General features: G+C 35.7%; 5 protein-coding genes across 10 annotated transcripts; 2 read left to right on the top strand and 3 right to left on the bottom strand.

Moving 5' to 3' along the window:
* Nucleotides 1-13,944: 13,944 nt before the first annotated feature.
* LOC122313901 (probable LRR receptor-like serine/threonine-protein kinase At1g14390) lies at nt 13,945-17,497 on the top strand. The gene is made up of 7 exons (XM_043129200.1): nt 13,945-15,648; nt 15,784-15,917; nt 16,048-16,291; nt 16,387-16,580; nt 16,777-16,823; nt 16,896-17,007; nt 17,147-17,497. Exons 1-7 carry the CDS (start codon nt 14,397-14,399, stop codon nt 17,378-17,380), a joined length of 2,217 nt encoding a protein of 738 aa, XP_042985134.1. The 5' UTR covers nt 13,945-14,396; the 3' UTR covers nt 17,381-17,497.
* A 372-nt stretch (nt 17,498-17,869) lies between these two features.
* Nucleotides 17,870-22,208, bottom strand: LOC122313902 (ubiquitin-conjugating enzyme E2 2-like). 4 transcript variants are annotated; one of them, XM_043129202.1, is made up of 7 exons: nt 22,104-22,208; nt 21,960-21,990; nt 21,204-21,337; nt 21,025-21,050; nt 20,266-20,355; nt 19,479-19,567; nt 17,870-18,184 (listed from the first exon to the last, which is right to left on the bottom strand). In XM_043129202.1, the coding sequence occupies exons 3-7, from the start codon at nt 21,326-21,328 to the stop codon at nt 18,056-18,058; spliced, it is 459 nt and encodes a 152-aa protein (XP_042985136.1). In that variant the 5' UTR covers nt 21,329-21,337; nt 21,960-21,990; nt 22,104-22,208; the 3' UTR covers nt 17,870-18,055. The 4 variants fall into 4 exon arrangements, with proteins under 4 accessions (XP_042985136.1, XP_042985138.1, XP_042985135.1 ...); XM_043129204.1 differs by lacking the exon at nt 21,960-21,990 and having other exon boundaries at nt 22,104-22,128; XM_043129201.1 differs by lacking the exon at nt 22,104-22,208 and having other exon boundaries at nt 21,960-22,097.
* Nucleotides 22,209-27,927: 5,719 nt separating this feature from the next.
* LOC122313899 (pentatricopeptide repeat-containing protein At2g02750) lies at nt 27,928-31,689 on the top strand. Of its 2 annotated transcripts, none has more exons than XM_043129198.1 (2): nt 27,928-30,537; nt 31,084-31,689. In XM_043129198.1, the coding sequence occupies exon 1, from the start codon at nt 28,116-28,118 to the stop codon at nt 29,967-29,969; it is 1,854 nt and encodes a 617-aa protein (XP_042985132.1). In that variant the 5' UTR covers nt 27,928-28,115; the 3' UTR covers nt 29,970-30,537; nt 31,084-31,689. The 2 variants fall into 2 exon arrangements, with proteins under 2 accessions (XP_042985132.1, XP_042985131.1); XM_043129197.1 differs by having other exon boundaries at nt 31,079-31,689.
* A 683-nt stretch (nt 31,690-32,372) lies between these two features.
* Nucleotides 32,373-41,549, bottom strand: LOC122313900 (WRKY transcription factor 72A-like). Its single transcript, XM_043129199.1, has 5 exons — nt 41,339-41,549; nt 35,045-35,104; nt 34,149-34,700; nt 33,615-33,728; nt 32,373-33,491 (listed from the first exon to the last, which is right to left on the bottom strand). Exons 1-5 carry the CDS (start codon nt 41,489-41,491, stop codon nt 32,904-32,906), a joined length of 1,467 nt encoding a protein of 488 aa, XP_042985133.1. The 5' UTR covers nt 41,492-41,549; the 3' UTR covers nt 32,373-32,903.
* A 9,292-nt stretch (nt 41,550-50,841) lies between these two features.
* Nucleotides 50,842-56,060, bottom strand: LOC122313896 (single-stranded DNA-binding protein WHY1, chloroplastic-like). 2 transcript variants are annotated; one of them, XM_043129193.1, is made up of 7 exons: nt 55,673-56,060; nt 55,163-55,281; nt 54,951-55,043; nt 52,746-52,840; nt 52,254-52,327; nt 51,631-51,719; nt 50,842-51,245 (listed from the first exon to the last, which is right to left on the bottom strand). In XM_043129193.1, the coding sequence occupies exons 1-7, from the start codon at nt 55,890-55,892 to the stop codon at nt 51,126-51,128; spliced, it is 810 nt and encodes a 269-aa protein (XP_042985127.1). In that variant the 5' UTR covers nt 55,893-56,060; the 3' UTR covers nt 50,842-51,125. The 2 variants fall into 2 exon arrangements, with proteins under 2 accessions (XP_042985127.1, XP_042985128.1); XM_043129194.1 differs by having other exon boundaries at nt 55,163-55,263; nt 55,673-56,058.
* Nucleotides 56,061-72,089: the final 16,029 nt, after the last annotated feature.

The following is a 72,089-nucleotide window of genomic DNA, read 5'->3' as shown; positions in this document are numbered from 1 at the left end:
ACATCAGTTAAGGCCACCCCACCTTTGATCTCGGCGTTGCAATCTAGGAAGTGTATCGATGATGGAGCCTCAGGGTTTCTATTGATAATTGTAGAGGAGACAACCAAAACTATAGGAATCCAAGGGATACCTGTGGTTGAAGATTTTCCTGAAATTTTCGTTGATGAGTTACCTGGTTTACCACCGGATAGAGAAGTAGAATTCCAAATACAGTTGGAGCCGGCAATAACTCTGACTCACAAGGCGCCATATCGTATGACCCCTACCGAATTGAAGGAACTCAAGCTACAATTGGAGGAACTTTTGGAGAAGGTTTTATCCGTCCCAATTCTTCGCCGTGGAGAGCACATGTATTATTTGTGAAGAAAAAAGATGGATCTATGAGAATGTGTATAGACTATAGAGAGTTGAATAAGGTGACGATTAAGAATAGATACCCATTACCCAGAATCGATGATTTGTTGGATCAATTACAAGAAGCAGCAGTATTTTCAAAGATTGACCTGAGATCCGGATATCATCAGTTAAAAGTCAAGGATCAGGATGTGCTGAAAACTGCCTTTAGGACAAGGTATGGCCACTTTGAGTTTTTGGTGATGCCTTTTGGGTTAACCAATGCTCCAGCTGCATTTATGGATATGATGAACAAAATATTCAGACCTTATTTGGATAATTTTGTTGTCGTATTTATCGATGATATCTTAATCTACTCTAAGAGCAAGGAAGAACACAGAAATCATCTAAGTATGGCTTTATCTATACTTAAGGATCAGAAACTTTATGCCAAACTTAGTAAGTGCGAATTCTGGCTGGAAGAAGTAAAATTTCTAGGTCATGTGATCTCTAGTAGAGAAGTAGCAGTAGACCCGAGCAAGATTGAAGCCGTAACGAACTGGCAGAGACCGACCAGTGTGCATGAGATCCGAAGTTTTTTAGGACTGGCTGGTTACTATAGAAGATTTGTAGAAGGATTCTCCCGGTTGTCTGGACCACTCACCGCCCTGACTAAGAAAAATGTGAAATTTACTTGAAATGACAAGTGCGAAACAAGTTTTTTTGAGTTGAAGAAAAGACTCACAACTGCACCGGTACTTACACTGCCGGAATCTCTTAAACCTTTTGTGGTATTTAGCGATGCATCTAAAGCAGGACTCGGATGTGTGCTAATGCAAGAAGGGAAAGTGGTTGCTTATGCTTCACGACAACTGAAGGATCACGAGCAGAATTATCCTACTCATGATTTGGAATTAGCTGCAGTAGTTTTTGCTCTTAAGATTTGGAGACAATATTTGTACGGCGAGAAGTGTGAAGTCTTCATGGATCACAAAAGCTTAAACTACCTGTTTGAGCAGAAGAATCTTAATATGAGGCAAAGAAGATGGCTGGAATTAATCAGCGACTATCAGTGCGACATCAAGTATCATCCTGGAAAGGCCAACATGATAGCTGATGCTTTAAGCCGCAAGAGCAGACAAAAAGCTTCATCAATTCCTTCATTAGAAGTAAATTCCCTCTTATGTAGTATGAGAAAACTGTTGATTAGAAACCGTAGTCAGGAAACCATGTTGACTACAATCCAAGAATTCATTCCATTGGACTGGGAAAGACTGAAAGACCGTCAAAAGAAAGACAATAAACTTGCGGAAGTTGTAAAAAAGATCGAAAAGTCAAAAGGACCAGTAGACTTTAGCCTCAGAGAGGATGAGACTCTGTATTACAAAGACCGAAGAGTCATTCCAGCAGACGAAGAGTTAAAGGAAAAAGTACTAAAGGAAGCTCATAACACACCTTACACTGCTCATCCTGGTAGTACAAAAATGTATCAGGATTTGAAACAGTCTTTTTGGTGGGAAGGAATGAAGAAGGACGTAGCAGAGTTTGTGAACAAGTGTTCTGTCTGTAGATTAGTAAAAGCAAAGCACCAAAAGCCAGCCGGTAAATTGCAGTCATTGCCAATCCCAGAATGGAAATGGGAGGATATTTCAATGGATTTTATAGTAGGCTTTCCAAGGACCTCAGCCGAAAATAATACTATCTGGGTAATAGTTGATCGTCTGACAAAAAGTGCTCACTTCATACCCATCAAGAATACAGATTCTCTAGAAAGATTGATGAGAATGTATATAGCAGAGATTGTCAGATTGTATGGAGTGCCTAAGACGATCGTGTCAGATAGCGACCCTCGTTTTACGTCACGCTTCTGGAAAAGTTTACAGGAATCGATGGGCTCTAGTCTGAGGTTTACTAGTGCATACCACCCACAAACAGATGGACAGACAGAAACGACGATTCAAACTTTGGAAGATATGCTAAGAGCCTGTGTTTTGGATTACGAAGGGAGTTGGGAGAAACAATTACTTTTGGTAGAATTTGCTTATAACAATAGTTTCCAGGCCACTATTCAAATGGCACCATATGAAGCCTTGTATGGTAGAAAGTGTAAATCACCTCTGTATTGGAATGAAGTAGGGGAAAGTAAAGTAGTTGGACCAGAAGTCTTACAAGAGATAAAGGACCAAGTACACTTGATTAAAGAAAGGATGAAAACAACACAGAGTCGACAGAAGAGTTACGCTGATAATCGTAGAAGGAGCATAGATTTTAAAGTTGGAGATTGGGTCTATGTGAAAGTATCTCCTATGAGAGGAGTAAGTCGTTTCGGAGTGAAAAACAAGTTAAGTCCGAGATATATGGGACCCTATGAGATAGTGGAGAAAGTGGAAGTAATTGCATATCGTTTGGAATTACCAACTGAGTTCCATGGAATTCATAATGTTTTCCACGTGTCTTCTTAGAAGAAGAGTTTTGGGAATCAGACACCAATGATAGTGGATCCCGATAGCATACCTTTACAATCCAACTTGACCTATGAAGAGAAGCCGATGCAAATTCTTGACTGGAAAAATAAAGAATTGCGGAACCATAAGATCCTATTGGTCAAAGTACTTTGGCAAAATCATAATATTCAAGAGGTAACTTGGGAGAAGGAAGTTGATATGCGAGCCAAGTACCCCCAATTATTTGACATCTAAATTCAATCTTGTAGAGTTATTTTGGGCTTTTGCTTAATTGATACTTTGTGGTTCACTTGTACGGGACTGACAATATCAGATTTTGTACTTCTTTGTTCGGATATCAATAAAGTATATGTGTTTCCTTAACTCTTGAATTGTTACTTATGTCGATTTCGAGGACGAAATTTTTTTTTTGGGGGGAGGTTGTAACAGCCCGCTAGAAATTTAATTGTGAAATTTCTATTGGCTTTAGGAATCTCATAAAGACCCGATAAGTTTTCACTAATCTATTAATCGTATAGTTGATGTTATTACTCACTGTGATATCAGAAGTATGTTTTTGATTATTGGAGATAGTTAGAAAGTTTTAATAGGACACATGCAAAGATTTTAGCTACCTTACTCTTACAAGTATACTCTCCACTTTTGGAAAATAGCCTAAGCTGATTTTGTGGATATTATTGGATAAAATATATATATATATATATATATCTTGAGCTAATTTTCGTGAATATTATTGGATAAAAATATCTTGAGTTGATTTTTATAGATATTATTAGATAAAAATATCTTAAGTTGATTTTTGTAGATATTATTGGATAGAAATATCTTGAGATGATCTTTTATAGATATTTTAGGTAGGAAAAACCTACACTCAACTCTCAACTCGAGCCTTATCATCTTCCATATCTCGTCCATAAGTATCTCCAGCCATCACCCAAGAACTTATCTTCATTTACACGTTCCTTTAAAAGAATATCAAACACTTTCTCTCGGACAGCTTTTAGGAGTTCTTTTGCACGCCCATTTCGAAGCTTTTGTAAGAGTTTTATCATAAAGTCTCCTTCATATAAGTTGTTCCTTTTTTAGTCTAGTTTACGTGGATATCTTATTTGTCCCATTTGAAAGTCATTTGTTCAGTCAAATATTATGTAAACTATAAAAAGGTCATTCTGAGAGATAAACTGGAGAATATGTTATAGTTTGGAGTTTTTGACCAAGCTAATAGATAGATATTGGTCTGAAATTTCTATGGAGTATTGTTAACATATATGACTATTGGTTGAGGATTTTTGCATGATTAAAGGTTTTGATGAAAGATTTTTTTAGATTTAGAAACTTAGAAACTGGAAGAGGAAAAACAATTTCTGTTTTGAGAAAGTTTCACTCTTTGGTGGTCTAAACATATTACAATGACTTTGATAATTTTATTGGAAGATCCTAAGCATCTTATATACATGTTATATTATTATTTTAAAGATATTTGATGTTAGTTTCAAAGATATGAAATTTTATACGAAGAGATATTCAGATAAGCCAAAGTGTGGATGTTCTTGGCTAAATTTATGTTTTGGTTAATTTCTAACCATGTGATCTTGAATTAGAAGCGTATATATGTTTTAAGACATCTTTTTAAACCATGTGATGGTTTGGTTTGAAGATCACATATTTATAAGTCATAGATCAAAAGGTTGATCAAAACAAGTTGGAAACAAAAATCAATAGAAATAGCATATGGGAATTTCGGCCCTATGGAGATTTAATAGTTGTGATTAGTTTTAAATTTTTCTAAATTGATATTTGAATTGAGGATAAAATTTACATGAGGCATGTAAATTTTGAGGACTTTTGGAGTTAGTATGCAAAATCCTTAAGTTATGGGTAAAACGGTCATTTTCCTACATTCAGAGAGTAAAATGAAAATTTACTCTTTAAGTTAGTATTTTTCATATTTTAATTTATTAGTGATTTAATGCTAACTTTTAGAATCACTAATTACAGTTCTTCGTGATCGCGCTTAAGGTTTTATAAGAAATACGGAGATCGAGGTAAGTAAGCTTTTAACTTACTAACAGTCTACTATGTATGTGTGCTAAGTAAAGGAATTACAGTGTATATATATGTGTGTTATCATATATGTCATGTCATGCCAAGTTATCACATAATTGTCTCTTGGATAGAATTTATTCTATCATCAGTTTTTATCTGTTACATAATATATTCTGTCATATATATGAAAACTGTTACATAATATATTCTATCATGTATTGCTATACATTACAAGTACGCCATGTTAAATATGTCATCTATTACATGTATGCCAAGTCATGTAATATTCACTGTTGCAAGTGTGTCATATTAAATATGTTGTCTATTATATGTCATGTTATGAAATGTTTCTATCTCAAGTTGGTCATATCTTTCAAGTTATGTTCAAGTCACGTTATGTTACGTCAAGGCTTCAGTCCTTTTGTATTCCAGTCATGTTTCATCTTGAGTTACATTCAGTTAGGGTCCACAATAACTGTGACACACGAAGTATAGGGTCACAACAATTGTGACACATAGAATACATGTGGCCACTACAACTGTGAAATATGTATTTAACTGTATTGTGATACGTAGAATACATGGAGCCACAATAACTGTGGAGTATGTATTTAACTGCATTATGACGTGTAGAATACATGGGGCCATAACAACTGTGGAGTATGTATTTTTTATGTTAAGTTAAGTTTCAGATCAAGTTCATGTCAAGTCAAGTTCAGTTCACGTTTCAATTTAAGTTATGTCAATTATGCTATATTGTACGTCAAGTTATGCTTCAATTAATTATGAATTTGATTATGCATTCATGCTTTTACTGTCATCCATGCACCATTAGCCTGTGTGGAAATTTGTTTTGTTAACTTACTGAGATTTGTAATCAAATCTCACTGTGGTAGTCCCAACTACCATTCTCCCGAATGGTAGATCTTGTTACAGGACCTGAATGAAGATCAGGAGCTGACCAACTAGACACAATCGACTGAACGACGGTGCATCATTAATATTAATATAGTAGTTAAATTACTACTTGTACAATGGAGTTGCATATCCAGTACTTTTTGGATCATAACTATTTTGGACTAGTGCTGTAATCTTAGTTATTCAATAGATCTTTATATATGAAGTATGTTTTAAGTATTCGGGATATTTTCAGTTTGGTGCATAGTATTGCTAAAGAAAAATTTTATCTGCTACGAATATTGCATAATGTTAGATACATGTTAGGAATATTGCATCTTATATGTCATGAACAGAAACAGGTAACCTTGTGTTGCATTTCTCGACGCTTCAAATGTCCATCCGATCCCAAGTGGAATTTGGGGGCGTCACAAAAAGAATCTCTCAAAAGTCTCTACTTCAGACCTATATCCCTTTGCAATGTGATATACAAGCTTATCTCCAAAGTAGTGGCCAACAGACTCCAGAAAATTTTACCCACCATCATATCCCTATATCAGTCAGCTTTTGTTCCCAACAGACTAAGCACAGATAATGTGATTGTAGCCTTTGAAGCCCTGCATACAATGAAGGATAAGATGTCAGGTAAGGAGGGTTACATGGCCTTGAAACTTGATATAAGTAAGGCATATGATCAAATTAAGTGGTAGTTTCAAAGAAAATTTTTGCACAAAATGGGCTTCTATCATCAGTGGGTGAACCTTGTAATGAGATGTATTGAAACTGTTTCCTATGCCATTTTGATTAATGGAGTTCCACGAGAGGTTTCTCATCCAACCTGAGATATTAGACAAGGTGACTCCCTCTCACCTTATCTTTTCATATTATGTGCAGAAGCCCTTAGTAAACTCATTGTAAAAGCTGAGGAAACCGATGCTATTCATTGTGTTCAGTAGCAAGAGGTTCACTTCAAATATCTCACATCTTTTTTGCTGATGATTGCCTCTTGTTTTGCAAGACTAATGCTTTTGAGTTGGGGAGGCTGTTCAATCTACTTAAAGTCTATGAAAATGCCTCAGGGCAAAGACTAAATGTTGACAAGACTTCCATTATTTTTAGCAAGAACACTTCCAAGTTGACTAAAAAATACATCCTTTCAATTGCTAGAATGAGGTCTTCCATGACTTATGAAAAATATCTTGGGTTGACATATGTTGTAGGAAGGGATAGAAACAAATCTTTTAAATCCTGTGGTTGGGTGGCCACATCCGAAACAAAGTCTTAAAGTAAGTTTTCACTTCCCTCCATGATTCTTTTCGCACATCGCACATATTGGGTATGTGGTCGGCATTAAGCTTCCAGTCTCGATGCATTTTTCCTTATTTGGTCTAGTAGACATCTTCTTCCTTTCTAGACTTTCTTCAGTAGCATACAATGAAGTCCTCTTTCTTGCCAAAATGATCTGGGGGGTCAAACCCTTTTGCTCTGCCTTTGCTATGGCAGCAACATTTATCAACTCCTAGTAGGTTTCTATTATGTGACAAGCTACTTGGCTACAGATCCTAGGCTATAGTCCTTCATTGCCAGAAAAATCTGGGTAATGGTGGATTAGGAACTTCTCATTCGAACAACCCCAAACTCCAAGTCTGTGTACGTGTTGCTGTTGCTGATATCTAAGCATGAGATGAAATTAGAGGTAAAATAAGTGGGTACAAGGTAGAAAGCTTGTCTTAACCAAGGAAAGAAATTTTTATAAAAGCAATAGTCCAAGCTCTCCCTACCTACACCATGAGTGTATTCAAACTTCCCAAAACCTTGCTGCACTCTATTAACAATATAATCAATAATTTCTGGTGGGGCCAAAAGAAGAGGAAATATAAAATCCATTGGGTTTCATGGAAAGAAATGGGAATGGCAAAATCTATAGGGGGTATGGGCTTTAGGGGCCTCGAGTGCTTTAAGATTGTAATGCTTTCTAAGTAATGTTGGAGACTAATACAAGAACCTAACTCAGTTGTAGCAAAAGTTTTAAAAGAAAAATACTTCCAAAACAACTCCTTCATGTTAGCAAAACTAGGATCAAAACCATCTTTTTCGTAGAGAAGTTTCATGGCTGCTGGACAGGTGGTGGAAGCTGGAGCCTGCTGGGGAATTGGGAAAGGGAAAGAGGTTCAAATTTGGCAGGAAAAATAGCTTGGTCACCCAGTGCCTAGCAAGGTTCTAAGTCCAATAGCACAACTGGACAATAGAGCCACATTTCTGAGTTAATTGATCACAACTTAAACCAACGGAAGCCTACACTTGTGAAGGATATTTTTTAGGAAAGGGAAGCCAACTTGATACTACAAACCCCCATCAGTTCAATGAATACTAAGGATAGAATGATTTGGCAAGGGACTAAAGATTGGAGGTTTTCAATAAAAAGTACCTCCCATATGGAGAAGATATAAGAACAAGCAGAGAAAGGCCAAGCTTCTTGCCACAACAAATTTAAGGAGGTATGGAAGAAGTTATAGAAACTGCAGATACAACCAGGTGACAAGGTCTTTCTATGGAGGGCATGCCTCGAGGCTCTTCCAACACAGTCCAACTTGCATAAGAAAAAGATAATGGATCACCCACTATGCCTTATCTATTGTAGGGAAAAAGAGAGTGTGGTTTATGCTCTCAGCCAAGGATGTCTAGTGTCAAGCCTCTAAATAGTTACAAAAGAGCTCCCTGCCCCATTCATCCTTATTGGAACTATTTGATACTCTTCTTCACTCAATGAACAATCAGGAACTCCAAGAATTTGTAATAGTGGCTTGGAGAATCTAGTGGAGGAGGAATTGTTTTGTCTTCAATAATGAGTTTTGTAATCCAAACTCTATTATTAGATAAGCTTGAGCCACACTTGCATTGATAAAAGAAGAGGTTAGTAACTTAGCCAACAAGCCACAACAGGTTTGCTCATCTCCTGCTGTTTGGACCCACCCTCCCTTACATTGGTATAAGATCAATTGGGATGATTAAGTGGACAAGAAGAAAGGCCTGATAGGAGTTAGAGTGGTGGTGAGAGATTGTGAGGGGCAGTCATAGCTACCATGAGACAAAACAACTCCCTATTCCTAGATCCATTGATTGCCGAGTCATATGGTGCACTTCATACCATCAGATTTGGCTTGAACTTAGGCCTCAGAAAAGTCATACTAGAAGATGACACTTTGCAAGTTATTAATACTCTCCAGGATAAGAAGGAAGGTGGAAGCAGTGCATCGATGTTCATGGCTGAAGGAAGAATCTTGATGAAACAATTTGCTAGATAGGAGGTTTCTCATGTCAGAAGAAATGGCAATATATTAGCCCATGTTTTAGCAAAAAATTCTCTTTCCATTTTAGATTTGATTATAACAATGGAGAATGTTCTTTAATGTATTTCCTATTTACTTAAAGAAATGGTTCAAGCGTTTTCCTTTTAAAAAATAAAATAAATAAATAAAGACACCGGGGTCCCCCAGGCCCCCAACCACTTCGGTAGGAAGCTGATCAGGGCAGATGGCTACTAGCCTTTGAAACAGATCTTGATTCCCCATTAATTAAGTGTTAGGAGGAACTCTAGGTGATACCCAATCCTTTTTTTTTTTTAATTTACTTATTTGCTTTGATTAATACTGCATGCATATATATATATATATATATGTATATATAATGTGTCCAAAAAACTTCTCTACTTATAGCGATCTAATGATCTCTTTGCATTTAGCGGCTTATCATGTTGCTCCTTTTCAAGAAGATCAGATAAGCTTGATGTTGTAGCAAGTGAACCTAACTAGACGCAACTCCAGGCTGTATGGATCGATATATATATGTATATGTATATGTATATATTATAATGGTACTAGAAAATATCTGTCTCTACATCACATGCATGCCACTGGTCTATCATGTACATGTTCAATTTGATTTCATCTGTCTAGCAATTACACCCATCCAAAATCTCTAAAATTAAATTAAATTTGCTCTTGCATGTGTACATGTGTTGATTTTGTTCAAGTTGAAGATTGAACCAATGCAATTGAGGAAGTGATTCTTGACTCACGGTCACAGCACATTCTGGAAGTATCTGCATACATTTTTCGTATGGAAAGATCGCTCATCATGTGCACTAGGCCTGCAACCCACCCAGCTGTAGTCGGATTTGGGCCTAACCCGACCCGATATAACAATAAAAGAGCGCTAACCCAACCCGAACCGACCCATACCATTTTGGGTCGGGTAAGATCCGAGTTTAGTCTTAGGGTCGATTCTCCAGGAAGAAGAATGCAATGCGATTACTCCACCATATTCAATTCCAATGAGAAATCAAAAGAAAAGGAAAAAAAAAAAAGGTTACTGATCCTCCCTTGACTTCCTCTTCCCCTATCTTTTTTGGGATCGCTAATGCTTGAGCTCTTTGGAGAGATGGACCAAGGGTTTCATCCTCAATGGTTCGATGGGCAAGGCCTCACTCTGCTCACACCCACGTCCAAGCCCACTCAATCGTGCAAGAGATGGATTCTAGTCCCCCTTCCACTACTGCTGGTTCTCCATGGATGTCCTGTTCAAATCAAACAACCACCTCTCAGTAATCATCTCCTTATATTTTTGTTTATCACCTAAACCAAAACTTCACCAGTTCTTCACTCTATTGCTAATCACCATTTTAATTTATATAAAAAAGTTCTCGTGGCAAATATTATTCAATTCTTGAAACTTGTTTGGCTATGAGGAAAACAAAAGGGAAGCTTTAGCGGCAACCAAACAGAGCATAAGATGAAACAAGCAAATGAGAGGCATTTACTCAAAACTCGCTCTACCAAGAAGCTTCTAGACATGTCCTTGCAAAGCATCCTCTGAGCAAATCTTTTGCCATCGAGGACAGTAACTAGAAAAATCTAGCCTGAAATCTAAGATTGGCCCTCAGCAACTGCCTTGAAGATTAGCCCTCACCAAGTGGGTCACTGGGTCGTAGACGATGACGCCGTCACAGGAGAAAAAAATAGAGATCTTGATGACAGTGAGATGGGTCTCTTCAAGGTATGCAAGTGTCTTTTTCTAAGCTAGGGGAGCAGCAACAGAAGGTCTTCTACAAAAGGTGATGGAGAATGCTGACAGAGAACGCCGATGGAGATGGCGACAGAGAATGCCACTGGCTAGGGTTTCTACGAGTAGTGGGGAGAAGAGAAACGAGTTTGACTAAAAACAACCTGCGATTATATGTTGACCCAATGAATCCATTTTTGTTCATATTGGATTGATCGGTTAGTTGGACGGATCGGGTCCAAGGCTCTTTATGCACAGCCCTAATGTACACAATATCTAAATACGATTTAGATATGAGATCTTGGCCTGATGATCTCATATATATATATATATATATATAGACACTTCTGTCTTTTGTTTAAGAGAAAATTAGGATTGATGTAGCTAGCGCTAAGCCGCGGGAGAAGATCAAAAGTAGAAAAATTCCTACGGCCACTCACCTCAAACATTATTCTTTGCCATATATTCATGCACGATCTACTCAAAACTCGGCCGTTCATTGATCAACGTATGCATTTTCCTCTTTCTTTAGTAACATGTTAATTTGCAAGGATTTGGCAATGTATTCGATAAACAGAAGGGCCGGATGATCAGGACCTAAATATTATTTGGTCGCGTGCTATAGTTTTACACCCTCGATCCAATCATGTGAACCACCCTAGATCTTTAAGATAGGAATGCATGGAAATTGACAGTAGTACTACTTATTTATTACCACACACACGACACACATGACACACACACACACATGCATACATATTTATATCTTCATGTTCCGTGGTTCCCATACACTGGAAAATGACAAAATTTTATTATATAGAAATTGTTTGGAATGAATTCGACATTTCAATATTATATACATATCATGAATTGTTCCATTGTCATTTTCTGAATGGTCTTTATTGCATTCACTATACGACAAGCAGCATTAACCAGAGGCGTTTGGTGCAACGTCACCACCTGCATGCATTTTTTTATAAATAAACATATAATATTATAATATAAGGTACTGGCATCGAAAATACCAATATTCCGATCGATGGTACGTTAATAATTAAGATCATGCATGTATGTATATTTATCTTTCTAATTATGACCTGCATGGTCCACCAAAAAAAAAAAAAAAAGTCAAAATTCAGCTACTTAGATCACTAAGGAATACATGAAATTAGGCCCCCCTGACCACACGACTTGATTTAATATGAATCTTCAAGCTGTAAAATGAATTTTAAATCAATACCCTTTAACAACCTCTACCTCTATTATTTATATATATATATATATATATATTGGGCATGATCCTATGCCACTAGTTAGATATGGACCAGCTATGAAGACGACTAATTTGTACTTACTCTACAATATTAATTGCAAGACAAAGGCATTGTTTTCGAGGCATCTCATGTGTGTACGTGCCTATCAATTTTTAGAATCTCTTTTATATTATAAACAATTTTAATGTGTTTGATCTTGTCTTATGCCTTTAATATAATATAATATAAAAATCTTAAAATTATTTTTATTATAAAATAAATTTAATATTTAAATTATGTCACGTAGGAAAAAGAAAAACAGAAGGTGGAGAGGAAAGAGGAGTGCGAATTGCAAAGTAAAGCGGGGTAGGTATAACCAAGTTACCAACACGTGTTAAAGAGCATGTATGAGACAGCTTTGCAATGCCTTTTAAAGGGCACCTCCCACCGACACAGCACCGTCACAAAAACCACACCTCGCCCTTTGGTTTCACATCCACGCGGGCATCTAGTTGGCCATATGCAAAAAGAAATAATTTGTAAAAGTTTCAGATATATAAATTTTTATAATTAAATATATTTCATTTAAAAAAATATAAAAATAATTTTATTATTAGTATGATCCATTTTTTATTTTAAAAAAAAAACTTATATGAAATTGATTTATATTTAGGAGTGTAAAAATTAATCGAAAAATCGAATCAGTCTGAATTGGTAGAACTGGTTTTGGACCGTTCCCTCAGTTTCAAAATCGGTCAGTACTAGTCCAGTTCCAGTTTTATGTTTTTTAAAATTAGACTGAACCAGTTCGTTATATATTTTAAATTAACTTTTTTAATATTATATTGAATATTTTTTATAGTATATATAATTTTTATATATAATAATATAAATTATAATTATATGTAAGATAATGTTATTATAATTTATAACATAAAATTTTAATTTTAAACATGAAAATTTATTTAATCATATGCTTTAATCATAAAATATATATATATATTAATAACATTTTATGACCTAATAAATTTTCAATATATTCTTTTAATAAGTATATTAGTAAATTAACAACATTAATATACATTAGTATATAATCTATATTAATTACAATCTACATTTTATGGTTTAATACTAATAATCTAGTACTATTTTACTATTAGTAATATATTTTAAGTCTATATATAAATTACTATTTGAATTACTATATTAAATAATTATATATGAAATAATGATAAAGTAATACTAATACTTTTAATATTAATGAAATAGTTATAATAAATTAAAATCACTATAATAAATATTAATATATAGTTATTCTAATCATTATAACTTATATTAATAATATAAGTTACAAATTTTAATTAAAACCGAACCACGAATTACACGATTTATATTTAACATTATTCTGTACTGCAACTTGCTTTGCACACCCTCTTGGACATCACGTGACTTTGGGATACCGCGGCTCTACCCGAATTAGCGTGGTCAACACCGAGGCTGCTCTCGGCCTCTTCCCGTTTCCGGGCATGAAAGTCAGATGTAGGCTGACTTTGGCACTTTCAATACTTTGTTTTTCGTATTATATTTTAAAATTTCCCTATTCATCATCTTTATATATTAAATATTATTTTTATTTTAATTTTAATTTTTTTAATTTTAAAAAAATCTTAATTTTATACTTTTTATTTTAATTGAATTTTTTAGTAAAAGAAAAAAAATTAAAAAATTATATATGATATATGATACGAAAAAGATGTGTAAAATTTTTCTACAATTTATATCTAAATCAATTATCTTGTCGGTGCAGAGCAACTTCGGTTTAGCAGTCTTAATGTGTTCGTCTCCGCAGCGAATGCGAGCTGCCTTGCCTAGCTTAGCCCAGAGCCTTTTGTGCTCTCTTTTCTGTGCACAGTGTCAGTCCACTGGTGCATTTTCATGGCTGTTTCTCTTAATTACTTTGAAATCCGTTTGTGTCTTTTCTCTTACTCTTTTTTTTCTGTCTTTTCTCTGATTCTGTCAACAAATATCATCCTTCTTTTTTGACAATTTTATTTTTGGTTTAACTTTACACTCTTTCTCGCTTCATTAAATAATAAATATTGGCCTCCAACTTTCCCAAGAAAGTATTTTCCTCGTAGTGTTTGTACAACTAAGCAATGATGCTATTGCTCCCTACTTTTTCTCCAATCATTTCTGCTTTAAAGAACTTTGAGATAAAGCCGATTCAACTTTCCAGTAAATGTTATGTTTCTTTATGATAAGAGTTAGATCATTTGGATGATGACCCCAATCAGTTTCTCTTGCTCTAGAATTGGAATTTGAAGCCTAGCTTTGCCTTAGGATGGAGATTTTCTGGGTTTCTTTCCGTTTCTTCTTTCCTGCTCTCATTCTTGCCATGCTTGTTCCCATTTCAACTGCACAGCTGACTCGAAGCGAAACCCGAATTCTTTTCCAAGTTCAGAAGCTCCTTGAGTACCCTGAAGCTCTTCAGGGGTGGACAAATTGGACCAATTTCTGTTTCCTCCCTCCCTCACCTTCTCTCAGGATTGTCTGCTCAAACAATCGCCTAACTGAATTGTCTATTGTCGGAAACAAGAGCTCCCCTTCTCACAGCCCAAAACCTGATTCTGGGGAATTTGCTGTTTCTCAGCAAACTCTGTCTGAAAGGTTCTCCATTGATCCTTTCTTCACTGTTCTAACAAAGCTTTCAAGCTTGAAAGTGTTGTCACTTGTTTCCTTGGGCTTATGGGGTCCTTTGCCAGCCAAGATCAAACGGTTCTGGTCTCTTGAAGTGCTAAATATTAGCTCGAATTTTCTCTATGGAGAGATTCCTTCATCAGTTGCTTCGTTGAAAAGTCTGAGAAGTGTTGTTTTGGCAGATAATTTGTTCAATGGGAGTGTTCCAGATCTTAAAAGTCTGGTGGCTCTTCAGGAGCTGAATTTGGGTGACAACCATCTTGGACCGGAGTTTCCCTCGCTGGGCAACAACCTTGTAAAAATCATATTGAGCAACAATTCTTTCAGATCTCAGATTCCCTCAGAAGTCATGAACTTCGCTCAGCTCCGGCACTTTGACATCTCTTCCAATCACTTTCAGGGACCAATCCCATCTTCTCTGTTCTCTCTGCCCTCGATTCAGAATCTCAGTTTGTCAGAAAATCAACTAACCGGGGCTCTTCCTGTGAACACACCATGCAATCATGAGCTTGAGCTTGTAGACATTTCAAACAACCTTTTGATAGGAAAACTGCCACCTTGCCTGGTATCAAAGTCTTCAAATCGTACTGTACTCTACTCATGGAACTGTTTGTCTGGAGGGAACTCAAATTACCAGCATCCATTTACATTTTGCCACAGAGAAGCATTGGCCGTTAAGCCTCCAATCAAAAGTGAGGAGCAGAAATCTCGCATCAAGCTAGGCCTAGTACTTGGTATCATTGGAGGTGTCGTGGCCGTTGCCGGAATTCTCGGATTTCTGGTTTTGGTCATTGTTCGAAGGGCAGCTGGGAGGAGAGATGAAGATAACAAATTTGACAGATCTGTAGCAGATAAAATGTCTGTCCGTGGCTCGCCAATATCAAACATTGATGCAAGTAAGGCAGTATTTTTCCATTTTTATGTTAAATTTAAGTGCTTTGAACCATTTTAATTCCTTAAGAGGGTAATTTAAGATCTCTCTAATTCTATACGGGTCATGAAAGTGATGAATGAATTGGGTTTTTTTCAAGGACGTGTACCCCAGACAATGAGGTTAGCAGCACTGGGGCTCCCACCATTTCGTGTTTTCACAATGGAGGAGATTGAAGATTTGACAAATAACTTCGACCCATCAAATTTGATGGGGGAAGAATCTCAAGGACAGGTAAAGGCATTATTCTTATTTGATTCTAACTGTTTGTCGGATTAGTATATCAGGAATATCATAATGTGATGGAACCCACAAAGGTCATGAGTTATCTTCCATCTGAAAGCATTTACTTTGTTGGTTACAGCTTTATAAAGGCTGGCTAAGAGATGGTTCAGTGGTCCTGGTGAAATGCCTGAAATTAAAGCAAAAGATTTTGCCGCAGAGCTTGATGCAGCACATTGAAGTGCTATCCCAGCTGAGGCATAGGCATTTGGTCAGCATCCTTGGACACTGCATTGTCACTTATCAAGACCGCCCCAATACAGTTAGCACTGCTTTTATTGTTTTTGAACACGTCCCAAACGGATCACTGAGGAATTATCTCAATGGTAAAGGCGTAAAGTTAGCAGCAAACCCACTCAGTTCTGTTTTCTTAACAAACTTTTAATTCTCATTGAACTTCTTTATAAATTGGATTTGGCAGATTGGCGAAAGAAGGAGATGCTGAAATGGCCACAGAGAATGGCAATCACCATTGGCGTAGCGAGGGGTGTGCAGTTCCTGCACACGGGGATTGCACCCGGTATATTTGGAAATAAGTTAAAGATCGAGAACGTTTTGTTGGATAAAAGCCTCGCCGCAAAAATTAGCAGCTATAACATTCCCCTGCTATCTAAGGTTGAAATGGATGAAACCCCTTTCAATCATATCAATCTTACATGAATTATGCTACATATTACACTCATTTCACCATATTGACATAACATTACTCATCAGTCATTAAATCAACTTGTGTTTTCTTTAATAGCATCGATACATTAGGATAAGGGTATAGCATATAACATTTTTCTTTTTTCATAATTAAATTTTCCAGGTAGATACAGAGAACATTCTCAGTGGACAGGCCAACCATCTCAGCAGGTATTATTCCTCCTTTGAACTGTTCTAACAAAGCACCAATGTAAAATCTTACAAGAGCTCTGCACAATGCAGCACTGAAACTGCAGAAAAAGAAGATATTTATCAATTGGGCGTCATCCTGCTTGAGGTTATAACCGGAAAACTGATCACATCAGCCAGTGAGGTGAATGACCTAAAACATCAGGTACTCTTACAGCTAAAACTAGGTCATCTATTTTGTCAAGTCCCAATTGCTTTCAGATGAATAGGAACATATCATACTTAAAGAAGGTAACCTGGAAATCATTGGCTTAAGCTTTTTTCATGTTACTTTCTCTTCACAGCTAGAGGATGGCTTGGCAGAATCAGCATCCGAATTACGGGTCGCAGTCGATCCATCCATTCAAGGATCTTTTGCATATCAATCACTCAAAACGGCAGTTGAAATTACCCTCAATTGCCTCTCCAAAGATTCAAGCAAGCGCCCTTCAATAGAAGACGTTCTTTGGAATTTGCAATACTCAATCCAAGTTCAAGAAGGATGGACTAGCAGTGGAAGCCTAAGTACACAGATGTAAAATGCCAGATTTTCCAGGCTTAAATGAAAAAACGAAGAACTACCACCATGTCATTTGGTCTTTTGCGCTACCATTCAGTCATGCAAATAAATGTAAATAGAACTGCCCTTGCCCCTACATTCGTAGCCATACCCGTTTGCTCCTATTTTGTCACCTCTCAGTCACCCTAGCTTAGCTTATGTATCCTATTTTACTCATTCAAATAATTAACTTGCAAAGTAATAAAAAAATGTGACTAAATATGATAAAATTAATTAAGAATAGAGAATAGAGTTGCTGTTTGATCAAATCATTATCGTAAACATCCTTGTATGTTCATCTCACCGACCTCTCCAGTCACAGCGCTATCATCGTTCAGTAGCATTGCAGGGCACCATTTGTTAGCAAGAATGTTTTACGGAATCGCTATTTTGCTGCCAAACTCCTATATTTCTTCAAGTTCCAATTCAACTACCATTAGTAATAGTTTTGTTTCCCTTAGTTCAAGAATGAGACAATGACAAGGAATTTTATATGTCAAGGAAAATGTAATGTATCATATCCGAGAAACATTCTGGGAAAAGCCAAAAACACATAAGCCAAGCAAACATATTGGGTAATCAAGTCAAGTCCCACAGTTATTTAAACAGGCCATTGGACTATTGTTTGAAGTTCCGAAGCACCTAACAAGCATAGCTAATCAGCAGTCCAACTCTGCTCAACGATCTCACGCACTCTTCTATTATATTCACGTTTGTTCTCGCTGAACATCCGTGCAGCTTCTGAATTTGCAGGAGAATTTGGGTTTGGGTCACAGAGCAATGACTACAACCAGAAAATGTAGATCGTTTTAAAATAAGATGAGACACGTCACTGGAAAATCAACAAAACCAAAGCATCCACAATCACAATTATCAATTTTTCTTATAACTAGGAGAAAAGTAGAGATGCGGGTCCCAACCAGGCCCCCAAATCAAAGCCAAGAGAGGATCAGGCATAGCAAACAAGTTGATCCATGAATTCAATATCGTGCAGTTCTATAGCATACAGATAGGTCATTGCATATTCTATCAATGTGCACGCATGCAAGTATGCCATAAAAAAAGAGGGGGGGGGGGGGGGGGGTTAAAGAGCACAACTTTCTTCTACGTATATGCATATGATCATGTACTTATCAAAAGGATCAACGACTCCAGACTACACAAGAACTAGTGAAATCAGAAACGGTTGAGTACCGGAAAAAGTTAGATTTTATAAGTTCCTTTTCCTTCACAAATTGTAGATGATCAAACAAAGATATCTTTTAACTCATTTGATGACTTAAGAAAGAAGGAGCCATCCTCAGTCTTCAATGCAGATACATCACATTTCAGACTACTGAAACCGATCATGACTCAAACCATGATATGGAGGAGTATGAAGTAATATCCCTGTAACAGTATTTTGCTTGTATACATGTATATTGGCTCCACAAACACATATGGAACATTAGGGTAGGCACATGAATAAAAGAAGGGCCAACATTGTAGACACTAGACTCCATTTGGATGCTGAGGTGATGTCAGATGATCTAAGTTGATATGTGAATAATAGTGTTTTGTAGGTCCCATTGAGATGTGTTTGAATGTATATAGGTTGAGATATGTGTTTGAATGTATAAATAGGTTGAGATGGGTTTAACTTTTTTATGGAAAGTTCAAAAAGTAGTGGATCCTATCCATGATAGGTTTGAGATGGGTTGAGTTGATTTCAACAACCCAACATAGCCTGAGGCCAGTGAGGGAAATCGGTGGGGATGTACATGTAATATAAGAGAAACTTTGGGTCTGAAAAGACAGTTAAATACATCAGTGAGAAAATGAAGATGAATGGGGAGGGGAAAGCGACTCGGAAACAAGCATCCATAGATCAATAGTAAATTTTTTTTTTTTTTTTTTTTGGTGATAAGTAGATCAATAGTAAAATGATCACGATATTTTGCATACATGAAAATGTTAAGCTGTCATTCATGCCTGACATCTAAAATCTGTACAATCACAACTAATGACCCGCTGATAGTGAAAATTCTACACGCACAATGAAAGATGAGGTTCACAGATTACTGAAAATTATTCAATACCTGAATCGAGGTAAGTATGGCTGCAACATCGTATATAGGGCTCCATTGATTTTGTAGAATGTCCAAACATATGCTTCCATCCGCATAGACTGAAGAGAAAGCAAGATGAAAGAGGAACATAGATCAATAAATGGATGAAATCAATGCCCAAAAACAAAACCTGCACCATGCATTTTAAACTTTTTCATGAACAAGACTTCCCTAACCATTTTAAAGTTACTTAAACAATTGAAAAGCAAAAACGACAAGTGATAGTGACGGGTGGTTGACAACTTCACATAAATTTAGAAGTTTGATCCGTCCAACAACTTATCATATAAAGAAAGATAAGAAAAGATACTTCATAACCACAATGACCTGGTTTTGCACTCAGTCTAGATGACTAATATTATTACATAGCAGTCTGACAGACATTAGAAATGAAAAGCCAGGGATATACAAGAAACATGAATCCTAGAAGTATCCAATTCTTTATTTTACCTATAAAAAAATTCGCTAATGAAGATAAATCACCAGAGAAGCAGGAAAGAATTAATTTATCTCATTCATATCAATAATATCTATCTCTTATTTATCAAAAGAAAAGAATTAGTGACACAAAGCCAGAAACTCATCCGTATCTATCTATGGGGAAAAAGCAAAAACGACAGACAAAATAAAAAGAATAAAGAGGTACAACGACGAAATTGTAATCATTGCACACATTTTATAGAAATTCATACATTCAAAGCATACAGAAAGCATATCAAGAATATGAAACATGTTAAAACTAAGTTTGACAACTTACTATTAGGATGGAACATTCGAGAGACAAAGCGAACTGTTGGTGGCTTATTAGGGTAATCCTCTGTAAACTGAAGCGTCAATTTAAACGTACCTGAAGGACTCAACGATGGCATTATGAACATAGAATACTGAATAAAAACAGTATAAGCAATATAGCAACCTTGAATGTTGGTAACTACAAATGAAGAATTCTCAAAGTACACACCTAAAAACAATTAGTATAACCGAAACACAAATTTGAAGTTTTTTCCTACACCCACCTACGGGTACATACATCATGTAGCATAATGAACAGAAACACAACCAATGAATTCACCATTAGCATAAAGCAGTGTAGTGAGCCAAACATAACCAATGAATGAGATTGCACCATGCCAAGAAGAGCAATCACGCATGGTCTTCTATTTCATATAAGTTAAAGTAAATTTATTAGTGGGAATGAAATAGGCATTGCCCAAGTACACAGAGAGTGTGCAATCACGCACACTCTTTACTCATTACAAGAAAAATCTTCTCAATAATAGCATAACTTGGAAGCTAGTAAGCTACCAATACCATCCATCCTAAACGCAGCAGGAAATCAATTAGATGGATAAGAAAGATCAAATAATTGTTTGATTCATCAGTATCAAACAATAGGACCATTGAACATGCCCCATATAGCTGAATAGTTCCATAAGAAAAGAAGAAAAGCCTCTCCAAACATGACATGAAGTCCAATTTAGAACTTAATTAGGCATAATAATTAACTTTACTTTACCTCCATCCCATGGAGTGTCATCAGGCCTGCAATTCACCCCAAAGAGGGGTTATAAGAACATATTTAGATCTATAATCATACAGAACGTTCAGGAAAAAAAAAAAAAAAAACACGACACAGAAAGAAAAAAGAAAATAAATTGGAACAAAGGCAAAAGGACAATTTAAAGAGGAAGATACCCAAAGATAACGGCATTCCAAAGCATTATGTTGTTGTCTTGAGGAGCACCACTGATGCCCGCAGGAGGATCTTGCTGCAACCTCTTAAAATCCCTCATCAGTCTCTTCCGTGATGGAGTAGACATCCTCAGCGCCTATAAATTTAACCCAAACGACACAACTTAGTAATTACCGTGCCTATATGGGTGTGCAAAGAGGCGCAAGAGCAACCATCTAACAAGATTGCAACAATAACAGTGCACTGGGGGTTTATAAGGCACACTGTAAAAAATAATCCTTAAAAAATACATGGAAAAAAAAAAAAAAAAAAAAAACATGATGAGAAAATCCAACTAACTAGTTCCAATATGGAAAACTATTTTTCCAACCCCCACAAACATAGGCAACAGAGACTTGGCTAAGTACATGTTCATTAAATCGAACGGCAAATGAACCCGAAATCACAAAACTTTTCCGATGGGGGAAAAAGGAACGACTTAATGGAAATGAAGAAACAATTTCTTGTCATAAAATCCCAAGATTAGATAACGCAAGCACATTTTAAAAAATTAATAAATAAAGTCGCAAGCCCGATTCGCATCGAATAACCCACAAAAAAACCCTAGATCGATAATCGAAAATATCCCCTAAATTTACAAGGATGGACGCGCCAAGCACCTTCAAGTTGAAAAGCAATTGAGCAAGCAATCGGAGCTAGGGCTATGTATAACCAAAGGAAATCAAACAAGTAAATAAATACGGTGCGAGATCCCTGACCTGGGAGGTCCTAACCGAGCTTCAGAAGGATCTTGTATAGCCAAACCACCAACAAAAATAAAAACAAAAAACTTTAAGGAGAAGAAAACTGACGGCGACCGCCCACGATCAGCTAGAAAATGAACCTGATTACTATTATATTACCCCTCTCAGTCTCTGTGTCTGTCTCAATCAGTTTCAACCGTTGCTTCTTCTGATCTGTGCCCTATTGCCAACTCGCTACTCCTACGCGCCATGAACTGTATGTAGGTGTATTTATCTAATTCTTTCCTTTATTTAATTTTTTTTTCTTTTTCTTTTTTCTTTTTCTCTCTCCTTCTTCTTTTCTCCACCGTTGAGATAGTGATTGCGTTGCATCTCACTTTTTCTTCTTTTGGTATAAATTCTACGTCCGTATGAATATATCTCGTTTTATCTTATTATGATAATTTTTTAAATTTTTATATAAAATATAATAAATAATTTAATTTATTTAAATTTACTTTATTATTTATATAAAAATAATAAAAAATAAGATTTATAGTCTTGAAATGTATAATTTTTATATACCTTTTTTAAAAAAAATAAATAAATCTAAAACTTACATTAAAAAAATTATTTTTTAATAATAATCACTTTTTTTTCCAAAAAATATATACATTTTAAGACTATAGATAACATTTTCTTTAGTAAAAACTTCAAATAAAACATATCCCACCACAATTTTCTTCCAAACCATCGTTATTTCCCCAACTTAAGCATATTTTTACGCATCCCGCCTTTTACAACAAACCCAAAAGAGAAAAAGAATTCATCCTATATGGATTAAAATATAATCAACCATTCCAAGTATACAAACCTAAGACATGATGCCTTGAATTCACGTATGCTCTTATAAAGTACAATTAAATTAGTTGCACCTTTTGTTTGGAAAGATTAGTGAATGATTATATGATATGATGGGCTCATAATTAATTGGTCAGGACGAGTGCACGCAGCCACATGCAAAAGAGGTGATTGGCAGCCTTAACCATATGATTTTTACCCTTTTTTCTTGTTTTATTCTTTCTTTTAATGAGGAAACCATAGCTTTTAAGTTGCTATGAATATAAATATTTCATGATAATGTGAGCATCGAAAGTTGGTGACAGCAAGAATGTGGGGTTTCTCCATTCAACTTGCTTGCTTTTTTGTACATCCTCATGATAACATGCCTGAGTAAAGTGGATCCTATATTGACGATGAGAATCTAAGGTCTCTTTCTTTACCTGCCTTTTTTTTCATTCGAGGATAAAGTCTTTGGTTTGCCAATGAGTTCTTAAAAATAATTATGTATTTATAATCTGATGTGTTACGCAATATTGTAAGTTATTTTGAAGTCTAAATCATATTTGTTAATCTATTAACTTCATTTTTTATATGTTAATTATAAATCGAGCATTTGAAATATTAGGCATCATAAGTTGCGCGTGGAGTAATATTACTAGGTCAAGCTTCGTTTAGATATCAAAATTATTTGAACTCATTACATTTAATTATTATAATTTTTTTAAATTTCTACACAAAATATAATATATAATTTAATTTTTTTAAATCTCAAAATAATAATATTATTTAAAAATAATATTTAAACAATATTTTATTTAATTTTCATCTTAACTTATTATCTAAATCATACGTTACTCAACCTTTTAAGAGTTGCAAATTCCAGAAGTAATTTTATGCTTTTGATGGGCCAAAATTGACGTTGTTATTGCTAAATTAGCATGCAACTTATCTTTTGTAAAATGTTTATACGGACTAAGGGCATACTTTGACACTACTACAAGAATTATTAAAATTCTCAAAATTTTTTATAATTTCATTCACATACATCGCTTAAATGCAAAACAATTTTTAATTTCAAATTAATTTTTTTATTTAATCATCACTTAATCATTATTCAAATATAAAAGTTAATACAACTTTTATAAACTTAAAAATAAAATACAAAAATTAATACAACTTTTATGAATGTCCAGACAAAATTCATATTAAAAACTATATTCAAAAATAATTTTTTAACTTAATAATATTTTTATTTGATTTTTTCTCCCTCATTTTTCAAAACCCAATAAAAATATATTCACTCAAAACATTTTATTACTATTCATAAAATTTTGAAATATTTCAAGTGTCCAAACATGTTCTAAGAGCATTGGTATTAGTTTTTCTATATGCATATGCAAAATCAACTCTTTTGGATATTGACTTTGTCATTCAAGCATAACTTCCATATTGGATTATACATCTTTAAACCAAAATAATAATAAAAAGTTATTATTATTAATCTTTTGCCTAATTTTTTTTTTTTAATAAATTTTGCAATTAGCATCAATTACAAATTCCATTATTTAATCTGTGTTAAAAAACACCAATTTCATGTATCCAAATTTACTAATTTCATATATTAAAATGACCAAATTTATATATACACAAAAAATGAATCTTGTGTGCTCAAAAACAGTTTGTATTAACATGTGCTCAATATCACCAACAAATATTAACATGTGCTTAAAAACTGTTTGTACCATCAACTTTAATACAAAGTCTATATATCAAAATCAACTTAATACAAGTTTCAAAAAGTTTATTTTGATACAAATTCATACACTTAATACAAATCCCTCCAAGTTGTCTAAACTACAAACTTCTAACAACAAAACTAATACAAAGTAAAATGGAATACAAGCAGTCTAAAATACAAACAGCAGTAACCAATACCAAGTAGTCAAAACAAGCAGCAGCTCCACCCTTCTTTCCAACACCAATACCAAGCAGTAGCTCTACCCTTCTTTCCAGCATCAAGTTGTAACTGCACCAAAATTTCCACCACCAATACCAAGCAGTAGCTCCACCAACAACCAACAATAACAAAATTGACCCAATCAAAACCACCCACTAGCAACCAACCACCAACAAAGTATTTCCACCAACAAGATATGGTCTTGTTCTTTTGTCCCTCAATGATTTCCATCTAAAGATTTATGGAAATACTGTTATTGTTTAGAATTCATAGAATCAATATCCAATTTCATAATTTCCATATAAGTTTTTCTTTTCTTAAGAGCTACTAATTCAGATCTTTCTTCTTGAACCTTAATTTCCATTTCAAGTTTTCTCTTCTTAACAAGTAGTAACTCAAATCTATCATTGTCAAATTTCATTATTGATTCTCTTCTCTCTAACATACAAATCTTTCTATCATCTTTCATTTGCCTTAAGGCCTCATAAATTCATTATCTTATCTTTATTTACCTTTTCTTTATTTCTCTTTTTCTTTTTCAACCTTTTTGTCCGGAGGTCTCTCACAATCCACAGGCATATTTTTCATGTCTTCCCCTAATAATATTGGGTTTGAAGTAATACATGAATGTGATACATTATCTTTTTTTCTTATGAGTTCCATGTGTGGCTGTCATTTCGATTGGTACATCAAAAGATTCCAACAATAATCTATGTTGAAGTTGGCTTTTTGGGTCTCTCGGTACAAAATCTTTAACTTATTAATCTATAAAATAGTGGAACAATTAGTATGCTCTGTCATTACAAATACTTAATAATTAGAACAATAAAACATTAAAAAAACCATTATACATTGTCCAGCTTGGTCACACTTCTTGGATGCATTCTTTCAACTTGGGCCATGGAACCACAAAATTTATTGACGCATTTTTAAATGGTTGATTACCGATTGGTAAAAGAGGGTACAAACCGTTCTTGACCATTAAGTTTTTTATAGGTAAAGTAGTAATCATAAATTTTACTCCACAATGTATGAAGGTTTGGTCAGTCCCCCGTATAGAGTCTATACTAATATTAAGCCAGACTGAAATAAGGAGAGCATCTTACACTATATTAAATGACAGACCTTGTTGAAATTTTTGTTTAGGTGCCCTTTTTTTCTTGTTAGGGTTCTGTCGCTTGAACATCAACATTTGTAGTATCCATAAGGTTGTTAATACCACTCTCACCACTTTTTAACAATGTGGTGAAGAATGGATCATCATCAATTAAAGTGTTCATCCTTCAATAAAATATTGGAGGACAAAATATTACTAAAACAACACTTTTGTATTGAAAAACAAAGTGTTCATCATTCAAAAGTATCAATTAATGTACTCATAATCATATTTGCAATTAAAACAATACATTATAACAGAGGATTAGCAAAACCAACAACAAATTACAATCAAACATCTTCAAAACAGAAATTGAGAAAACTTCGAGATTAAAACAGTTTCCTAACAGCAACTCCAAGCCAATTAAAATAAGTTAAACATTGTGATGCTAAGCATTGCGATGATACACCAAACATTATGATGATACACGTAAATTCTGAAGGAACCACATGCTAATTAGATAATTTATAGCAGCATAGTGATTATACCAAGCATTTCTGATGACACAACACATGCTAATTACACCAAACATTGTGATTATAGGTGCACAAACACACCAAGCATGGTCAAAATAGCGAAACAACATATTACAAATACATAATACAAGAACAATATAGTACAAATACATAATTAATTATACTTGTTAATCCAAAAAGCATAGTACAAGTACATAATAGTAGCATAATCGAAACCCTAATCTAAAATCATGAACAGAAAATCCAAATGAAATCTAGATTAAGAAAACAGAGGATAAAGCAATAAAATACTCTGTTATGTTCCTATATGTTTACAAAAATCAAAAGACTTACTTACAAAAATTAAAAAATAGAAACCCTAAATTCATCCTTAAAATCAATTCAAAAATAAAAACCCTAATCTAAATTAAACAAACATCTAAACAACAATTAAAAAATCGAAATCTATGTAATAAAAACCTCTAGTCAAAACAAAGAGATCAATGTTTAATTTATCCTAGGTAGTCGATATGGAAAACACAAGGTGGTGCAGCGATAGTGGTGATTTCTAAGTCAGTGGCGATGGAGGAAGTGCACCGTCCTTGTGGGAGATCGAATCCTTAGAAAAAACTCTATGATCAAGAATTTTGGGGGGAAGAAATAGAGATTGTTTACTTGGCTAGAGAGAGAATGAAGAAATAGAGGGAGAAAATCATACCTGACAGTGATGAGAAGAGTCTAGAGTCGCCACTAGGTCCATCAAGAGCCGTCGTGAGAGAGAGCTACATAGGTTTTTGCTTCCATTGGGGCTCTATTCAAGTCAAGGGAGGGATGGAGAAGAAGGAACTGTACGAGAGAGAAGACAGAGGTCTTGCGATGAAAATTAATCTCATTGGTGTCGAGAGAGAGAGAAATAATTAGTCAAATAAAATTTGTAGAGTGAATAATAAATCTCTAAACTTGTAGAGATACTATTCATAGGTATGTAAAATTATAGAGATGCATAATCTAATGCAGTTAAATTAAGGATCATCTTAAGCAAATATATCTTTGCATTTGCATATGCAGCTACCAATGTCAATGCTCTAAGGTCCCATAAAATTCTTACCTAAACTTGAAAGTTTCAAGTGAGAAAGATATAAGACACATTAAGGTTATATTTGATTGTTGAACTAAACTCAACTCATCTTAACTCATTTAAAACCATTATTGATAGGACCCACTACTTAACTTCCCATAAAAAAGTTATACTCATCTAAACTTACTTTATATATTTCAACATAAAAATTTAAATCCACCTCAACCTATAAAAATTAAACTCATTTCAATGGACCCATAAAATATTATTGTTTATAACTCAAATTCATCTCAATATCCAAATATTACTCATTTAGATACTATTGTTTATTACTCATTTAATATTGTCCTCAACAAATATTATATGACATTTTTCATATATCTGTCTCTTTTACAGACTATGTTTGAATGTTGAAGTAATTTTAGATAATTTATAAATAATAATAAAATAATATGATATGATATCACTAACCAAACATAATTCATAAATAGCCTCGAATTTGAACAGAAATTTAAATTTAAAAATAGCCGTAGGGCTTACGAAGAAGTAGCACTGTAGCAGCACGATTTGTTTAAAAATATGTCCGGTTTGAGTTTGGAAACAGCTTAACCGGAGTTAAGCCCAACAAAACCTCCGGAGTCCGACCTCGGAGGACTGGTAAATTGATGCTGCCCTGGCCGTTTTAGATTTTAGAACCTGTCCCATGAAACGCGAAGTTGCCAAGCTTATCACGGATGGCTCCTACAGAGCAGCACTTTCCTTGTATTCCCAATGCCACTCGGCCTCGCTCCCTCCTAACAAATTCACCTTTCCTCCTCTCCTCAAAGCCTGTGCCAAACTCGGGTCAGCTCTACAAGGGCAGATGATCCATACCCATCTCATCAAAATGGGTTTTCTTTCCGACGTCTATGCAGCCACTTCTCTCACCGACATGTACATGAAACTGTATCTATTACAAGATGCACTCCAGGTTTTCGATGAAATGCCTGAAAGAAACTTGGTTTCATTGAATTCCTTAATTTCGGGGTTTTCACAAAATGGGTATCGCAGAGAAGCATTCTCGGTGTTTAAACAGGTGGGGTTTGGAACGTGCAGGCCGAATTCAGGAACTATAGCTAGTTTAATGTCGGCGTGTGAAAGCGTTGGACGTGGCATGGAAATACATTGCTGGGCGATAAAATTGGGAGTCGAGACGGATGTTTTTGTTGCAACCTCGATTGTGACAATGTATTCAAATTATGAAGATTTGGTTTCAGCTTCAAAGGTGTTTGAGGGGTTACCTAATAAGAGTGTAGTTAGCTATAATGCTTTCATTTCGGGACTTTTGCAGAATGGGGTTCCACATACGGCTTTGGACATGTTTAAGGATATGAGGGGATGTTCAGTCGAACAGCCAAACTTGGTTACTTTTATTTTGGTTCTTTCTGCATGTGCTAGTCTTCTGTATCTTCGATTCGGTAGGCAAGTGCATGGACTCATAATGAAAACTGAAACAGAATTTGATGCTAAGCCGGCAACGGCGCTGGTGGACTTTTACTCCAAATGTGGCTGTTGGCAAATGGCATTTGATGCTTTCAAAGAGCTTGATGGAAGCAGAAACTTAATAACATGGAATTCCATGATTGCCGGCATGATGTTGAATGCTCAGAGTGAGAACGCTGTTGAGTTATTTGAACAGTTAGAATCTGAAGGGCTGGTACCTGATTCAGCAACTTGGAATTCATTGATAAGCGGGTTTTCACAACTGGGGAAGGGGATTGAAGCCATTAATTGCTTCAAGAGAATGATATCTGCTGGCGTAGTCCCAAGTTTAAAATCTATCACAAGTCTTTTACCGTCTTGTTCAGATCTGTCTGCTCTGCAGTGTGGAAAAGAGATTCATGGGCACTCGATTAGAACCAATATCAGTACTGACGAGTTCATTGCCACTGCACTTATTGATATTTACATGAAATGTGGTCATTATTTGTTGGCACAAAGGATTTTCGATCAGTTTGATAGAAAACCTGATGACCCTGCGTTTTGGAATGCTATGATATCTGGCTACGGAATAAATGGGCAGGATGAATCTGCGTTTAGGATATTTGACCAGATGGTTGAAGAAAAAGTACAACCAAGTACGGCAACGTTTACTAGCGTATTATCTGTCTGTGGCCACACTGGCCAGGTTGAAAAGGCTTGGGAACTTTTAAGGAAGATGAATATAGATTATGGTTTGGAACCAAAACCAGAACACATTGGTTGCATGGTGGACCTTTTGGGTCGATCTGGTCGATTGGATGAAGCTCAAGAATTAATACAAGAACTACCACAGCCTTCTGCATCTGTTTTTGCTTCTTTACTTGGTGCTTGTAAATGTCATTTAGATTCAAAAGTGGGGGAAGAAATGGCAATAAATCTGTCAGAATTGGAGCCAGAAAATCCGTCTCCTTTCGTGATCTTGTCTAATATATATGCCACATGTGGAAGGTGGAGGGATGTGGAAAGGATTAGGGGGATAATGAGCGACAAAGGTTTGAGAAAGCACCCTGGCTTTAGCTTAATAGGAAAAACATGAAAAGTACATACACAGTATTGATTGACGATTGTAAGCAGTTCCCTGGTTCCAAAAGATCTGTTTACATTTCTCCACATCCATACATTTTAAGGATGTGGAAAGGATTAGGGGGATAATGAGCGACAAAGGTTTGAGAAAGTACCCTGGCTTTAGCTTAATAGGAAAAACATGAAAAGTACATACACAGTATTGATTGACGATCGTAAGCCATTCCCTGGTCCCAAAAGATCTGTTTACATTTCTCCACATCCATACATTTTAAGGATTCCCACACCAGAAGCATTACCGTTTCAACATTTCATTCACTGCAAACCAAAGTGGTTATCAAAATGGCTGAGGGGTTCATAACTGGAGCAAGAAATCACGTCTCTGAATGTCATGATGACGCCAACAACTATATTATCCTCTCCCGCTTCCACATAAATCAGGTGAACTGATTTGGAGGCAAGACTGCATCACAATACGAAGTGTTGAATGAGTTTGCATGTAATTGTTGGGACGACTTCTCTGGTTTCTTGGGAGGCAATAATATGCATAGAGTCCATCAGAGTCAGCTTTGCAAATTGAAGTGAGTGCACAACAAATACTAGCATGGAGTAACGGGTTAAGATGAACAGAAATTCCTCTTTCAGAGACATACTTTTTCCCTTTCATTGTAGCTCCTTCCTTCTACGTGTCTTGTATTGTATTTTGCTCACATCATACATAAGCTAAGTCCACTTATAACCTTAAGGCAAATTTGCCCATATTGCAATTATCCTCTTTCCAAAATCAACTCTCACAGATTTTTTTTACCCCCTTAACAATGTACTCATTACTATTTGATATAAGTTGGAAAATAGCCTTTTTAACCCAGCTGTTATTCACATAATTGCCCTTAAATGATTTATATAAAGCGACAACTTATAATCTATGTCTCAGCATCAATTTTACTGAAGATGTACAGGACGTGGCCTCTGGTTAGTGATCAATTTTAAGCATTGTTTGTTGGTGACCATTAAGGTGTATAAGTATACTTCAAACTTAATTTGCACAATGTTTTGAGTAGTTTGACTATGTTCTCAAAGTGAAACAATTGAGTTATTTATTTATTTTTTATTATTTCAAAGTGCAGTGGAGAGCTCGCCGGTGCACACGAAGATTTAAAGCTGTCTATATAACCTACCTAAAATATTGGAGAAAAGCTCAGATTTCAGCTGCAAGTATCTGACATACTCCATCGTTATGCTCCCGACTATCTTCTTCTTTGGTCCTTCAACTACCGGAAGACCCACCAATTTGGTTCTCTTTCATTCTCTTTGATTTGGGCTAGAAGAATACTCAAGTAACAGCAAAAATCATATCTCAGCAGAAGGCATGTAAGGAAGCCAAAATCAGAAATAGGCTGGCTCATGCAGCAGTCCTGCCAAACCATACAATCCTCGAGACCTTGAAGGACTGCTGATTGAGTAATGAAGTTCTTGATGTTCGTCTTGCCAGGTTGAATTAGTGCTTGTTTGAATGTTGAGAAGAGGAAAAAATTTTGAGAATTTTTAGAAAAAAGTTTGAAGTTTTATGAGTTTTTTAGGGGAAGTTGTGGATCCCACTGAACAAGATGTGTTTGGATAGCGCAATACTTTGCGAGAAATATAATGAAAAAAAAATCTTGTTATTTAATTTAATTTTTTTTAAGAGAGAAATTTGTCGATATAAAGGGATCCGGATCGACACTTATGCATCATGGTCGAGAGAAAATAATTTATCAATCCCTTGTTCCCATTCGTATTCATCCCGGGGACTGGAGGCGCCAAATGGCCACCTCCATGGGATTAGAATTAGCAGGAGAGCCCCGAGGATGAACCTCTGTTTTTTCTTAGAACTGTTACATACATGTACAAAGAGATTATATAAAATGAACCTCAGTTTATGAGTGATTAAAGTATTTTCATTTTCACATGAGATGATATTTTGACACTTAAGCATCATGGTCGAGACTGGCCATTGCTGAGCAACTATGGTTGGAATCGTAATTTGAATACAATTTTTATTTTTATTTTTTCGATATATCGCTAACCATTGACTTCAAATCACAATCAATGACATAAATGAAAAATATCCGAAGGTATATATGTGAATAACATTTTTCGTTGCAGAGTAAATTTGGCCAAGAATTATTTGAATCCTCTACAAAAAGGCAGGAAGGGAAATTTTTACCGAGGGTTTCTGAGAATTTTAAACTCTTAAGATCATCTGCATTTAGAATTTCTTTTCGTTTTTTAGGCGAGTAACAAGTATCATTAATTAGTCAGAGTTGTTCACTTCTTGGTCTATGTACCCGGCCAGGAGTCGAATGCTATATATGTTTAAACGTGTTGTATTAAACCTCCTGTATGGTGATATTCATTCATTCCCGGCTCGTACATATAAGATCAAACTGCATAATTAATGTTACAACCAAAAAAAGGAGTCAAAATATATATGAAATATTTCTACCAACCGTGTATAGACTTCATTACGCACAAGATCTAGAAAACCCAAACAGCAAGCCTAGCTCGTTTCACAAATAGCTAAAATATTGATCATTAAAGATAGCACTAATCTTACACTCAGAACTTGAAATTGTCCCTATTGTACGTCAGCAGAAGTCGCGGAAGAACTTTTAGATACAGAATAGTGTTGAAATGAAGATGGGAACAGAGCAGAACCACCTTGCTGTACGTGTAGAATTTAAAGAGGAAGATTTGTTCAAGTAGCTTGGCCCACACCCTATGCCATTGGCCAGAGTAGATAGGATTCATGGGATTCATCACACTTCAACTCCGGCCACCAGCATATGATGCGAGTGCTGCGGCTATAACTTACTACAATTTCGGGTATGATGTGATTGCCTTGGTTGCCGATACTATACTTTCTTTGAAAGGCTGCTGAGAAGCATTTTGACTGCTCATCATGTAATTAAGGTTGGTACAAATCTTCTTGGAAGGGTTGCTTTCGGCCAGTAGTGTTCAAATACGGATGCCCGATATGATTTATATTGTAAGCCAATGTTCCGTTGTAGCCAGTATGACCATTCCAATGTGTTTGTAGGGTGTTAGGCTCTAAAGAAGAGGAAGATGATGAGGAAAAATTGAGACCCGTTGATGAATATCGTGGTACAGATGAGAAGCTAGAAGAAAACCAGCCAAAAGGCCGAGAGGTGGATGGTGCAGTGGTGAGGTCAACAGTTGCTGAACTTGGGTGTAAATTTGATGTTGAGATCGAAGAGTTTGGAATATAGAATTGTTGTGGTCTTGAAGTACTTTGCGAGAGATTGAAGTTAAATCCACGGAGAGTAGTACTAGGAGTACTGGAGGTGGATATGGGGGCAATAGCTGAGGTAACGATCAGAGCTTCATCGTGTGAGCTCGATGAGCGGGATTGAAGCGTAGAAGCAGCATCAGAAGTGGTGGAAGCCATGGCAGTTGCTGAAATTGGAAGCGGGTGGTCGTGCTTTCCTTCATATGTAGTGATCAAGATAGACATGTCATCAACACATCTTTGCACCTGAAAAGATTGAGAAAGAATCTAATACAGCTGATACGAGTTAACGCAGCTTCCACCTCAATATTGTGTTAGGTTTCTGATCAATAAGCAGGCTTACAAATGATTTTTTTGCCCAAAATATACCTGCTTTCTCACTGGACAAGATGATGAGACATTGCAGCGGTAGTATCCCCGCGGGAATGGATTCCCTTTTGATATCTTCTGTCCATACTTCCTCCATTGACATCCATCGTTCATCTGTCCATGAAAAAAATTTGTATCACTTAGGCCTAGCTTGTTTTTATAATATATCCATCTCATCTAGTCATTACAATTTTTCTAAATTCTCAAACTAAATAAAATAAACAATTTGACTTTTTAAAACTTCTAAACGAAAATAATATTAAAAAAATATATTCTAATAATATTTTATTTAATTTATAATTTTTATCTTAATTCATCGAAAACATGCCTTACTACTCTTAGTGCAAAGGTATATATAAACATTATAACTGAAAACTTGTAACAAAGGTTTGATGCATTCATGAGATATTGCATGTTGACACCGAAGACTTCCAAGGCATTTTTCTTTAACTTTCTTCTTCAGACTCGCATTCGAGTCTGAAGCATTTTCAATATAATGGTTCTGAAATGTATATAGATTAGTTTGATACTAACAGTTGGGGTGTCGCATCTAGCTCTGACAGAAAACCTAGCTTTCTTCAATGGACTCTGACGTTGTAAGACTTGATCATCTGCATTTTTCAGAGTCTTTAAAAGTTTACTCGGTGGCCCAATTTCAGTGGGCTCCTCTTCCTTCAGTTCTTCAAAGCTGTTAATGGAGCTGGAATTCCTTCTGTTCACGGTTGAAATTGAACTTGGTTCAAATCTGCAGTCCAACCCCAGTGAAAGTTTTCCATCAAATTTCTGATCCTCCTGGCGGCCATTACTCAAATTGCGGTTCTTTGTTTCATCCTTTCTGACTGCATCAGTTGACGTCATCCCAAGGCTGAGGGAGACAAGTTCAAGTTCATCCTTTTCCTGGTGGCTACAAACTGTACTATCTGTGCACCTGATTTTTTCTTGATGAAGAATGTCAAAGAAATGCATTTGGAGGGATTTGTAATCCTTTGACGCTCGTGCTAGTAACATCTTTAACCTTTCATTTTCTTCTTTAACCTCGCCCATTTCAGCTTCAGAAAAATTTAGCTGCTGATCCTCCCGGTCAACCTAAAATGTTTTGCTAAATTAGGTCAAGATAAATGAGAACGTTTGACATCAGAAGCTTTAACATTAATCATGTTATTCTCAAATTTGGCCTACGTACAAGTTCTTGTTATATATAAATAAATATATATATATATATATATATATAAGAATGTTACTGATCATCATCTACTTTTTATTATCCTTTAATCATTCTATGATGTGACATTAGATGATTGGAGACTATTTATTATATTTTACTTCTGAACCTATCATTTAATGCCATGTCATGAGATAATAAAAATATATATGATGAAAAAATTAATGATAAATAGATTTTTTCTATATATATAGATCGAAGATCTTACTTGATTCTTTCTTGTGGAAAGCAAGTCTTGTTTATTATTCTCCAGTGCTGAAAAAGGCACCTGCATGCAAATGTTGGAGATCAAACTTATTATATATTGATAAAAATCAGTGTTTTTTGGTTCTAAATGTAGATGTTAATTAGGGCGTGTGAAGATAGATAGATATACATATAAATATGTAGGAAGAAAAGAGAAGAAAGAAATTGATCAAGGGAGTAAAAGAAAGATGAAAATTGGATTCAATCACTAACAGAAAATGAAAAAGATAACAAAATAAAAGAGATTCATGACATGCAATTCATAACTATTAATCTACCCTAGCTTGTCTTTGTGGACTATTAAGATATAAACCTTTGTTTCCAACTTAGCTACACATGAGGAGAATTTATCACAAAGTGCAGACTAGAAAGGAACCGTAGAGTATTGTAAATTTGTTATTCTCTATGGTTATATGTAACAAACTTATTCCTTTTTTTATTCCCCTTCTTTTGTATATATATTGATACATCAATACAATGAAATCAACGAGATGAATTCATGCATCCATTCATGCTTCGTCTAACATGGCATCAGAGCCAACAGACCAATAGTCCTTCCGATTCTGCATCAATGGCAGTCAATCCGTCTTTTTCCCCTTCCCCTCACTCTTCTGCTACTTCTTCTTTTTCTCACATAGTAACCTCAAAACTTTCCACTGATAATTATTTTTTATGGAACGTTCAAATCTTTGCCTACCTACTTGGACAGGATCTCTTCTCCTTCGTCGATGGTTCTTCCAAACCTCCATTAGAGTTCCTCTCCGATTCCTCCCAATCTAATCCAAAACCCACCCCTGATTTTCATTCTTGGAGGTGTATTGACCAGTTGGTCCTTAGCATCCTCTTTTCCTCCCTTTCGAACTCTATTCTAGGTCACGTCCTCTTCTCCAAAACTGCTTACCAACTATGGACCTCCCTCTTGTCCATGTTCTCATCTCAATCTCATGCCAAAGAATTTCAAATTCGTTTTCAACTCACTAATCTTTCCCAAGGTGAACATTCAATATCTGATTATTTTGGCAAGGTTTGTCTCCTTGCAAACTCCCTTGCTACTACTGTTAGTCCTTTATCAGATAAGGACCTTGTTAGCTATCTGTTAAATGGACTTGGTCCCTCGTACGAGCTATTCGTTACCTCCATCCCTTCCAGAACCACCATTGTTTCCTTTCACGAACTCTATCAATTCCTTCTTATCCATGAATCTCAACTTACTCATACAAACCAACCCATTAATTCTTCTCTGGAACCATCTGCAAACTATACCTCCTCTACAAGAGATCAACATAATTGTGGACCCAATCGAGGAGGATGAAAAAGGCGTAGTAGGGGACGTTACCCTTACAATGGTCGTAGTGGCAAACCTCCCTATCCCTCAAATTCATCTCAGCAATACAATGCTCAACGCCCAACTTGTCAAGTTTGCAACAAGGCTGGACACGTCGTACTTCTATGCCGACATCGATTCAACCACTCGTACCAATATGAAACTCCCGATAACTTCTCTGCAAACTACACAGCTTAGACTCAGCCTTCTAAATCATTTTGGTAACCCGATTTTGCAGTCAAACATCATCTCACTAATGATTTCTCTAACTTGAATCTATCATCTGAAGCATATGCCGGTGGTGAGACTATAAGAGTAGGTGATGACAATGGTCTTCCAATCAAAATCTCCAGTGATACCTCCCTCTCCTTAAACTCATCTACCTTTCTTCTCAAGAATATCTTGCATGTTCCATCCATCATGAAAAATTTAGTATCTATTCTTCAATTCTATCTTGATAATTCATGTTATTTTGAATTTCACTCCACTCATTTCTCTGTGAAGGACAAGGTAACCTGGAAAATCCTCCTCATCGGTCCAACCCGTGATGGACTCTACCACTTTCCTTCTGCTACAACCATTTCGTCGTCTCCACCTACTCATATTGGTGAACGAATCTCCATGGATCAATGGCACCGAAGACTTAGGCACCCCTCCTTAACCTTGGTCTCTTGTGTTCTGTGGTCCAAGTGTTTGCCAATACTTCCCACAAACTCTGTTTTTCAGTGCTTCGAATGTCCCTTAACAAAATGTCATCAGTTTTCTTTTCCTTCAAAACAGGTCCATTATACTCGGCCTTTACAACTGTTATGTGCTGACCTATGGGGTCCAGCCCACTATGTCTCAAGAAATGGTTATAAATACTATCTTTCATTTGTGGACTCTTTTACACGTTTTGTTTAGATCTTTCCCATCAAGTTAAAATTGGATGTCTTCCTAATTTTCTCAACTTTTTTACCATTCATTGAAAGACTATTTAATACCAAGCTCATCACCTTACAAACCAAAGGGTGAGGTGAATTTCAACCTCTCACCCCTTTATGCAAACAACTTGGCATTACTTACAGACTTTCATGCCCTCATACTCACCAACAAAACGGTCTCAAAGAATGAGAGCATCGCCATATTATAGAAACGGGCCTTGCCCTCCTAGCCCACTCATTACTTCCGTTTTCTTATTGGGTCGAGGACTTTGAAACTGCAGTTTTCCTAATTAATCTCTTACCCACTCCGATCCTAAACAACAAATCACCCTACTCCTTGGTCTATCATCAAGAACCTGACTACAAATTCCTTAAAGTCTTTGGATGTGAATGTTGGCCCAATCTCCGACCATATTCCTCTCACAAATTAAATTTTCGGTCCACGTCATGTCTCTTCTTAGGTTATAGCCCAGCCCATAAAGGTTACAAGTGTCTTGACCTAAACACTAATCGCATGTATATTTCTCGTGATGTAATTTTCAACGAAAATTCATTCCCTCTGTCCAAAACTCGTCCCAAACCACAATCTGATCCATCTCCCTCCTAGATGGCCTCCTTACCCATTCCTTCCTCCATCTTAGGCCCACATCCAAGCATCACTCTCTTCCATCAACCACGGCCCAACTCGATCTCCTTCCATCTCTAGCCTAATACTTTCACAAACACCAACCCCTTCCTTTGACCCTTCTCTCGAATCCTCTCCATCTCCTGTTTTGAATATCCCTAACCCGTGTTTTATCCTACCTCACTCCCTTATCATCACTCGATCCCACACAAATTCCTCTCGTCCTCGAAATTTTACTGATAGAACCATGTTGTATCCTACTTGAAATTGTCTCACTGTCTTTGCAGGTGTACTGGATGATCCATCAACTTTTTTCGAGGATGTCAAACACACAAAATGGAAGGAGGCCATGACTAAGGAATACGAAGCTCTCATCTGAAATCAAACATGGACTTTAGTACCTCCTATACCTCACACAAATGTGCTGGGATGCCATTGAGTTTTTCACACTAAAACCCTAGCCAATGGTTCTTTTGAGAGATCGAAGGCACGTCTCATTGCTAAAGGTTTTCATCAACAACTAGGTATTGATTTCCATGACACCTTTAGCCAAGTAGTGAAACCTTCCACCATTCGGTTAATTCTATCCATCGCTATCTCTCGTGGTGGGTCTTTGCATTAAATTGACATTGAAAATGCTTTTTTACATGGTATGCTCACTGATAATGTCTATATACAACAACCACAAGGATTTGTGGATCCTTCTCAGCCTTCCTATGTCTGCAAGCTTGAGAAAGCTATCTATAGGTTTAAGCAAGCACCACGAGTGTGGTTTGCTCAGTTAAGTTCCTAGCTCCTTGATTATGGTTGTATTGCCTCTAAAGCAGACCCATCTTTGTTTATTCTCAATTGCAATGACATTCATATGTATTTTCTCATATATGTGGATGATATAGTCATAACATCCTCAAAATAGTCGGCCATCACTTATCTCATTCATGATTTAGGACTTGCCTTTCCAATAAAAGATCTAGGCTTTCTGTCTTTCTTTTTGGGTATTGAAGTTGATTACACCACTGATGGACTTGTTTTATCCCAAAGAAAATACATCAAACATCTTCTCAGCCAAAACAATATGCTTCATGCTAAACCCATGTCCTCACCAATGGCTGCCTCCCTAAAATTATCCAAATCCGATACCCTAGATTTTGAGGATGTTACACTATATTGCATCATTGTGAGAGGTTTGCAATACCTCTCGGTGACAAGACCAAACATCTCTTACTCCATTAACAAGATTTGTCAATTCATGCATTCCCCCAAAGCCCCTCCTTAGAGTGCCATGAAGCGCATCCTCAGATATTTGAAAGCCACCATAAATGATGGTCTATTCTTTGCATCCAAATCAGTTCTCACTCTCCAAGCTTACTCAAATGCTGATTGGGGGGTTGTCCAGATGATCTCCATTCCACTGGAGGGTTTTGCATCTACCTCGGCAAATACCTCATCTCTTAGAGCTTCAAAAAGCAACAAACTATTGCTAGGTCTTCAATGGAAGCTGAGTACAAGTCGATAGCTTCCTCAGCAGCTGAACTAATTTGGTTACAAACTATGTTGTGTGAACTTGGTATCAAGCTTTCTCAAGCTCCTACTTTATGATGTGACAACCTAGGGACGACGTACCTCTCAGCTAACCATGTCTATCACTCAACAACAAAACACATGGATATTGACTTTCATTTTGTTAGAGATAGGGTGGCTGCTAGCATGCTTAAATTTTCATTCATTAGCTCCAAAGATCAAATTGTGGATGTCTTAACAAAACCACCGGTTGCTGACAAATTTCTTTGGTTCAAGTCGAGTTTCAATATTGTAGATACATTGTTGGACTCGAAGGGGTGTATTAAGATATATGCTTCTATTTCGGACTCAGCTACATTTGAGGAGAATTTATTACAAACACGTGGTGTGCAAACTAGAAAGGAACCGTAGAGTATTGTAAATTCTTTTATTCTCTACAGTTATATGTAACAAACTTATTCCTTTTTTTATTCCCTTTCTTTTGTATATATATTGATACATCAATAGAATGAAATTAACAAGATGAATTCCATCCATCCATGCTTCGTCTAACATGGACTAGCCTAGAAAGCCATGGCCGGCCATTCTCAAGTCTGTGGTTGTGATAAGATCATGGTCTACCACGTACGTGATTATACATATCGACTTAAATCATATGGTCAATTTAATACCTATATCAACCGGCAATGTCAATTGGTTGATATGGCTTTTGGAGTTCATAACTTTCAACTTACTTAAGGTTAAAAATACTTTAGGAACATAAAACATTAATCATTAGTAGATATATACTTGCGTACATATATATACATACATACATATATGTATGTATGTATGTATGTATAAGAAAAGCGCTACTACAACTATAAAAAGATCTCATAAAAATAAATTTACAAATTGATGTAGTTTCATATATATGATAAGCTTTTACAATAAAAGTTATTTTATAATCTAACATATAATATACCATACACATCGAGTTACGTTAATTTATAAGTTTATTTTTATGGAATATCTTTACAACTAAAATATTTATATATATATAAGGTCTCGAGACAATTTCTTCAGCTAGATATAATATGTATATATATATATATATATATATATGATAAGCTATCTTGAAATAGCTGGAAAGAAAAGCCTGAAATATTTAATGTAAAGGAAAAACAAAACCCAGCTTGAAATAATTAACTCAATAAAGAGATCAAGGAATTAATTAAGAATAGAAGATGAAAACTAAATTTATTTATTTATAATTTATATCATGACATCGATCGATCATGTATCTTCATTAATTGAGATTAATATTGTTCATTTTCGAACTTCTTGGTTAATTATTTACGACCTGTGTGACCCTGCATGCATGGTTAGATTTTTTTCCCATTTGAACTAAAATGGCATGCATCGAATTGTTTAGATTTCTTGATCAACAATATCCCAATATATACATATATATATATATATATATATATACATGTACACACACACTTGAGCTACAGTTTGCTAATTAATTAATTAGTACCCATATTGCAGAATTCAAAAACTGATCATGAGTCCTAGCTAGATCATGAAGAAAGAACCTCCAAAATGATCGACTCATGATCATGGCAGTCCCAAACAGCTTGCTCGCAAGTAAATTATAAATTACTTGCTCATAAGATAATGATCGAGCAGCTTGAATTTGTACTTTGGTACTTAATTCTATTGCAAGGTATGAGAAATTGATCGATCCCAAGGAGGAAAACCAAAAAATATCACGAAAGAAATCATTAATTAATTCGATCTATATATCATCATGAATGCATGGCGAAGTATTATAGATCATTTGCATGCATGCTGCAGCAGGCCGGAATAGAAGAAATTTACCTTGCTAATCTCCATGGAATGATCATATAAATTAGTACTACTCCCAGCTTGATGATCTTTAGTACCCTTTAATACCGCTGTTCTGATCTCTTCCCTGCAGACTGCTATGTTTCCAAGGAAAGACATTATTTCCGAAGGACAAGTGTTGTCCATTTCTTTAGAAGCCTAGTTTTATATCTTAGTTATATTATTATAATTAAGGAGGTTGAAGGCCTCAAGCCTTAAATTTTTGTCTTTTGATCTCTTCTAAAAAACTTTTCAAACCCTAGCTAGAGTCTGATGGTCATCCTTGGCATGCAAGCATGTTACTATCATTGAGAAATGTCAAACGGTGTACGTATGAACACTGATATATAATTATTAATATTCCCAAAAACTTGCACTAAATGACAAGACCAGGTCGATGATGATATTGAATTTAAACATTTCATTAATTCATATTCTTGAATATTGTATAATAAGACAAACAACCTTGACTTTACATTTTCATAATTTCTTGACACTTTCGTCCATCGTTCACATGAATGATCATCATCAAATATCTTACCCACTTTGTAAATAAAACTGAACGGCAATATCTTTTGAAATCTTGGATTATGAGTCTAATACAATATTTAATTTATTTATATAATTTTATATAAAATCTCAGTACTTTATGTCTATATATTTATGCGTTGAACCATCCAATAATCACTACAAAGATAAATAAGCTTTTGTGATCAAATTTTAGTGATTAAAATGATTATTTTTTATGAAAACTGTGAAAAATAGTCATTTTAGTCATTAAATTTTAGTCACAAATCCCACTTTTCTTGTAGTGAATATTTAATCTCAATTGCATTACACAAATATCACACCTTGATGAGTTTAATAGATGTCACTTGAATTTGAAAATATATAATAGCATTATATTAATGAATATAAGGGTCCAAGAAAAAAAAAAGAATGATTAATGAATCTCAATTGCATTAATTCATACTAAAAGACAAAGCAAAAAGAATCAATTAATAGCATAATTTTGAAAGTTTCTGATCAGATGATCTTAAGATATACGTGTGTGTATGTATATATATATATATATATATATATGTCTTGTCTGTTTCCACACGCATACAATGAACAACTTTCGTGTTCATATTATATGATTCCTAATTAGGTCAATGGTTCATGTTTAATTAATCACAACTTCGTACCCAACAAGTACTTAAGCATAATTAATATCTTATGTAGACAGACTTTAATATTCCCAATGAGGCAATGAACTAGGGCTGAGCTCCGATTCCGACTCTCTGTCGGAATCGGAATTCCGACTTCCGATTCCAACTTTTGTCGGAGTCGAAATCGAGCTCCGATTCCGATTCTGTTTGGAATTCGGAATTCCGACTTCCGATGTCCGAACGGAAGTCGGAATTCCAACTTCCGGACGGAATCCCAAATTCCGACTTCCGGTAGGAATTTCGAATTCCGATCGGAAATCCGAATTCCAACTATAATTCCGACTTCTTTATTTTAATAGGTTTTATCTTCTTTTAAATTTATTTTATCATTGTTTAATAAAAACTCTCACTTTATATATAAATTATTCTTGTTTAGTATTTCTCAATTAAACAAATATGAATTATTTTATTGAATGGAGTTTGAATATGTATTAAATATTTTCTACTCTATTAATATTTCTCTTTTTTGTTTTTTTATGTGACACAGTGACAGTGATGCTAGCTTGGTACTTGAAAGGTGAAACTTTAGTTTTTATTAATTTGATGTATTTTTGTATAGATTTCATTCTTATTTTCAATGTAATTGAAATATATAAAAGCTTGAATACGTTAAATTGTATAATTAATTAATTTTCCTGATACAACGAGTATTTGTACAATATTTTCATCCTAAAATATCAAATCGATCTCTTGTTGAACACGTTAGACTGCATAATTAATTATTATACATAATTCAGAAGATCATAAACAATGAATAATAGAAATAACAGCCTATTTCAAAGTTTGATTAAACAGTCCATAAGAATAAGCATTTTGATTCAACAAAAAAAAAAAAAAAACATCATTTGCAGCATCGTAGTTGGTCATTTGAAATACCTGAAATTAAGATAAAAAAGTATTCAATCAATAAATGTAACCAAATATTGATCCAGAAAATTGAACATAGTAAAAGTAAAATTTAATTACCATTAATACTAATAAAGATTAAGTTAATTCTGATATCAACTTATCTTTATCCATACTCCATCAGTCATCGGCAACTATACTGGAGTTCACAATTACATCTGTGAAATGATAAAAAAAATATAAATTAAATAAATTTATGAAATCATAAAAATAATTAAAATAATCAATAATAAAAAAACAAGTAAAATAAGGTTACCATCTTCAAGCCTATAGCTCTCATTATCAATGCCAATGCTATCTAGTCCAAAGGGTGTATCACTGATCCAGTTCTGTGTGCAAATGAGGGCCTCCACCGTTGATGGTGACAAAGAACTCTGGAAAGCATCCAACACTCGATCTCTAGTGCTAAATGTCGACTCAGATGCAACCGTCCTAATAGGAATGGCTAGCACATCTCGGGCAATACGGGAAAGGATTGGATACTTGATGGAATTAGTCTTCCACCAAATGCATATCTCAAATGTAGGACTAGGTGCCTCGACCTCTTCCATAAAATACCGTTCAACCTCTGAAGTACACCCCATAATATTCTTCGATGCAACAAGCTGATGATACTCATTCATGATGTCGTAATTCCTACGGCGTCAAGGCAATGCACCTACTGGGCTAAAGTCATCAGAGGGAGGTGTCGGAGTCACGTGTGAGGTACCCGCTGAAGATGAAGGTTGTCCACTATTTTTGTAGTGATTGTACAAGTCATCAAGATCGGTTTTAAGCACTGTAATCAACGATGCAGCCTTCATTGCCCCAAGGACGGAATTTGCCCAATATTCTATTACGGTCAACTTGATTCGGGGGTCAAGGATCACAGCCACAAAGAGTAATCTATTTATCTTCTCAACTTGCCCCAATATTTATTATATTTGGACAGCATCCTCTGAGCCATACCAGATAGAAGTCCGCTAGGGTCATCACAACCATCTTCCAAGTGGTGGTGTAGTGTCAAGATCTGACTGAACCACAAGTTTGCAGTCGTATATGCGGATCTAGATATTTTCATTGTAATATCATAAAAAATCTGTAAAAATGTGACAAAAAATCCTACACTCGTCCAATCATGTGTATCCGGCGGATCGAGCCCCTTTCCGACAGGCACCAGCAAAGCATACTTAAGGCCCCCATCTTCCACCTCCATCCGCTCAAACACTTTTGGTACCTCTGTGCCACATCCAACATCATATATGTAGAGTTCCATCAAGAAGGAACATCTAAGCACAACATCCGTGAATGTTTTATCCCAAGTTGTTCTTCTATTGCCTTAAAGTTTTTCAGCCTTTGGGGGGAAGCCCTCACATACCGCACAATGTTGCGGACTTTTGTAATGAAATCGTCAACCTCTTTTAACCCCTTAGTCACAATCAGGTTGATTATGTGAGCACAACAACGAATATGGATAAACTCATGGTCCCGGATGACATCATCTCTCACTCTCGTATTCCACTTGAACCATTCAATTGCAGTATCATTGGCACTGACATTGTCAACTGTAATGCATAAAACTTTCTGAATTCCCCAATCTTTCAAGCAATCATCCATTGCCACCCCAATTGATGCACCCTTATGATCACTAATTTCTTTGAATCCAATAATCCCTTTTTTTAAAGTCTATGAACTGTCAATATAGTGTGCTGTAATACACATGTAGGAAACATTTTGTATAGACGTCCATGTGTCAGTCGTAAATGAGACTCTCTGGCCAATCCTCACAAACATTTGTATCATTTCAGCCTTCTCTTTTAAATGCATTTTCATACAATCTTGCACCACTGTATACCATGACAGCAATGGGAATCGTGGCTCAATGAGCTTGATAAACTTTCAGAATCCTCTTTTCTCAACTGTAGTAAAAGGCATCTCATCTTCAATGATCATCTCGGCAAGCACATCTCTCAACATCTTCTCACTGTATTGAGGGATAACCATTTTCTTAAGTTGCGTACCATCAGTCGCGGTAGAAGTTTCATAACTCAGCATTGTCTGATCTTTGGCCGCCAATCCCTTCGCTATCTTATACCTCCTGCAACCATTTAGATGTGATATCAAACAAGTAGTGCCTTGTTTCTTTGAATGACATGCAACTTCTTGGCCACAATGGTTGCAAGCCGCGTGCGGTTCTGAGGGATCACCGTTAACCTTGGTGAAATGTTCCCACCTCCATAATCTTTTTTTATTTGATCATAGACGTGGTGGCTTGGCCCTCGCGGATGGAGATGGTACATCCGGCTCATCCCCAATACCCATCTCATCCTCCTCATTAAATGTATCCTCATCTTCTATATTTACGGGGAGTGAGAATCGACTACTTGCACATGAAGTTTGTGTTCTGGAAGTGGGTCTCGATCTCGGTGCTGGGGACGGTATTGTGGCATATTGATCCTGTTCTGGAGTCCCATATGGTTCTTCCTCCATAGTTTGAAATCTGATACATATAATAGGTGATGCAATCATGCAAGACTACATCTTTGAAAGAGTAAATGGTTAAATATGGAGTTCTTATAAGATCATGGGAGTAAATGGATCAACATCTAAAATAAAGACGGCATTAAGAGTCAAGTCTCCAAAAGACAAAATATACACATCTCCATAAATTACATCATCATAAATAACATCATCATGTAGTATATATATATATATATGTACGAGAGATATTAATTTATAGTGAAAGAAAAAAACTTTGAAAAAGTGGCTCATGAGTAGTACTTAATCCGTAAAGATCATAGCTAATTTTTGGGTTTTATTGTGCTTTTCTTTTTTTGGGTTTGGAGGGGGGGGGCTGTTACAATTCATTTACATCTATCCCAATGCATAGTTATAACTCCTAATTTTGCAATCATAGTTATAATCTAATGCGTATTGTTATTAGATTCCTAGGAGCTGATATTGCTCCTTTGTGATGTTATATGGTTGTTTCCACTGAGACAAAATGCATTGATTGGTGTACGTGTATCTTGTACATGAATGATTTTTTTTTTATTTGTAAGCATTAGACTGTAAAACTATCAATGCATAAACAATGCCAAAGGAGGTCAATCTTTCATGTTTTACTTCTTGCTTATGTGGTCTTGCCTCATTCTATTAACAGGAGAAAGCACTTCCAAGAAGCAAGTACAAAGAAGATGTTTTCATCAACAACCATACAAGTGTTTGGGGTTCATGGTGGATGGATCATCAGTGGGGCTACAAGTGCTGCAAGCAAACGATCCGAAACAGCTATTGCACTGGTGCTGCTGGAATATAAGCTTCTGAGGCTGCAACAGATCTTATGAAGGCTAATATCGCTCGTAAGGAAGCTACTGAAGGTGTGTTCAGTTCCAGTCATTTTTCTAGGTCCTATTTTTATGGAAATAGGAAGCTTATGTGTTGATTATAAAGTAAAAAAACTTATTTACCTATAAATAAATAAATAAGAAAGCGTATATATTTATTTAACTTGACATTGTATTATGAAACATTACAACAGAGATACCTTCACCAGTAGAGGAGAAAAGGCTTGCTACTTGGGGAACTAATGTCCCAGATGACTTGGTTTTGGATAAGAAGTTACTGGCTGAAGCACTTAAAAAGGTGAATGAAGGCCTGACCTTCAATAACTATTATTTTCATCTTACTCTTATTATTCTTTACGGCCTTGCCAACAATGCTCAGGTGGTATGGGTCTTGGTGTTTGTAACTTTTGCACTTAATGTACTTATAAAAAAAAAAAAAAATTCTACACTCAATGCTACTCACACCTTAAAACTTGAATTGTTTCTTAGAAGAAGTGGAATATAAAAGATTAGGAGCAATCTAGCTCTAGACAGGTCAAGAGCTGCCTGTGAATTTATATTTGAACTGGCCTAACCTTTAGTTATATATTTTTAGATTTTTAGTTAATGTGTATATATATATATAAATTAGGACATATATATTATAATGTATATTGTTGAACCCAAGGTTTCAAGTTTCATGTGATTATAAATCTACACATAGATTTTGATGATAACAAATGAATTCAAAGAATAAAGGAGTTTCAAGCTCAAATTGTTCACACAATGGAATCAAGCACATCAAAGAACCAAGCATGAGCAAGAAAGAAATAAGTTCACATTAAAGTCATAGAGTAATGTTGTAAATCTCTTAAAATTCGAAATTAGGATTAATGCTCAAAATTAATATTTTATCATAAAGCATTAAAATACATTTTCCACGTGTGCATGAATATTTTTTGAAAATTAAATTGGAAAATTTTGAAAGATGATTGATTGTCATTTTTTGCATGTGCATGCCTTGATTAAAGGGTTGAACTTTGAAAATATTAAAACTGATTGATTGTCATCTTTCACATGTGCATGTTTTATTTGAATATTTTCAAAAGTAATTGATGTTTTTTTAGACTTATACAAAAGGTAGATGATTTTGTTTGAAATTTTTGAAAAGTAAAGTGTGCTCATTTTGTCATATACAAAAAGTAAAAGATTAGGTTTGAATTTTTTGAAAATGAAAGTGTGCTCCTTTTGTCATATGCTAAAAGTAAAAGATTGGGTTTGATTTTTTTGAAAAAAATGAATGATGTTGTCTTTGACAATTAAAAAAGAAGAACCTTTTATTTGAATTTTTTGAAAAAGTGAATGATGTTGTCTTTGACATGTGAATCTTTTTAAATTTGAATATGAAGTCTCATATGCCTATAAATAGATCATTTGAGAGCTTCACATTCACAACACCAAGAGCATACAACATTCATTCAAAACTTTCATTCTCTCTTCTCTAAACATTGAGCCTTAATCTTTATTCATTTTGAGAGATATAGTTTGCGCTGTATTGTTCTTATTTAACTCATTGAGGAGTATTTTCTGATAACCTACCCACTATCAGCTTTTGTATCAAAAAAATGGTGTGTATAACCCTTGTACGTGTAGAAAGTATTCTACACGGGGAATAGTTGAATCACCACGTGTAAGGTGATTGTAAGTGTAGAGGGTGTTCTACACGGATCCTTTGTAGCGGTGTTGTTCAAAGATGTAATAGGTTTCTATCTCCACCTGAAAGAGGTTGAATAGTGAATTTGAGAATTCTCAAGGGGTAGCTTGAGGCGAGAACGTATGCAGTGGGGCCGAACCTCGTTAACATACTGAGTTTGCTTCTCTCTTACCCTTACTCTTTATATTTATTGTTATTTCATATTTTGTTTATATTTTATATTATATATTTGATTTATAATTGTTATTTTTTTAATACAACTCAATTCACCCCTCCTCTTGTGTTAGTCATCTGGGCAACATATATATATAAAGTGGACCCCAACATCCACGAAAAATTCATGTATTGGCTTCACAAAAAAGACATGCATAGCAGCTAATTCGGTCGGTCAAAGAAGTGGGGATGCATGGTGTACTCAGGTGGGCTGGCATGCATGCTAGCTAAATATATATATATATATATATGTTAATACCCAAGCCCCCTTAACCACTCTACTAAATAAATCATCAGATGAAAAAAAAGTAAATTATCACTTGATTTTTACATTATTGTCATGATAGAGTAAATTATTCAGGCAGGAAGAGGAGAAGAGCAGCAAGTAATTTTTACAAAGATTTTAATAGATAGGCCATCAATCGAGAAGCAAAGACATTAAAAGGGAACTGCAATATATATTTATTTTTATGTCAATAAATTTGGTGCAATACCAGGCACATGATGATATATGTACAAACCAAACCAAGGCTGAAAATGAAAAACGGTTCCTCAATATATTCACATTTCACAACGTCGTTCACAATTCACAGAACAATTCCAATTATCAAATAATCCGTTTAAATAAAATTCGGAATCGGAATACACAATCGGAGTCACCTATATTTACCGATTGGAAAAAACTGGTCGGATTTGGCACTGCAGCGACGACTACCTCTGGCAGTCTACAACGGACGTAGGTCAGTGGGGGGCTGCGGCTTCATGCGGCGTGCGGCGTGAGAGGTCTGTGGAGGTGAGACCGTGAGAGGCTATTGAGTATAGTGATTCTGTGAAATCACTCAAATCGGTGATACTGTGATGGACGGGGACCCTCGCGGCTCGAGGTTTGCACTTTGCAGTCGGATGCAAGTTAGCCGTGATTCAAAATAACATCGTTCCCATTTAAATGAAACGACGCCGTTCCAGTCAATAAGAAAAAATAATCCAGCTGCAAAACGACGTCGTTTTGCAATTGGATAATTTTTTTTAAAGAAAGTCGGAAATCGAAAATCGGAACCAATAGGGGTACCGATTCCAATTCCAACTTCCGACTCGGAATCGGATTCCGATTTCTAAAACTTCTGACTCCACTAAAGTTAGAATCGGAGCGGAAATCGGTCAAAAGAATTTTGAACACCCGTACAATGAACTTTAATTTTGATTATTAGATCGATTAAGATCATAATGTAGGATATATTAATTAATTATATGCTGTTGATGACAGCTCAATGACATGATGGTCCCCAGCTGGAATCGAAACCTTAAAACCTTCGGCTGATTCTAATTAATTAGTTACTAAACCATACCCAAGTGGCCAAGAACCAAAAAAAAAACAAAACACGCAAGTGGCTGTAATCACTTGCATGTGTTTAGAATCCCATTATCTATTAATAATTTAATTGACAACAACAAAAAAAGAGAGAATAGTGTTTAATAAAATAGACAAATTGCTCATGAAGATGACTGTGGACTGTCGATAATATCGTCACCTAGGCCTGCAACCCGGCCGAGCTAAACAATCGGGTTTGCGCATCTCACACTTTTGATCCAGGATTGATCAGTATAGGAAATGTGATAAATAATATCTTCTCATGCATTTCTTCAAAGGGAGAAGTTTTGTAATTGTATATAATTTCTAATGATTTTAAGGAAGTTCAACTGTACTATTTACTAATTTTTTTAGAGTATAATTAATATATAAGCGCTCTTATGCCAATAAACCTGTGATTTTTTCTTATAATATTATCATATAAAGCCTGGTTTGAATTTAAAGATGAGATGAGATAATTTTAGATGAAAAATAAAAGTTAAATAAAATATTTTTATTATTTTTTTGAGATTTAAAAAAATTGAATTGAGATTTAAAAAAGTTAAATTGTGTATTATATTTTGTATGAGAATTTGAAAAAATTATAATGATGAGATAATATGAGATCACTTCCCAACCCAAACCAAATTATCTTGATTTGCAAGACTCAACACGAGATTTTAAGAATTCTAATAATGCCCAAGATTCTCGATTTAATCTATTCTTTTAGAATGGCATCATCTTCAAATCACATACAATAGCATCGACTAACGTTTTAGAATTTCTGGTATCATTCCAACTGATGTAATCCGAACTTGTACTTACTTGATCATGAATTAATCCAATTCCAATAGAGCTCTTAACATTCAAAACTTTTCTACCTGTTGATCCCTGTAATTACACTATTAAGAAATGCATTTTTTGTTGATTCAATATCATTTCTGTCCTCCGTCCAACCTGGGGGTAGGGAACCCACCAATGTCTCAGATCAATTCATCTAACATGAGGATGATCACCCAAAAAACATAAAGGTCTGAAATTAACAGGCTTCTGCACCATGTTTTATAAAACTCCGCAATATCCACTATCTGCTCCACTCATAGTCTCCCCCATATCTGGAACTAGCACTATTCACACGGCTGGTATCATCTGGCTTTATTGAATTTGCATAAGCGTGCCAGCCTAAAAGGTATGGCAAGATAAACTGCATAGAAAAAAAAGGGTACCATAAATTATAAGAAATTTGAAATACTCTGCATGCAAAACAGACTTCGCATAAAAAAGAAGAAGAGCAACAAGTAAATGCAAGAAATCAAGCTAAGATGCAGTAGATCTACATGGCCAAGGATTAAAACCAGCCTATTTGTTCACTAATATCTCTGATCAAATCCAGTCTTGCCCAAGTGTCCTTTGAGATCCATCAACTTTCAGATGTCTTTTGACATCATGGCAAGCAGACTGCCATTACTCCCACACATACAATCCAAACATGTCCATGTGTGTGGGTTCATGCAGCCTTCTCCCGCATAAAAAGAAAAACATGCACAGAGAGAGAGAGAGAGAGAGAGAGAGAGAGAGGAATATCATACATTAAAAGCTGAGTTGAGGACAGTGAACTCTGCTCTGGTAATAGGAATATAAATGCTCTCATCCACATTTAAAATATTGTTCTGAACACCTTCAAAATATGGCATAAAAAAATAAGATATGGAGCAAGTTACACAGATTAATTACTTCAAAATCTTAATGGGTAAAAAATGATACACTTGAACTTAGTTTGTTATCCAAGTAAAATACCACAAACAAACACCTTCTGGCTCCAATCAGGAAGTAGATATGGATGCATAGGGGTCGTTGATAAGGATCAATTATTAAAATCTCATACAGATTAGTTAGCAAATATCCGATGACAAACTAACTTCTTATAAAATATTGGATCCCCAATTTCTATTAATATATCACATACACATCATTTGATGAAATGAGATACTTTTATCAAGTTATAGTAAATATTATAACATGACTATGGTAACAAATAGGAAAAAGTTGAAAACAACAAAGCCTCTATCTGCAGTACACTGGTGGAATTTGGAATAAACCATTCCGCAACTTCAAAAAAATTGACAACTAACGCATCACATATAATTATAACATTATAAAGCAAATAATATCCAAATGCTCACTGCCAATACTTGATGAAAAAGAGATTTACTAAGGTTAAAGAAATGGCCAGAACCGTCAGGAAGAGGCTCCACTTTCAACACCTTCCTGACCTTTCCCTCATCACTGCAAAACAGAACAACCTTCTATACATAATACACAACAGCAAAAGCTTATGCAAACTAACTCTTCATATTGTCATCAACAAGAGCAATGCAACATTTATCAATGATAACTTGGGCAAGTCCTTGCATATCTCTATGTGCATCGATACAACACATATTGTTACAAGAATACCAACCTTCTTCACTCATGCATCTGTATCATTATAGAAGATGAAGATGGATGTATTCATAGTATGGTCAAAATGGATCTATAATTTTATATAAAGGAAAGCAACACGATCAGAATCTAAAGTTCACATTAATCATTAAAAAAGTCAAACTAACAATTAGACAGCACATGGGAAGATTTTGCACCAGAAAGCTATCTTTGATCTCCATGTTCCACACGTAGAAATTGAAAGGCATAGAGTAAGCAGTACCTTTTTCCCTTAAAAGGATCATGAAAAAATTCACACGAATCCCTAGTGCCAAGGCTAACAAGAGTTCCAATTTCCATCACTGATAGTGAGAATACCTACATTCAAACAAATCAAAGCATCATGTTGCATTTGAACCCCTAAGATATCTGCAAAGATGTAACGCTCCAATGGAAGGCCCAATCCACATGGCTTATACTCCAAAATGACTAGTCAATTATACAATTGGAGCACCATTGGAACCTTATAAAAAGCAAGAACTTCTCCTTCCCAAATAATGTGAAATCCTATACACCACCTACCCTCAATCTTATCATATGGGGGGTATCACAATCTACCCCCCTTAAATTCTCGACATCCTTGTCGGGTCTGTCTGTTGTAGGTGGCACGGCTCAAGTCCCACATTTCTGGTTGGGATAGGCTCTGATACCATTTGTAACACCCTAATGGAAGGCCCAATCCACATGGCCTATACTCCAAAAGGACTAGTCAATGATACAATTGGAGCCCCATTGGAACCTTATAAAGAGCAAGAACTTCTCATTCCCAAGTAATATGGGATCTTATACATCACCTACCCTCAATCTTATCATATGAGGGTATCACCAAAGAATTCACATTTTATCAACTTGTATACACTCATAATAAATGTCATGTTAAATAATTTTTTTTTGATAAGTAAATGTCATGTTAAATAATAAGCAACTGTTGACGACATTGTAACTAGCATCAGCTGAAGAGGGTTCACAACACAAGCAAGAAGAAGCTCAAGTTCTTCTTCAAGATTTTTGCCATAGAAAAAAGTGGCACAAGTTATAAATAGAAATACATTTTTTTTTTTTTTGAGAGAGAGAGAGAGAGGATCTTTTCTTAACGAAATGTAAATTTATAGATTAACCCCACAAGAAGACAGTGCTTGAAATTGAATTGACACATACCAACAAGACCCAAACATGCAGAGAATTAAGGAATAACATAATAGGCTGAATAATTTGACCATGTAGCCCCATTAACTTTAAATGAACACACAAACACACAAGCACATGCCCAGTATGTATATGGAAAGTGTTTAATAAATAATATTCATATATTGGCCCAAAAATAAATGTTGTTTCTTATAAATGTAATAGGCCAACACACTTGCTACAAATAACATTCTAAAAGAATCTCAAAGGAAGCCCATGTAAAGGTTTCCATGTTTTAAAAAGCCACGCGGATTGGAAGGTAATTGTAAGACCCCAAGTTAAGTATAGTAAGGTGGTGAATGGGATCCCACATTTCTTGAAAAGAAATTGTTGCCCTTTTTTTTATTAGCACCAAGTGTTCGAGAACAAAGTCTCGACTAATCTCGAGGGTGCACACACCCCTTAGCAAGGAGTTTACCACAAATGCACCTCGAGTAATTCAAAGGGAAGTTTCCCCAGTCTGATGGCCTCTAGAAATTATTTGTACCCAAGAGGATTTGAACCTTAGACTTGGAGGGATCATCCTGCCCAGATCAAGGCCTTTACCACTTGAGCCAAACCCCAGGGTTAAGAAATTGTTGCCCTTTATAATGATTCCAGGGAGATTTAATTATAACCTTAACAAGTTCTTTTGAAGCATGGATTCAAATGTTACTTGGGCATTCCTTGAGTCATAATAAATGGCATTATAGAAAATCCTAACCAAAAGGGTAGGATTTGAGTCATGTCACATATGATATTGAAATGACTAGACAAGAACGTCGAAAATTTAAGTGGGGAAAATTGTAATACATTGCTTGGGAAATGGGAAGGAGAAGTTGTTGCCTTTTCTAATGATTCCAAGGGGCTCTAATTTCTTTCAATGGTATTCAAGGGGCTTTAATTGTAATCTTGACTAGTAATTTTGGAGTATGAACCCAGATGTTTCTTGGACTTTCCTTGGGTCGTTACAATAAGCATTAGAAAGATTAAAACATTGATATACAAAAAAGTTCTAAATCATTACGAAAAGACGTTCTAAAACATTGCTGCACAATTACATCGTCAATCTTTGAATCAATCCTTCAGAAGGCAATAATTGAGTTACAACAAAATACCATCATTGACCCTGGGATGTACACAAAGGTTACCACACCATTTGCAAAGTCCTTTGAAATTCAGATTGCGCAAAATTTCACAACACTACCTAACATCTCCCATAACTTCAACATTTTTATTGTAGTAACAAAAAAATGAAGATCACCTGCTTTCTGTTCCAATCATATTGCCGAACAGCCGCTGCAGGAGCAAACTGAAGCAGCACAAAACCTTCCTTGGAGAGTTTGAGTGACCCTGACTGCATACAATACAAATCATCACAAGATGCATCCCTCTTCCGCAATCATTAATAACTCAAAGAAACATGTTTCTAATATGAAAAATAAAATAACCTAAAGAAGCTTCAATGAAACATACATCCAAAGGCGTGAACTCGGGAGCTCTGGGCTCTACCGTAAGGACTGCCTTCCCTTTGTATATTGAGTGACCCACAAAATACCTGGGCGGGAATGGTCCCGCTATACACACAAAGCGAACCAAACCATAATTCCATTATCAACGCTTTAAACTTAGAAATGTTAACTCAACCCCCTCTTCGGTCTGTCTTATTCTAATCATTACAAATGGTAGCTGAAATCAAACAAATTTAGAGAAACAATCAAACTAGGCTAAGCTAGGCTGAGAAATTCAATAAACACTCCATTTGGTCGCCGAGAATACCGAGGAAGAAAAAAAAAAAAAAACTAAGAGAATTAAGAGACCAAAATTTTAAGAAATTATGCTTTTCCTACGTTCTTCCTCGGCAAGCAAACAGAGGTTCGAGCTTCTATATATACTTTTCTGCTAGTTTTTTTTTTTTTTTTTTTTTTTTTTTTTTTTTTTTTTTACCAGGAAAGAAAGAAAAAGAAATAGGAATAGTGAAAGAACCTCCTCCGGAAGTCTCTGAAGCAAGGGAGTTGTTTGAAGCGGACGCCGTGGCGGACCTCGGCCGTTCGAAGTCCTGGGAGTGGCGGCAGTTCAGGGAGAGTTTCTTGGTGGAGATGCTTGGGTTAAAAGCGATGCGTTTGGTTGAAAGTGAAGGGTTAAAGTGGAGTTTAGGGTTTTGCGTAGAAGCTAGTGGCGAAGATAGGGACTGTAGTCGCAGCATCCCTGCTCCTTTCTTTGCTGTTGTTTCTGCTTCACTCTTCCCGGCTATGCTTTCTTTGAAACCTCCGTTTTACAATTTTAGCAATGCTACGTTGGTCTCAGTTTGGCATAGATGCGCCGCGTCGCACGAGGGATCGTGGCACTGCAAACTGAAGGACAAACGAGATATATGGCCTCTTTATTTATCCAAATTTAAATATAGGATTTCTCCTCTTATTTTATTATTATAATTTTTTAAAATTTTTATTTAAAATATATTAAATAATTTAATTTTTTTAAATTTTAAAATAAAATTAATATTAAAAAATTATATTATAATAATATTTTATTTAATTTTTAATAAAATATTTTATCTCATTTCCTTTAAACTGTCTAACCAAAACGTAAGACAAATATTCTACAGTTGTAGGCCTGAGTTTTGTCATATTTTTTTACTTTTTTTTTTTAAATTGTCATATTTTGTAAATTTATTGGTTATATTTTTTAATCAAGTAAATATATTTTATTTTAATTATCATAATTTATAATATGCATTTTCACAATAACTTTATAATTAATAACATAACGCTAGTATCGTTCTAATTAAATTATTATTATTTACCTATATTTCCAAAGTAAACTAATCGATAAAATTATCTGAACGTATATTTTACTCCTATTTTACCCCTATTTGGATTGAATGAGAGATGGAGATAATTGGAAGAATTTGTAGATGTTTGAATCAATCTTGTGCAAGGAATGGGATGAATTAAGATGAGAAAAATATCATAGACTGGTTAAGTTATTGCTGATCTACAAATAATGTTGAGCTACTATAGCTAAAAGCTTAGATGTTATTAAATACCTAATCCAATGCAAATCACTTTTGGGTTCAGTTAGCCAAAACTTAAGGAGAATTGCCTACTCTAACGTCAATGCTCTTTGCATAAGAGAGATTAAGGTGGTATTGGTAATATGGAATCTCTTTGGAACGAAAAACTGGTAATTCAATCTGGTAAAATGTTTCGCTCTTCCATATGTATAAAGATAATATCGACTTATTTTGTCATGGGGATGTGACATTCACACGATGGAGTTGCAGTGGGACTATAATATCTCAATGGAAGGCTCAAACCAGACATCTATTTTAAAATGACTAATCAGTGATACAATTGGAGTTAGGGCTGAGCAAAAATCCGACAATTTAATTCTGACTCCGCTCTTGCTCCAGTCAGAGTTTTTTCCTTAAAAAGTCGGAGTTGGAGTTAGAGGTGGCATTGAATCGATTCCAACTTTACCTTCCAACTCTGACTCCGATATTGTACATATTTTATAAAAAAAAATATATATGTATTTTTTTATATATTAATCATATATATTTTATATAACTATATCTTATATAGTTAGTTAAATTCAATAATATACTAGTATAAGAAAATTATTATTAAATATACTTATACTATAATATAAATAGACTTAATTGAGCAATAATATTTTAGTATATATAAACACCATACTATTACTACCATGTAATGATGTGATATTAAATTATTAATGTACAATAACATGTAATACTAATATATAATAACGTGTAATGCTAATGTATAATAACAAATGTATAATAACATTTAATATTAATGTATAATAATTAAAGTATAATAATATATACTAGTAATGTATAATAATCAATATATAATAACATTTAATACTAATGTATAAACATTAATGTACAATAACATATAATACTAATGTATAAGCCCTTTATTCTCTCAATCCTCACTTTCAAAATTCTCTCGTGTAAGACTTATTTCATGTTTTTTGCTTCCAATCATTTTGAAAATTAATCTCCTCGTAAGTATTATATTTTTAATGAAGTTAATTTTATCATCTATAATTTCCATCTTTTATGTTTATTTATGCATATGGTCAATTATACCGCCTCTATATATTGATATCATGCATATGATCGATTATACCGCTTATTATTATTATTATTATTATTATTATTATTATTATTATTATTATTATTATTATTATTATTATTATTATTATTATATACCTATTATATTTTATCTAGGATACGTTAGTTTCAGCTAATTTCTTCAAGTCTGTTTTTGCTGATAATGGATGTTAATTGAGCTTAAAATCTACTCCTCTAGACTAGAACTTTAGGGGCTTTGGTAATTTTTAAAATATTTTTAAAACATTATCATAATTATATTTTTCTACCATTTGACAGAGATTTGACGGTCTAAGAACATAATAGTTTTGAGAGAGAGATGAGGTTTGATAACATATTCCCACTGCTTAATCCAATTTAATTTTGTTTTGAGGAAGAAAAGAAGAATTGGTGAACTTGCTTTAATGTGGATGGATAATCATTTTGTGTCGAGAAAATTGTAAGACTTTCTAGACACAGATTCAATTATTTTTTTTGAAATACCTTGTTCTCTTCAAACTCAACATTCTCCACCTGAATCTTCAATTATTGTTTTTCATAAAATTACCATTAAACATGTAATACTAATTTTTTATGTATAAACACTAATGTATAATAACATGTAATACTATAGTATAATAACATATAAATAAATATTAGTAAAATAGTAATTGTTAATAATCAATACTAACAATTAAATTTAGAGATAAAAAATTTATAAAAACTATAAATAAATAAACTTATGACTAAAACAAAGATTAATTCTTTAAAATTGGTTTAGGGTTTAGGAAAAAAAGGGCCCAATACAAATGTTGGGCCAATACAGTGAATACACTGTAGTGGTGCAGGCCAACCCACCCAAAATGGCCAAAACAAAAAATGGCTTCGTTTTGACTCTGTTTTGTTCACAAATAAAGGTGTAAAAAAAAACCAGTGAACCAGTAAATTGGACCGGACCGGATGGAATAGGTGGGGTTTGGTCCAGTACCGAGTTTGGTTTAGTTCGGTACTAGTTTTATATTTCTTAAAACCAGTTAAAATCGGTCAAGTTCTTATTTTTCTTTTTCTAAAATTGAACTAGACCCGACCGAATCGGTTCATATATATTTTTTAATTTTTCATATTGTATATTATTTTTATATATAATATATAATTTTTATATATAATATATAATTAATAAAATAGTTTAGTATTATATGATAAATTACTAATTAATATAATTTTAAATTTTAAAATATAATATCACTATAGTTTATTGTATTAATAGTTATACTAATACTATATTACTATATATTATAATATACTATAATATATCATTATGTTATATATTATAATATAGTACAATATATTATCAGTATAATATATTAAAACCGAAAAACTGGATTGAACTGAACCGAACCGATTTAGAGGGGTAACGGGTGCGAAATCGATTCTTGAAAATAAAAATGCAAAATCGGTTCATAATGGTTCAGTTTTAAATTTTATCTAAAACCGAACCAATTACACACCCTAGCTGCAAGAAGTTAAGAACGGTGGTTTAGCCTCAACTCCTAGTCGGCGTTCAACCAGCCTGGTGTTCACCTAGGTAAGCCCCTCTCTCTTCTCCTGAGTCCCATCGCCTATCTCTCCTTTGTCTCCAGTCACCTAGCTCTCTTTGTCTTCCTTTTCTCCTGACGTTCACTTGTTTTGTTTTGATGTTTTATTTTCTCTAAAATATTATAGGGTTTCAAGGCTAACCAAGCTGCAAGGTGACAACAGTCCCCGTCACCTCTCTCTGTCTCTCTTTCAATATCACTGAATCAGACTCTTAGAGTGAGTTTTTTTTTTCTTACGCATTCTTTTACTGATTTGATTTCGTAGTTCAAATGAAAAATGGGTTTTTAGTAATCAACCCACCCGAGTCTGATTTTTAGATTTTTAGATTTTATGTTTAATCATTGTTGATGGATTGTTAATCACTGGAAAGCATAGTTGAGTGATTTTAATCACTATTGCCGATCTGTTGTTGGTTTTGTTTCTCATTATTGATTTCAATCATTGAGAAGGCTATTGTGGGCTTAATTACAACTAATCATTGTTTATATATTTGCATATTAATTTTGAAGCAAATTACCTCTTTAACTCAAGCACATTGCCATTCTTGATCCAATACAGATTACTTTTTTCATTATGATTCATGTGTTATTTTTATAAATTTATATAGTATCTTATTTCCTCACTAATTTTATTCTTTTTTCTTCCGTCACAACTTGGAATGGCACTCACTTTATTGGTTCTTTTGTTGGAATGGGAACAACATTTTTTTTTTTTTTTGGTTGGAATGAGAACTTCTTGTTGATGGATGATGGGTTGGTTGAATATTTTGGGATGATAGATGATGGATGATGGATGATAAATTATGGACGTTGTTGGCTTTATTTGGTTTTGTTTGTTGTAGGAATGAGACAATAACATGGATTTTCAAATTGTGTTGTTGGTTGTAGTTGGGAACAACTAACAATATTTGATGGCTTGTAAGTTTGTAACTTCTTATTGTAGTAAATTAGTACTCATTACTTCTAAATTTGGTTATGTTTTTTAGACTTGTGGTGAGTGAATGATTTAGATTAGTAATTTTGGTTATATATGTTTTTAACTTGTAGACATTATAGTGAATGATTTAGTTTTATATTCAGCTTTGTAGTTTTGGTTATGTATTTTTAATTTGTATGAATGATTTATTTTTGAAATTTTGGTTATGTTTTAATAAAATTGAAATTTGAAAAAAAAAATATTTTTATAAAAAGACTAAAATATGGAAGCCCAAATTCGATTAGTAAGAGCTCAAAATTGTTAAATTGATTTCAAATGGGCTAAGAAAAAAAAGCCCAAATCTGACTCCGATCTTGCAAGTCAGAGTTGGATCAGAAGTTAAAAGAATCAAAGTCAGAGGTCAAATTTGACCTTCGACAAAGTCGAAGTCAGAGTCAGAGTCAGGGTACTCTGACTCTGAAATTGTCAATGCTTGGCCCTAATTGGAGCCTCATTAGAACCATTATAAAGAGTAAAAACTTCTCAGCCTCAAGTAATTTGTGATCTTATATACCACTTACCCTTATCCTTATCAGATGATGGATGATAAATTATGGATGTTATTGGCTTTGTTTGGTTTTGTTTGTTGTTGGAATGAGACAATAACATGGATTTTTAAATTGTGTTGTTGGTTGTAGTTGGGAACAACTAACAATATTTGATGGCTTGTAAGGTCTTAGTTTTGGCTTGTAAGTTTGTAACTTCTTATTGTAGCAAATTAGTTCTAAATTTGGTTATGTTTTTTTAACTTGTAGTGAGTGAATGATATAGTTTTGTAGTTTTGGTTAAATTTTATGATTTAGTTTTGTAGTTTTGGTTAAATTTTTTTTAACTTGTAGTGATTTTAGTGAATGATTTAATTTTGTGTTTAGTTTTGTCGTTTTTGTTATGTGTTTTTAATTTGTATGAATGATTTATTTTTGCAATTTTGGTTATGTTTTAATAAAATTGAAATTTGAAAAAATATTTTTTAAAAAAACTAAAATATAGAAGCCCAAATCCGATTAGTGAGAGCCCAAAATTGCTAAATTGAAATTTCAAGTGGGCTAAAAAAAAAAATCTCAAATCTAACTCCGATTCGGCAAGTCAAAGTCGGATCGGAGGCTATAAGAATTGGAGTTGGAGTCGAAGGTCGGATTCAACCTCCAACAAAGTCAAAATTAGAATCAAAGGTAGGGCCCTCTAACTCCCAAACTGTTGGTGCTCAACTCTAATTGGAGCCCCATTAGAACCATTATAAAGAGTAATAATTTCTTAGCCTCAAGTAATGTGGGATATCATACACCACTTACCCTTATTCTTATCATGTGAGGTATCACAATCCCCTCCTTAAATTTCCAAATGATACCATTTGTAAAGCCTCCATTGAAGGCGCAAACCACATAGTGTATATTCCAAAATGACTTGTCAATGATACAATCAGAACCGCATTAGAACAATTATAAAGAGCAAGAACTTCTCATTTTCAAATAATGTGAGATCTCATACACCACCTACCATTATCCTTATCATAGAAAATATCATAGGTAGTATGATTGTAACTCATCTGCATGAAAAACTTGCAACTCAATTGATGATAAAACTTTATCAACTTTCATTCCCTTATTAGCTTAGCTTTTTTTAACATTACAAGGCGGAATCGCTTTCTTGTGCTAAACAATCCATTTTTTTAAAAAAATATTTTTTATTTTAAAGGTCTTGCATGAGAATTTTAAGGATCACAATTCATATTTATAGGTCGTATTTTTATCGTGTTAAGTCATGTATATTCGACTATATGAGTAAACTCGAACCTGATTCATTAAGCTAAATGTATCAAACTTTCAAATCATAAACCAACTAATTTAAATAAAGGATCATGTTGTGTCACTCGTTTTGACTAGTTTAATAATTAATTAGAAATTGGTCAATACGACACTATTTATCGCAACCCATTTTATGTACATGAGTTGAATTAACAAGCATAACTCATTTGACCTGATCAAAATAATTTCACATAAAAATTAAAATCTATATTTTTTAATAACCACAATATCTAAAAAAAATAATAAGACTACCTACTAATAAGAAATATCAATATTTTTCAATATTAAACCTATAATAAAACAAATATTACAAACCTTACAATAACAAATATGATCACAGGTCTAGAATTACAATTACAATAATAAAAATATAATCATATTGAAAAATACCAATATTACAACCCAATAATAATAAAATTGTAATTTTGAAATACAATCTAAACAGGTTATGAGGATTGATTTTCGGGTTAAGTGAGTTGACATGTTATTGACACATTTTTAATCGTGTTTTAACATGTCAAGTCGTTTTTACTTGAACCTATTTATATCAAAACCAAATCCGCTAATTTATTGTCGTGTTTGTATTAAGCTCATAGATCATGTTACATATTGCCACCCTTGCAAGGGATATAGAGCCCTTAGACAATGTCTTAAGTCGCCTGACCCTTGAATCGGCTTTGCAACTAATCAACTAGACTATAAAGGGAGGTGGGATTTGGCATAGACCAATAAAAGGCACCTTATTGGGACATTCCAAATGGCCTTTGGCCTTAGATTATGATCAATATAGTACTCGATTCGACTCCTTTCTAAACAAGGGCAGTAGTTATGAAACAATAATTACACCAAAACCTCTATCTCTACCATATGCCATCATTTCCCTTCAATAAAGAACATCAGTGAGGCCTCCCTTCCTCATTTCCCTTCAATAAAGAACATCATTTCCATTCCTTTCAATAATTGCTTTTGTATGAAGATGTTTGTAGCCTTAGTATGTTATCCTACTTTAATGGCGTGTTTTGCACCCCACCAACCTTCTCGGTCGACCTGTATCAAGGAAGCTTGGTGGCTAGAGTGCCAAAAATATCTCTGATGCCTAAGTTACTATATCCTCTTGTGAGAGAGTTTGTGAAGAAATACACACACGTGAATATGAGTTGTATAAGCATTTAGGCTTTTATATCCCGTTGGTTCGGTGGAGCCTTATGCTATTAGGAATAGAATCTCAAGATCTTCCATCAATGTCCCATATCAGATCATTTAATGTGGTGTGGCTCCCCATAAATTATCCAGAGAGAGGCATGCATGTGTGAAAGTTTTTCCCTCTCCTTATGCTAGTTTGGGTCCTCTTCTCATTTACCGTTTGATGGGTTAGTTATATTCTGGTCTTTGGGCCTTCTATAGGTGCATCGGGCCTAACCTAGTGGGGGATGAAACCCTCTTCCATTACCCCGCAAATTCTTGTTGTACAAGTGCGGTGAGAATTTTCTTTTTTGCCCCGTTACGCTTTAGTGATCCATAACGTATAATGGCTCATTTCGTATCCATTGTTTGTAAGTGTACACTTCCCCAACAATGACACTCATCACCTTCCCACTAGGAGTCATCCAATCAACACTGACCCTTTATATCAACCCCAGTCTTGGCTTTATCACTTCTTTCCTTCTACCAATTTCTCAATCTTACATTTCTTTCGAAAATCCCCAGCTTCCATTTCTTTGTCTTTTACCCTCTTTCGAGAAACCTTATCATTTCTTCCTCAATTCTTTCTTTTGGCTATCAGTGGCACCTAAAAATTCCTCTCATCCCTCATCTTAGGGCTCATGCTTATCCCACCCTGAGGGGTCTTCCCGAAATTCTAAGACTTTTGCTCAAGATAGCCCTCTGTATTTCGAGGGATGCCACTAGTTTAAGATCAGCACCTCGTCAGATCTAGACATGGTGAGGAGTCCGTTTGGAGTGCTTGACTCTATTATTTTGGAAGTTTTAAGGGCTTGCCATGGGACCGTTGAATCAAAGGGGTTTGCCGAGAAGGTCGCACTGCACTCCTCCATGCTTTTCAATGGCCTACGACTTCCTTTCTGTCATCCTATATGGGACATCCTGTACTACCTAGCATTGGCTCTGTCGTAGCTTTACCCCAATGCATGGAGGATCTTATTATTGTGTTCTGTTGTTTGGCGCATGGTCTTGGGAACCAAGGGTGAAGATTATCTCGATTTGACTGCTAGGTTTACACACGGGGTACAACACCATGATGGCAACCTATGCCATTTCAATTCCTTTAGTAAGTACTGAGTCACCTGTTTGGAACCCAACTTTTCCTGCATTTAGGAATGGTTCAAAAGGTTTTTTTCTTATGGGGTCGTGGTTGGGAATTTCCCATCGATGAGAACATCTATTAAGAGTTCTCCGTTTGAGTCGTGTGGGGAGTTGTTTTGGACGACAATGAGTGTTCTCTGAACTTGTCTAATTGGAAAAAGGCTCATTTGAGGATGGTCTATTCTTGGGTTGAGGGGGCACTAGGAGGAAGTTTGGACTAATGCTATGTTAACTAGAGCCAACATTGATCAATTTTTTGTGATGTTAGACCAATCATGCGTTAGTGGCCGCCACTTCTTGTGACGCCCCCAGCCCCCGTTTGGGATTGGATGGTGACTGAGGTATCGAGACATGTAAATTTAAGGTTACATACCTTTCGTACATGACAGATAAGATGCAATACACCTAATAATCTAGCAGTATGCAGTAATTCGTAGCAGAAAAATTCTCTTAACTATATGGTATCGAAGTGTAAGCATCCCAAAGGTTTTAAATTTCATTAAAATACTTCAAAATAAATATTGTTTTAAAAAATCTCCCAAAACAAGGGACCATCAAAAGTTGATTTCACAAAAATCTTATAAAATTTTCTTTTCTTTTCTACCACTATCTCCATGTTCCCATTTCAAAATACAATCTTACAAGGTCATCCCTATTCGGCCTTATCATTGTTCAAAAGCCTTCTTAGCTCCTCGAAGAGCTGCAAAACTTCAGTAATAAATTGGTTGGCAGCTTCCAGCCTATCTAGTAAGGATGGCTCCAATGAGCTCTCATGGCTCTTCGGGGTCTCCATAACTATCCAAGTTGTTGGCCTTTTACCCTTCCTCATGGTCGTCCTCTTGCAGTCCTGTAACAACTTCTATCATTTTGGGTGGGGAGTGGTATTGAAAACTACTACAGTAAGATTTCGAGAAATCTCAGTAAGTAAACAAGTAACATACAACAGATAACATAAGTATATAAGAGCAAACCATCATGACTTTATAGACATGAGCTTTGATTTATGCAACATTGACTTTTGCAAAATAACATAAACCTTCTGACCTTTCCAAGAAGATGTATTTTTTTCCATCTTTTCATATTTGGTTCTTAAATATATAACATATCATGTGATCTCGATTTCTTAGTCATTCACATATCATGTCTTGGAGCTCAATTCCTTATTCATTTCATATGGTTGGATACCTCACGGTTCCCCTATGCATCATGTGTTCCCCTCTAGTTACCGTATCATCCAATGACCCACTTGACCGAGGTGACTACGTCATATTCTTTAACATACTTATTACGACAGTTCGCATATTTCGCCTTCACTGCATGACACCCACTAGCTTTAGGTGCAACCCCACTTCAGTATCATTTCCACGAGGATCCATTCGAGGCCTGTTGATTGTACTTCATCGACCCAGGGGCTACCACGGATAGAGGAGTTCCACTAGAGCATTCTGTCACGGACTTAGAATTTCTTCACTCGACCCATGCAGCCTTAGGAGGTTTTGTCCCCACAAAACTCCTAAGTAAGCCTTCCAAATGACTCAAGACAAAAGAGAACAAATCTAGAGTGAGAAAGTAGAGAGAGGAGCTCTAGAAAACTTGTTTGCTTTTATTGCTTGGTGATTTACACAAATGAGACTCCCTCTATTTATAGGGACTCTTGATACAAAGAATGGTTAGGATTGTGACACTTGTCACCAATCCAAGGGTAAAGAACTTTCTAGATCACTACTCTAGAATTGTTTATAAGGCCCTTCCCTAAGAGGTTCTACACCATTCTATAATACTCTACACAATTCTAGAACATTCTACAAGATTCAAGAGTAATCTACAAAGGACTAGGAGACTCTAGAAGGTTATGAAATTCTCTAGAAAAATCTAGGTGGTGACAATTCTCTCATCCTAACATTTGGGGCCATGACAAAACATTCATGGACTCATTTCTTGAAAACATTGCACAACATGTGACATGGACTTATGATACATTGCTCTTTTCATGAATCATGTAATCATGTATGCTGAGAATCGTGCCATCATATATCATGTAATCATACTAAAACAATATACATTCTGCGTTACATCTTGAGAATATTAGAACATGCAAATACTTACTTACTCATTTAAACAATGGCATTCAATAAGTAACAAAGGCTAAAAATAATTCACATCATAAGTCACTATGCTTGGCCAAAACATATAAACACTTGTAAACATAGTTTTTCGGCAATAACATGAGCTTAGGATTTCTAACCTATTCAATAATACATCATCAAAAAACATGGTAACGTGATCATATAGATCCAACAATCAACATGGCGACACATATTTAGGTAAAACTGAATATATAACATGACAAGAGATTTCACCCAAATCAAATAACAAGCAATGCAAGTTCACACGTCATATACACATATAATCCAAGAGTAGGTTGAAGGTCTATTTACGAAGGTCTATTTACAAAAATCTAACGATTACAATTAGCCAGCTGAAAAAATGCATATCAAGATTCATTAGACATGGTCATCTGAAAACCTTAATCTCCTATGTGAGTGTGTGTCGTGTTCATAGCTCATGAAACTCATTACCATGGCAAGAAGGGCTCTTTAACATTCAGACTCCACTCTCAAATCCGAACCTCATGAAGAAATAAAACCCTAGCTTAACTAAGTATAATGGCCATGGCTCTCCTTCCTTTCCAAGGTCTCATATTCACGTGCTTAAGGCAAGTGGTGGTTTGGGTCTCTATCTCTTTCTTGAAGAGAAACCCTAGCCTTCTCGAGGGTGTGTGTGTGCACGTGTGCATTGAAAAACTCATCAAATATGAAACCCTCTTCTTGTTTTCTCTCTTTGGCTATATGTGTGTGTGTGTGTAAGGAACGAGTGAATGGTCCTTACCTCATGTGTTCTTCCTCTTTGGATGGTGTTTCTACTCCTTAGTGTACTTGGAATGGTGGTTGGAAGAAAAAGGTAGGTGATTGGGTGGAGAGCAAATAGTAGAAAGTGAGAAAGAGTAGTGTAGGCATGTGGTAAAAAAGAAGAATCACAAAATGACCAAAGGATTTCCCAATTTTGGCTCCTCCCTCTTTTATAGGTATTTCATCCCTCATTGGAAAACCAAAGGTCTTGGTGCATGGATGCCACTTGGCATCTTGGCCGTGTGCCCTTTCCTCTTCCTCGTGATGAGATTGTGTTGGGAAACCAATGATCTTTTTAGACAAGTGGCATGTGGCTTCATCAATCCGAAACCCTAATTCCTTCTATACACTCATTCATGTGTCTAGGTTCATTGAACCTAGGAGCAAAAGGGTCATTCTTCAAACCCTAAATCAATCTTAAACAACTACACATGTGCATGCTTGCCATGTGGCAAGTGCGGTGTGTGTGTGGGTGGTTGCCAAAAAACCCTTCACTTCCCTAAGAAAATCTTTTTCTTCTTCCTAGACCTAGGGCAATGTGTGATTGGTTCCTAGTGGGTGGCAAGTACACTCTCTTGCCCTAACTGTCCATCTCATGCATTTCCCTTCACAAGATTCTTCTGGAAACCTCAATGGGCGTGCATGTCCCTTTTCCAAGTAAGCTTTTCCTTTTCCCCATGGTTCTTTCTCTAGGGTTTTGAAAAGTGAGTGACAAGTGGCATTTGAGTAAGGGAATGTGGGTTGGTGAAAGAAACCTAGGGTATAGGTTTTCGCCTCTTTCCAATGCAACTCTCCCACTTCTCAATCATTCATGCTTATAGAAAAGTCATACATGAAAGACACGTGGCACATTCCCATTGAAACGGAAAACTTCATCCTCTAGAAGTCCTCTAAGCTAATGACAAGCGTAAAAAAGGTAGTTAACTCAAATGAGGTCTTCTGTATGCATGACAAATGTTAAAAAGGTGGTTGGTTTTTCATTTGAAGCGTGCAACCCTATCTCAAATCATTGCACATGTTTTCTTGGACTTTGCCAAAATCCTATGGGTGGCATGTGGGTCTTTTGGAGTTATCAAAACTATAGTTTCTCTCACTCCCCTTGCCTACTTTCACATCCAGATACAAAGTAACCTAAAGGTGAGTTATGGATCGGAGACCATTTACGGAAGGGAAAAGAGAGAGAATCTCTTCCTTCTCTCTAGATAGATAATCGGAAGCCACGTCTAGAGGTAGGTGGGAGCCTCGGCTCCTCCCTCCCTCCCCCCATTAGCTGTGTTTGTTTGGTTTACTTTTTTTTGTTTACTTTTTCTTCCAGTCTTTTGTTTGGTTTTTGGGTATTTTTTGTTTGTTTTTCCAGTCGGTGCTGGTGGTTATGCAGTTCTTGCTCTCTATACGGAGCCGCCCTGAGGTGAAGAACATCTGCAACTAAATAGGAACTGCTCCCGAGCGCAACCCCAAAGTTGGGTGGCACATCGCAAAGGAGATGCAAACAGAGGCACGGTGGTTTCACCGAGGGGGGAGGATCTGGACAGGGGTGAGAGGCTGGCCACCCTGTTTTGATGGCACAAGGCTGACGGGGATGGACTATGGTGAGGCGAGGTGAGGCTACGGCAGGACTGCTTGTCGACAAGAGGAGTGTTGTTCAATTTGAACTGATGGTACGAGCAAAGGTGCTGGATCACGACGGAAAGGCCGTTGGCCATCCTTCTCTTTGGTTTTGGCAGTGGATCAATGTGCGTGAAAGAAACTGTGTGGTTGGCACGGCAGATCAATGCTGCACAGCAATGAAAAGAAAGAAGAAGGGGGGCGGTGGGAGAGTTAGAGATGAAACTCTAGCTGTTCCTTTGTGTGTCCTTCAGCCCTTATAGTCCACATGTTGCCCACTTGTTTTTAGGGTTTTTTAGGTTTGTTGGGCTGGGCCCATGGTGTCCTCATCAGTCCAGTTGTATTTTCTCTGTATTGTGTTTTTTGGGTTGATTAGTATGTATTTTTTAGTTTGTATTAGGGAGTATTAGGAAACATTGTCTCTAGGACCTAGGGTCCGTAGAATTTGTCTCTCTAGGACCGAGGGTCCGTAGAGTTTATACCCCACTCCTTGGGAGGGGGAGTTGTGTGGTCTATAGTCTAAGATAGAGGTGTGTCTCCTAGACGTTTAGTCTAGAGGCCTGTCTCTCAGACTGTTAGTCTGGAGGTGTGAGACAAGACCCTACTAGCCACAAAGAAATTTGTGGGCTGGGGATCATGAACTGTTAGTTTTGGCTTGTATTTTCAAGTCAGAAGTTGTAATTGTCTGTTTATCGAATGAAGGAAATAATGCTTCACTTTCAAAAAAAAATAATAATAAAGGTGAGTTGTGCATGTGAGACACGTGACAAGTGGTAGGTGAAAATGGCGTGTGCCCTACATGTGACCAAACCTTCCATTTTCTTCCAAACTTTCTTCCTTCCATTTTCTTCCAAACTCTGTTCTTCTTTTAAAACCTTTAGTGCATGTTGGCCAAGTGTCATGTGTGTGCTACACAAGATGCCACTTCCCTAGCTTTCCAAATGATGAGCTTATAAGGAAATTAAAGGGTCTTGCCCCTCCATGTGGCACCTCCCTTCTCAACCCTAGGCCCCAATTAGGATTTCAAACCCTAATTCCTATTTATTGGCCAAAACGTATGGACCTTTTTTTGAGCTTAGATGCCTAATGCATCGAGTCCATAATTTCCTAAGTATCTTCTACCATCTTAGCCCAATAACAAAATATGAACAAAGATTTGGCTAAGTCTGGGTCATCACACTTCTTAAGAAAGTCATTCGCCTTTCATGGCTAAAAATAGCCTTCTGACACTCCAATGAAGGGGAAGGGAAATAAATTTCGTATTGAGTACAAGGCAGTCTGGGAGACAACAGGAGCATGCAATAGCTTAGAGTCCGAGCAGGAAGTGCCCCCTTTCTTGGTGGTTTTAGCCATCTTCCAAGGGCTTAGCCTTCATTAGGGGTCGGTGGATCGACTCACTGGGAACCTGTAAGTTCAGATAGTATTAATATGATCCTTGAGCAAACAGAGGCGGCCCTAGCGATGATGAAGGGTTTTGAAGGTCCTTCGAACCTACACACTACTCTATCTCCTTTGTTGGATCAGCATTCCACCCTGCTGGGGGTGTAGGGACTGGTCAAGACACTTAACCATGATGGCAAGGAGCTCAAGATGGCTTTTTACTCGAACTTCCTTGAACTGTGTATGTCCTAGAGGCACCTACTCATTGTGAGGGTGACGTCGAGGCATGTACTACTGTTTCTGGGGTGCTCTTTGATTCAGTTGTAGACACATCACTTGGTGGTGATTTTGTTGGTGCCCACTCTCTTCATTCTGCCCCATCTACTATGTCTTGTGGTGAGATGCCAACTCTTCCCTTCGACCCTAGGGGTTTGTCTAAAGACAACCCTTTGGTCATGGATCTGATTGAGGACGGGGTCTCCATACATTCGATGCTCTTCAACTCTTCTTCCAAGCCTGAGGTCCTTCATCGACGGCTTTGGAGGAGCCAATGACATCTACTCCTCCTAAGGGTGGTGTAGAGACTTTGGGTGAGCAGTTGGCTGATGTGGTTGCCTTAGAAACCCTGGTTGAGTCGACAATTGATAGGGGTACCGTGGAGACCCCGATTGAGCTCACGACTGATGGGAGCGCGGACCCTCCTTCCCAGGCTATTTTTCCCTCTTCTTCCTATACACTCAAGCAGTTGGGAGTTTTGAGTCGAGGCTCTCTGGAAGGAGGGTGTCGTTCTTCAAGGATGATAGGGCCTTTTGGGTCCCGACTTTCTAGATTTGGTATAAAGCCCTGGCTAAGTCTGTGTGTGCTATGGTCGATAAGCTCAGAAAATTTCTAGCCTTGGTAAGTTTTTCCTTTTCCAGTCTCTAATTTTCTTTCTTTATTATACCTCTATTAACCAATTTGCATTGGGCTTGGATTATTGATGGGAGGGTGAGTTAGAAGATGAGGTTTGGTGTTGCAGACTTTCATAGTCTAGTCTCATCGAGAGGTCACCAAGGTAAGGACTGAGAGGGATGAGGATGAGGCTGATTTTGCCTATGCTCAAAAGAAGATCTATACTCTCTGTAATGTCGCTGTCAAAAGAAGATCTCTACTCTCCATAATGTCGTGGCATACCTCCAAAGCAACCTAGTAAAATCACAAAAGGAGATAACTTGCTGCCACCTGGAGACCAAGCTATTGGAGGAGAAGCGAGGTACCAGGCGAGATGGCTAACCCATCAGGAAGTAGAGTTGGAGGAGACTAGGAAGCACTCTTAGGATTACGCTACTGCGATCAAGCGAGCCACGAAGTCCTATCGAGACCTGAGCCTAGATTGTGATCGTACCAGGCCTGAGAATGAAAAATTTGTTAGAAAAGATGATTCAGACCAGAGGACATGGTCGGGGGAGAAGCATGTGAAGTTCAACAAGTCCTTGTTGTGCAAATAGGAGAAGGTTAGATCCTGGGACAAGCAAATTGCCTGGAATTTGAGTTGGCCTATACTAAGGGGAAGTGATTTCCCAGGACCAGAACTAGTCACACTAGATTCTAAGCTAATTTCTTTCAAGTAAGACCTAGTCTAGCTTTCTCCTCAACTGTTGGCGACTAAGGTGGTCCGCAATAGGGATTGGGGTTACAAATATAAGGAG

The sequence above is a fragment of the Carya illinoinensis genome, chromosome 6 (assembly GCF_018687715.1).
Source record: "Carya illinoinensis cultivar Pawnee chromosome 6, C.illinoinensisPawnee_v1, whole genome shotgun sequence".
Classification (NCBI taxonomy): domain Eukaryota; kingdom Viridiplantae; phylum Streptophyta; class Magnoliopsida; order Fagales; family Juglandaceae; genus Carya; species Carya illinoinensis.
Note: the sequence above shows the minus strand (reverse complement) of the source record. Positions and strands in the feature narration are given on the sequence as shown.

Coding starts and splice junctions, on each gene's coding strand:
- LOC122313896 (XM_043129193.1), bottom strand. CDS start 55,892: ATGCTGCGACTACAGTCCCTATCTTCGCCACTAGCTTCTACGCAAAAC. Junction 55,044..55,162: donor CCGAGTTCACGCCTTTGGAT/GTATGTTTCATT, acceptor TATTGTATGCAG/TCAGGGTCACTCAAACTCTC. Junction 51,720..52,253: donor TGGCCATTTCTTTAACCTTA/GTAAATCTCTTT, acceptor CATATTTTGAAG/GTGTTCAGAACAATATTTTA.
- LOC122313901 (XM_043129200.1), top strand. CDS start 14,397: ATGGAGATTTTCTGGGTTTCTTTCCGTTTCTTCTTTCCTGCTCTCATT. Junction 15,918..16,047: donor GGGAAGAATCTCAAGGACAG/GTAAAGGCATTA, acceptor TGTTGGTTACAG/CTTTATAAAGGCTGGCTAAG. Junction 17,008..17,146: donor TGAATGACCTAAAACATCAG/GTACTCTTACAG, acceptor TTCTCTTCACAG/CTAGAGGATGGCTTGGCAGA.
- LOC122313899 (XM_043129198.1), top strand. CDS start 28,116: ATGAAACGCGAAGTTGCCAAGCTTATCACGGATGGCTCCTACAGAGCA.
- LOC122313902 (XM_043129202.1), bottom strand. CDS start 21,328: ATGTCTACTCCATCACGGAAGAGACTGATGAGGGATTTTAAGAGGTTG. Junction 20,356..21,024: donor TGACACTCCATGGGATGGAG/GTAAAGTAAAGT, acceptor TGAGTCCTTCAG/GTACGTTTAAATTGACGCTT. Junction 18,185..19,478: donor CCATACTTACCTCGATTCAG/GTATTGAATAAT, acceptor TTCTGGTTGTAG/TCATTGCTCTGTGACCCAAA.
- LOC122313900 (XM_043129199.1), bottom strand. CDS start 41,491: ATGGACAACACTTGTCCTTCGGAAATAATGTCTTTCCTTGGAAACATA. Junction 35,105..41,338: donor ATTCCATGGAGATTAGCAAG/GTAAATTTCTTC, acceptor ATTTGCATGCAG/GTGCCTTTTTCAGCACTGGA. Junction 34,701..35,044: donor TTTCCACAAGAAAGAATCAA/GTAAGATCTTCG, acceptor AAAACATTTTAG/GTTGACCGGGAGGATCAGCA.